This window comes from Chenopodium album, chromosome 10, assembly GCF_948465745.1.
Source record: "Chenopodium album chromosome 10, dcCheAlbu1.1, whole genome shotgun sequence".
Taxonomy (NCBI): Eukaryota; Viridiplantae; Streptophyta; class Magnoliopsida; order Caryophyllales; family Amaranthaceae; genus Chenopodium; species Chenopodium album.
The window spans coordinates 11779974-11842141 of record NC_137843.1 but is presented as its reverse complement, the minus strand read 5'-3'; the positions used below and the strand labels follow the sequence as shown (position 1 = coordinate 11842141).

The window sequence follows — 62168 nt, the reverse complement described above, 5'->3', positions numbered from 1 at the left end:
AAAATGAAACCATGGCAATGTCAAGTAAATCAAATTCCAAAATGAATGGAGTATGTATTATACAAAAAGTCAAATTAGAAAATATAAATGTAATGGATCTTCATATCATTTTGTTGTGATGCCTGTATTATTTTTGTGTTGTCTGTTTCAAGAGAAAATACGAGTTGATCTATTAGATCTACTCCTTCCATTCCATAATATAGTTTCTGTTTTTCTATTTTGGAGATCTAAAATGTTTTTTTTATTTCTATGTTTAGATAGTATATAAATTTTATTATACCCTCACTTTTTTTTTTAATTTTATTCATTGTATTTTCTAACTTACCCTTGAATTATGCACATGCTTTGTACTTTTTTTTTTTTCCACTTTTTCTCTCTAACTTTTGTCTATGATTATACTTTTCACTTTTATTAATAGGAAAATTGGCTTAAAATAATACCAACTACCAACGATGTGTACAAAATAATACAAACTCATCTATTTGTTATTAGTGATACCACCTTTTATACTATATGTGCAAAATAGTATGTCGATCACCGAAAAAGTATTTCAATGGATATTCCGTCTATCTTTGTACTCCCCCCGTCCCTAAATTACATTCCTACTTTCCTCTATTATGTGAGGATTAAATGCTAGAAATAGGAATGTAATTTAGGGACAGAGGGAGTAAATAATTATTATTTTTTATATTAATTAATTTTCTATTTTCTTTTCAAAACACATACATAGTATTATGTTAACAATTTTCTTTACAATCCAAATTAATAATGCTCAACCCTTTTGTTAGGCTTTTTATTCAAAAAAAAAAAAACAATATTATATTTTTTTTTCCAAAATACATATAGTAATTTCTATATCACACATAATAATTCACACAATATTTAATAGGGTATTTAAATGTATTATTATGTTGATATAATTAGTTTCAAAATTTTCGAAATTTCCCAACATTCACTAACCAAAATAATGTAGGGAATTTTTTGGACTTTTAAAACAATTTATGAAACTAATTAAATAAAAAATACTCTATTTACTATTGCATGGTAGACTGGTAGTAGAAATAATCACTATAGTACATGTATTTTGAAATAGATTATTTAAATACATATTGACAATTAAAAAAAAACTAACAAAGGGGTGGGGCATACATTATTAATTTGATTGTAAAAGAAATATTAACATAATATGTATTTTGAAAAAAAAAAATTAATAAAATAATAGTAATAAATATAGACTAAATATTCCTCAAAATATGTTTTCGGTGACTTGCGTACTATTTTGCACAATATAGTATAAAAGGTGGTACCGCTAATAGTTGGTATTATTTTAAGCTAATTTTCTTTATTAATATATTTCATCCACTTTCTCCTCCCATTTCTTAAATACCGTGAAAAAACACGAATAAGAACTATATTATGGGACGGAGAGAGTACAACACATGTCAATTATTTGTAATTAACCAAGTATGTCCCTTTTTTAGTTTTTTTTTTCAAAAATGGAGAATTTAGAACTTTCAACAGAGTAATTGAAGCTAGAAGGGAAAAACTAAAATGGAGAATTTAGAACTTTCAACAGAGAAATTGAAGCTAGAAGGGCAATGTTAATGAAGGTGGTGTCGGTGGAAGGGGGTTGGAGAGCGAAGAAAGTGGGGTGGTGTCCGTGGTCCGTGGAAGCCTCAATGGAGGAATAATGTCCAATGTTGATGACTAAGCGTAGACTTAGGGCCTGTTCTGATTTACTGAGCTGAAGTGAACTGAACTCAACTTAACTGAACTCAACTTAATTGAACTAAACTGAAAGGAAATTAGGAATTGAACTGAACTGAAATTAACCTGAAGAGAACAGGTTCTTAGTAATAGATTGACATGTTTTGTTGATCTAATACATCAAATGTGATCTCCTATATTAGTAACGTTACTTGTTTAGATAAGGGCAATCTTGGTATATACGTAGTACAAGTAGTCCTTTTTTTTGAAGAAGAAGAGTACAAGTAGTCCTTTAAAAGTTAAAGAAATGTTGTTATCATATTGAAACAAAATTCCGCAACTATCCACAGACAAATGAAACTATAAACTATAAGCTAATTATGAAGGACGACACCAAGTACTGGCGTATAGCAACAAATTAATATGCTATTGTCAAAAAAAAATTGACAACGATTCATGTTTTTACTGTCTTATTAAATATTGTACGTTTTCTTCTTCTTCTTCTTCAAAAAAAAAAATTGTACGTTTTGTAAAGTATTATTGGATAGCATGTCAGCAATTTAGGCCAAAGCTTATTTCCTTTATTTTTAGGGGAAAGTTTGGATGAGGGGTAATAATAAGTTAAGTTCAAGTAAGATAATAATAAGTTTTTATTTTTTTTATTTAAACCTAAGATAAATTTAAATTAGTGAACAATACGATGGAAAGTGGCCTTGTGGGTGATTAAAATGTACTATATCCATATTCTTACTTCTTAGTATTACAAGTACTTTTCTGAACATTGCAAAAAAAAAAAAAAAAAAAAAAAAGTACTTTTTTAAACTGACTTTGTTTATTCCTACTTTTTAAAAAGTTTGAGATAACTCATATAAATTAGACAGTTATACTCTTTAAAACAAAAGTTGTTACATAAAATCAAATTGAAAGAGATTTCAGAACATGGCTAGCTATTGACAATTATACCCTTTAAAACTAAAATTGTGACGACATAAAACCAAATCGAAAGAGATTCTAAAATATGACTAGCTACGTGCGCACATCGCGTGCATTAACCACCCTAGTTACATTAACGCTGTTAATCACCACACTTGGTCACTTAATTACCTTGAGTGTTGAGAGCCATAAAAAGAAAATGTAGTTGATAAAAGAAAATGTAGTTGATAAAAAAAAAAATTGGTTGACTTATACTTGGTACTTGATAGATCTTGAGGGACAAAATGCCTAAGATTAAGCTTAATTCCATGTAAATTGGCCAGAAGAGGACAAGACATGATACAATAGCTAAGGAAGCTTAATCTTAATCTGCCAAGTTCAAAACAACTATAGACAGCTAGCTAATGTGACCTTTACTCCCTCTTACAAATAATACGATGATTAAATTTTTCTCAACAAAAAATATATGTTTTTTTTTTTTTTTTTTTTTTTTTGGGAGATGGGGGGATTATGGTTGTATATATTCAGTTTCTCTGATTTTATTTGAATTTTTCTTAATCCGATTTCTATATATGACTAAACTTTGGCTATTTGTACAATTTGATTAGTTATTTCTAAAGTAGGAGTACAATCTTTTAAATATAGAGGAAATATAATCTTTGTTTAGTTTATAATTTTTGTACTCTACCCATTCTTAAATAAAAGCCCTGTTTATTTACAAGGTTAATGTAAAAATAAATAAATAAATAATGGTGGAGTATACTAAGTATAAGAAAACCAAAAAGATAAGTTGAGTTCAAATGATCAAAAATAAATAAATAAATAAATAAAATTAAGGTGAAATGAGAATTGTTTGTTTGGGGATAATGGAACAACTTGATTGATTTGTTTGTTATAAATATAGTACACTACATGTATCAAATTAGCATTGAAAATCATTAAATATCACAGAGAGAGAATAGAAGATTAAGAATAGTGTAGGTTTTCATATAGAGTTAGTTCTATTCTTATGTACAAGTAACAAATATAAGATGGTAAGACTCCTATATATCTTATTTATCCCCTAAAAAGTTTCACGTGTCACATATGTTTGTTATAGACTACTATATACGAAGTACATTTTACCTTTATAAAACTTAGATTTGAGAGTATTATGTAGATTCATTTGACATTAAACCCGTATTACTCATTATACATATCTTCCACTTTATTCCCCAACTTATTATGTTATTGTCCATTTATTATATTTCATTACGGAGTACATATAAATCATATGAAGAGAATAAAGTTAGAGGAAAAAAAAATTCACATGATAATATACATTGAAATAGTTCCAAAGACGTTGTACATGATAATATTTGTTTAATATATACTTCATATACGTACGCAATTAGATAATCAAAGTGAACTTTGTAAATAGTGTCAAAAGTTAAAGTGAAACAACTAACAAAAAACGAAGGTAGTTTTGTAGGACTTATGGATCAAAGGGATAGCACTTCCTAGAAGGCGAAATAGGATGATCATGGTACACCACAAAGTTGGTAACATTGTTTCAATCCAAGGGTTGAGCTTTGAGGTGTGCAAGTGATGCATTGAGAGATGGTGGAGTACGGCTGTAATACAAGTATACAACACAGCGAAGTTTAATGCAAATCTAAGATTCTAAACTTCATTCTAAGGAATATCATGCAATTTGCACACTATGAGTTGTCATTGCGGGTGTCAATTTCATGACACCATCAAATCTTCGTCTTCAATATGCAAACTTTGAAGACGTAACCAATTCATTTCGTAATATTAATAACAAAATTTGCAATGAAATTTGAGGTTGATATTGGTCCTCAATTCATTATGATTTGATGTATCTAAATTGCTTCTTTTGGAAGGTGTTAGGGCACCTAACATTCGAACATAAAGACAATTATTTTTATCCAAGTATACATTTTCCGCTACTGTAAAATTGCAACAATTTGACCATCACGTTTGCAAACACTTAACTTTGTCAAATGCAAAATTGAAAAATTACTATTAAAAAAAAAAAAAAAAAAAAAAAAAAAAAAAAAAAAAAAAAAAAAAAAAAAACCCAAAGAAGCTAGAATAATGTATTGCTTTATTTCCTTTCCAAGATCATCATTGCTGCAGTACTATATAGCCTTGTCATAATTTGAAAAACTACTCTATTACGTACTCGTATTTGGTTTTATTTTCCCTATATTGGCTATATAATAAGGTACGTTGTAAACCTCCATTGCCAACAAATGAAATGTTGGAGAAACGTTTACACCATACCTTGTAACATCATTCACAATCATAGAGCACATCTAACATTGCTTCAACCCTAAAGGAATTGCAATATTAATTGTAGCTATGTAGTACAAAGCCTAGCCCGCTTCAAAGTGAGGCGGACTGCCCTATTGTTTGAAATCATTTGGCTTGGCAATCTGTATGCGGTGATTGCCTTCTTCTGCCAACCCTTGAAACTCCTGCATTCAATTTGCAGCCAGGGTCAAATTTAGAATTGAAGTTGTTTCAGTAGGAACACTGGGACTGACGTCTTGTAAAAATAAACAAAAGCTAACACAACGTAATCTAACAATAGACAACCATTGCACAAGGCACAAGCACAACTAAAATCACTCTTAATCATTAGAACACAGCAAGGATTTATGAACTGTCATGGTTCTTAAAATGCCAAATAAACCCTGTTGTTCTGATGGAGAGGTACATATAATTATCTAAGTTAAAATTGCCAGACAAACAATTTTAATGATATTTTAAAATTTTATTTCTACAAGCCTGTGATCAACTCAAATTCCCCTATTATCGGGAAAGCACAAAATATCACCCAATGCCATATCTATCTTTCAACAGAGAGCTCAAGACTACTATACAAATCTTGTTAAAACATGAGGAGATATTTAAATGATATTTTTTTTAATTTCCTATAAATACAATACAATAAAAAGTTGTTAATTTTTATTTACAAAAATGCCATTGGATAAACGTTTTTTTTTTATCATGAAAAAAAAAATTGTATACTGCTGAAAGTATGAGAGGTTATACGTGCTGATCATACCCCAAATTTAACAAGCATAGAGACAGTCTCTAAAATAACCATAACAGTGTTTGGATGAGAGAGAGAGAAGAGGTAGAGTGATGGATCTAATTACCTTTAATAGGAGAAGATTAGCATAAGGGAATCAAAGGGAAAGGAGAAATCTAATGTCCTTTCCCTATTTACAACATAAATCCTTCTAAAAGAAAAGATTTGAAAGGAAATAACAAACCCACTTCATCCTCTCTCCATTATTGCTATCCAAAGTCCAAACATTTCCCGATTTGTAAGGGAATGTTTTTTTTACTAAAGATCAAGTGCCCAGGAATCTCAACAAGAAAAAGGTTAAAGGTTTTAATCACCCAATGGATTACCAAATATAGTAGTATGGACTCTTATCTATGACAAGTACAGAGTAATTATAAAATCTTGCTTAGATAAATGTTCTTGGTGAAAAGTAGTCTTAATATTCCATCAAAAAATAAAGAAAAGTAGTCAAATAATAACTCACTTACTGGACAAAAAGCAAAAAGGAACAAAGTCACTTCATTTTCTCTTATAAAAAAAGCAAAGAACAGAATCACTTCATGCAACCCCCGTGCACGTGAAAACATATTCACAGTTGATGGTGCAAGAAATTGGCAACTAGAAAATGTAAATTAAATAATAATATTATGCTTTAGCTAAAGCCTCATCTTAACAATCCCTACTACATACTCTCAAGAAGGCAGGGGAAAGGGAAATGAAGATCGTGAAAAGAATCTTAAGGGCAGTTCAATTATTTTGACTTTTTTATTTTTTATTTTTTTAAATTTGAATGTCGTACACACTCCAAATGGACATTCCACACGATTATGGTTCTAAAATATCGTAAAGATTACTTCCCTTCCCCACAAGAGTACAACACCACAAATATCAACTGGAAAGATGGTTGCAAAAATTGGGACAAGTAATTTCACAGTCCATTCTGCAGTATAGGCTTTGATATTTAGCCATCCATTGTGACACCCCCAATAAGCTGAAGGGGCACAATCTCTTCACCATCATCTAGCAAGCTTAGCTATTTTTACACATCCTCTTTACTATGACTTATTAACTAATCAGTCATATTATTCCTTGGTTACACAATAAGAATGTTTGGATCAAATAGCAAGGAGCTACTCATCTCAAACATAACTTTTCACTCCCTCCTTGCTCCTTTCTTTGTCAGGTTTGGGCATCAGGAAAGGAAAGAAAAAAAACGAGGAGCTGATCCTGATCCTTTTTCTTTCAGCCAATCAAACTGACTTTCAATGTTCTAGTTTGCACCAGTTGATAGTTAAAAAGCATTATATTGTTCACCTTTTGAATATAAGTTATGATGGACCATCTTAAATGTCCTTTGTTCCTGAGATGTGACACAACATGATGAACAAGTCCCAATCAAGGGTCCAACAGAAACACACATTAAATAGTTCCAGGTTGACATCACATCCTGTGAAATACTCTAGTAACCAGGCACCTCACGAAAGGTACTAGAACACCGGAGCAGTACCCTATAGTAATTATTAACTTCACACACAAGCCTTCATTTAAATTTTAATTTAATAATTCACAGATTCAATGATCTGAATCTGATAATCAGCTTCTCATAACACTTAACACCCATTGAAATCTTTGGACTCACATTATATCTATCATTACATAAGGAGTAACATTATCACTTCACTTACTGCAGGAAAATATTATAAATATGCCATAGTAAGAATTGAATGGGGGATTTAACTAACTTGTGATCAAGATGAGCCAGAATTTCCCCTCCTGGAAAAGCAGTTTCAGTAACCTCAAAAGAAGCTCTGATAGCTTCTTTCCAGGTGCCGCCAATACCTTTAGCATCTTCTACTTTTGACTGGCCGGGGTCATCCATAGGCAAGGAATATCCAGAGAGCAGATGGCCCACCCAAACATTTTCTTTCCTGTATAAAGTTTCTTACAGTTAAAGGGGAAGCACTAGCAGGCTGTAGAGCACAGCAATGGCACCTCGCCAAATGCTTCAACAAAGAAAATTTTCTACTTTTAGACTTTAAAAAAAAAAAACAAAAAAAACAAAAACTAAATTGTGACAAAAAAAATATAGTTATCATGACTAACATCATATGCAACTAAGACAAAAAACATTTCTAAAAAGAAAAGCATGGTTAATAATATTTTCTTTCCTCAAAACACACAGAACCAAAAGAAACTCATTTCATTACCATCTGTACACTGCAAAATACCATCTGCTTAGAAAGCAGAGAAGAAAGCCCCCACAGTCATTTATCATTATTTATCATAGATCACACACGCTGGTGTAATTCTTTTCAAATTTTCATTACACTTGGGAACTAAGCAACTATTTCATAAAGACATATTTTACATCACCTTGGCAAAAAGCCAAATTATGTAGTCTACAGCTTTACTTGTACAAAGTTGTGGTATTTCATAAATACATTTCCAAAAGATAGATCTCCACTCATGAAGAGTAAACTAACGATTCCAATGCAATGCAAGGCATTTAGAAATCAACAGAACACAGACTATGCATAATCCTAAAAACATGTAAGGTTTTACAGAGCAAATGAGTTTAACAAAACGGCTTACATAATTATGTCCATGTGACGAGGTACATAATGACCACCTCCAATCCCTATAATAACTTTCCTTCTGTCAGAATCCCTGATTGAACATGGTCACACATTAGATGAATCATGGTATTGCATTCCATAACAGGACAAGAATTTGGACATTTGCGCACACAAAAACACACAATAAAAAAGAAAAGAAAAATAAAGAAGCAGAAAAGGTAAACTCCTTTAATACTTTACTTTATTTAGGAAAACTAAGTTAAGTCCCGTGCCATGCACGGTAATAATAATTAAATTTTACAACAAAAATTATAAAGAATGGTGTTAATTCAACAATAATTTATCAAAAAAAAAAATTTGAAATAAAATAACTTGAATTTTAATTTATATCAATACCAAATGCATAAAGGTTATTGAATTAAATTTTATATAAAAAAAAATGTAGTAATAGAAATTTAGAAGCTATAAGGTTTTATATAAGAAAATGAAAATATTAGCTAAAGTTAGTACTCATATATGAACCCATGCATATACATTTGTCCTTATGTTTTGTTGACACACTTTGACCGGCATAATATGAAAATTTAGTTGATTTTATATTATTTTAGGATAATTATTATTCAGTAATCAACTTTTTCAAAATATATTTTTAGTGAGGGGTTTTAATTTTAATAATCACATTGCATAAATGTATATATAGAGTAATTAGATTGAATTTTTCAATATATGTTATATACTCTATTTTTTTTTAGGAAAATTTGTCAAAAAAAATCTTTTAAATGCACCATTTTGCAAGAAAAAACCTTTTAAAAGCTTTATCGTTAAAAAAAACCCGAAGTTTAAAATTTTTGTTTAAAGAAACCTAGCGCCACTAATTTTCTTAATTAACATCTAATTTCTTCTAATCACCTTCTAATCCTCACTTAACCATTTGATAATTAGATTAATTTATAAATAAATAAAAAAATAAAAACCCCCACTACCCCACCATGGCAGCAGCTCCCCCCCCCCCCCCCCTTGCTAAGTCACCAGAATCGCTACCCCCATCCCACGAAAACCACCGCAGCCACACCTTACCGCTAGCTAGCCTACTCTCGTTGTCAACACCCACAGTAAAATCGCCCTACTCCGATTACTCGCTCACTGGAGAAACCTCACGGCGCCACGTAGCCCTGCTCTATTGGAAATTCTCTGGCTTCGCGACTGTAACGTATCACATCAATGGAGGACATGGCGGTGGAAGAAGGAGAGAGAAATTCGAAGTTAGGATTGATAAATTAGGGGTTTTGTGAGATAATGTAGGGAAATTGAGAGGTAGAAGCCATTGATAACCTAGATTGAGGAGAGAGAAAGATGAAATTAGGATTTTTTTGGAGGAAATTGATGAAGAAGATGAAGAAGAAAAGAGAGGGTAAAGGGATAAGGCAGGGGGTCGCCAGTGGTGAGGGACCTAGGCGGCGGCTCAGTCGGTGGTGGGGCTGCTGCCATGGGAGGGGGAAATGGAGTGTGGTGGCTGTTGGTGGTTGGGGTGGTGGTTTTTATTTTTTTTAATTTATTTATCAATTAATTTAATTATCAAATGATTAAGTGAGGATTAGAGAGTTATTAGAAGAAATTAGATGTTAACTAAGTGAATTAGAGGTAATTGTTTGTCTTTAACAAAAAAATTTTACAATCGGGATTTCTTTTGCCAAAAAGCTAAAACTCGGGTTTTTTTTAACAAAAAAGCTTTTAAAAGATTTTTTTCTCGCAAAATGGTGATTTTAAAAGATTTTTTTATGACAAATTTACCTTTTTTTTATAAGCAAGAATTGGAATTTTATACTATTCATATATATGTCATCATTGACTTAATATTTTTACCAGTATACAATATATAAATATGATCATATAATATGTTGTTGGATTATTGTCATAATGTTTGCTTTTATAATATTTTTTTCATAATTTTTAATAATCTTTAATTAGAAATATTGATGGTCAAAGTTGTGTCACAACAAATATGCAAATCCAACTCTAACTTATAATAAAACAGAGTGAGTATAATATAATAAAAATATTTTTGTTCAGTTTCTCTGATAAACGTTATGAAATATATATAGTTTTATGATTTATACAAAGTATGCTATCGAAATGATTTTTCTATTTTTAATTAAAATAAATATTAAAAGTTGGAGGAAAAAAATTGATGATATTATAATAATCTTGGATAATGATATGATGGATTTCAATACCTTATTTTTAATTTATGTTAGTATATTTTATAACTAAAAGATTCCTAGTATATAAAATATATGTTAAAAATAATAATAAAAAAAAATTAATTGAGTATGATCGAATTAAATGTGTTGTCAAAATGGAAATAAGTATTATTCTAGGTTATAAAAGGGAAGTCATTGAAATTCGGCAGAAAATATATATATATAAAAAAAAAGGAAAGAAAAAAAGGCGGGAAATTTTTTAATGTAATCATGACAAGTGTCACTTTAGGTTTGCTTTTAGTATAGGTTAATTGATGATTGATTGCTAAAATACATGAACTTCAACAGTTCAACCTGTCCACAGGTACTACAAGTAACCAGCCAAACTTGACACCATACAACAAAATAACAGAAACTTTTAAATTTACTAGTAATCATTATAATCATCAAATATCCACTAAATAGTAAGAAATATTTTCAAAGTATATAAGAATAAAAAATTTACAATATTTAGGGGTGAGAAAAATATATATTAAAATATTATATTATTTTGAACTATTAATCTATTAAAAATATATAGTACTCTCAGCAAAATCTTAGGTCCCAGACTCCCAGCTAAGACATCAAGCTATTGGGCTGTTGGCAGTAATAATTTCAGATATCATGCTCATTGCAGGACAAAAATGGCTGGAGATGCGCCATAGCCCATAGCTCATGTTTTGATCAATGAGCCCTTTTCATTCAACATTTCCTTCTTTATATTATAGTGGTTGTTCCATCAATAAACATAAAAAAAAAAAAAAAAAAAAAAAAAAAACCATGGTAACACCAAATATTTTGTGCAGGAGTCCAAATTTTTATGAAAGCCCTTCAAGTAACTAGACATGCATAGAGAAATTATATTAAGCTTAATACAGAGGCATATCAAGAGCACCTTACACATAACAGTTATCTGGACTCCGAAGAGATGTTACCATATACCAATTATACTCGCACAACAATGGGACAATCCGGGGGCCAAAAGGGTTAAGAAATCATGCTTGTGAATAAGTCAATAAATCAATGCAGCAAAAGCAGCCAGCACGTGAGCTAGTGATTAAGACCTACAAATGAAACAAAAGTAGCTAGTCCACGACACCAACTGATGAAAAAAAAATATATATACCTGTCCCATACACCCACGGGAGAACCTCCTCCAAGCCCAAGCCCTTCCCAGACCAACTACAAACAATTAAGATGTTAGAGGATGCGGAGGGCACCTACAGTGATCAATTTAAGGCAACACTTACAGAGACACTACGTAATAAAATAATACATCAGAGTATCTTCAGTATAATGCAATGAAGATAGGTGAAACTTTTCCTGACGTTTAATACCTCCTTGATAAAGGGCTGTAATAAGCCCTTAGAAACAAAGCAACAAATTCCATCTCAGACATAAATATAGAAAAGAAAAAAAAAAAAAAGAAATGGAGAAGTAACTCAACTAGAGCCATGACTTCAGCAGCATCCTCTCTCTGCCAGTACTCAAGAGTGCTACCTATACTACCAAAAGCAAGCAAATAAGAAGCCAGCAACAAGATAAGATTTAGATAATTAATACCTTTAGCAATGGGATTATATTAGTCACTCTACCCAAAATATGGCAACACATAAATTCCATAAAACAATCCAAAATGAAATAAAGAAGTTTGACTTTTGGCCATTAGCATGATGTGAATTTTTACAGAGATTCCCTGAATTTCAAAGTAATAAAAGGAAAACACAGAACAGCTAATCCAGATTGCCTTCAACCATGTGAGCAAAAATATGAATATTTACCACTGTATCTGTTGGTCAGTTCAATGAATGTAAAGAGTATATCACAACGAAGTTGAAGACTATTATTCTACAACTTTTGGATGATAATGGACTAATATAAGATGGGTTAAAGTGCCAGAGCTTCTTAATATTTACTTGTATGAAATGAAGTATGGACGTTGCATATCAAATCAAGGGTCAATTACAAACTATCTCTGCTATGCATGGTAAGAGTATGTACATCAACAGTGTGCTTGGGTAGGTGTCACAGCCAAATTTTTGCTTGGCATGAAGGCGTATATCTCCTAGCAAGCCTAACACACGTAAATACAATAGCATGATGATAAACTATAATGCATACAAAAAGATAGCGTAACAGCGTACATTTTATTACTAGATGGCTTGGACTTGGATAATCCCCCAAGACAATTAGTTTATAGGCATCTGGGCGTTATAGCCCAACTCCCTTGGCCAAACAAACATGCCAATTGGCTTAAAATGCATCGTGAGGGCTACAAACTAAAGAAATTATAATAATCATTACCAACTCCTCCAGCCAACTATTCATGCAAATCACAACTACCCAACATATTACTATATTGCCATTTTCCACGTGTGACCTATCAAATTCTTATCATGTGCCTTATATTAAAAAAAAAAAATATAATACATATGCAACATACACAATGTTTTCTTACCCAACTAGCATCATCAACTCAAATATTGTCACACCTATGCATGCAACTACATTTCCAGCGCATGCACCAAGCCCCCATTATTATGTCACGCATCCGAGTCCACCAAGTTCAAGCAAGCCCGATGTGCTAAGGCCTAGATTTCCCATTATATACTAGAGCCATGCCTATGGCCGTCCACCACCCTAAAGAGCTTCTTACAGGATTCAACATATACTCTTAATGGACAATGAAATCACATAAACATAATAATGGGTCATTGGGTCCATCCTTGAAATCTAATGCTCGCCCGATGATAATTAGCTTATTTCCATATGATGAGACCACCAATTGACAACAACCAAGCAACCACACCATACCATAGAGCAACTTTAATATTTACAAGTACTTACCTAACCTTTCTTTACGTCATGGTAATATGCTAATAAATGTGATGTTGCCAAACTCACGTCATGCCCCCACATAGCTAATAGGAGCCCTTCTTTACATCAAGGTGATATGCTTATAAATGTTCTTGCCAAACGCACGCCATGCCTCCACATAGCTAAAAAGATGCTTACAAACTAGTCTAACTTGAAGAGTCGGATGCCCTAAGTAGTCTTCAATTGGACCCTCAAATTACCACAACATAGTATCAAATTCTTGCATATTCTTCTACCAAGTACTTAATGCGGCAATTCTTCTTGCTTTGCTTAAACACCCATATCAAACATTGTTTCTGTGTCGGTGTATCCGTTTATGAAAAAGGGTGCAGGAACCCTTAACAGCACCCTTAACATAGTCATTATAGGGTTTTAAATACCTAGAACGAAATGTCGAATGCACCTTGAGCCTTTATGAAAATTGAACTATTTAAAATGGACCATCGTATCAAAGTCAATGATTGTTGGCTAGTTGCTCCATCTTAGAGATGATCACTTTCGAGATTAAGAAGTAAGTTTCAATAACACTTTAACCTGATACTGAACTCTAATTTCTTCGTGCAAAGAGTTGCTTTCTCTAAACAGTCTCGCCCTTCATCCCTCAATTCCTAATGGGTAGCAGACTAAGGCCTTGAAGGCTCTCACAATTGCATCTAGAGTCTAGACCAAGTGCAAACTCATAGGGGAGAGTGCGCTTCACCCCTCAATTCCTAATGGGTAACTGCCATCTTCGCCTTGTGCCTGGCGGCGAAGGAACCTTTGCACCTTAGTGGGCCTCGTGCATTTTAAAATTAAGGTTAATTCTTCATTAACTCCTATGTAACAACTAACACAAACACACATTTTGTCTCATGGGAATGACATTTGCAACTGCTTAGTATAACGAAGGTGGGGGCCACGTGGATAAAACTAATCATCATATAAATACAGGGCATAGAGTCGAGAAAGTTTGGCTGAAAATAAGATAAATTGCCTTCTGCATGATATTCACTACTTTTCCTATTTTATACAATTATATGATGTCACTTTCTCTAGTAACATCCCTTATTATGACAAGGTCCTTTGGTGTTTAAGGTGGAGAAGTTAGTTAACTACTAAAAATAAAATAAAGAGTAAGTGCAATCAATAAGAGAAAATAACAATATAAAATGGAAATAATATTTGACAAACTTAAGCATATTTGACAGGGTACCAAATTTCATAAACTAAATGTCACTACGAATGTAGCAAATCCCCATTGTTTTCTTTAGAGACTTGGAATTCAGACGATTGTGAGTTGTGACCTTTCTTGATCAGTAAAAATCTTCTCATGAAGTTAAGAAATAAAAAATGCAAGAAACAAGCCATTTCTAATAAAATTAACTCAATACGAATGTCTTCAATACATAATGCTTCACTAAAGTCATATCCTCGATAAAAATCAAGTAAGCATGTTCTTTATCATGACAAATTAAACCACAACTTAGATCTCTATAAAAACCCTATATCAATTAAGGGCACCTTCATCTTTTATATTTAGAGACATGTACAATTAGAGTTCATTTAAATTGACATCAATTTCTCACAATGATCTAACAATGTATCGATTATAAGATTTTAAACTATTCACATGTCTCAAAAGTTAGACTCTATTCTCCTCACCTTATTTATTTTTGGTCTAAATGTCTAATGAATTCACATTAGTTCAAACAAGGTAGAATAAAGGATAATAAGTTCATAAAGATAATATGAGGAGTAATAAGTTCAAATAAGATAAGGGTTAATACATTCCAATGTGTCAAAGAAGTCCCTGTAATAAAGTCTAATAAATAAAAAAAAAAAAAAAGATAAGGGCTTAAGAGTTCAAAAAATATAAGTTAGAAGTAGATAAGATAATTGGAATTCAAGTGACTATAACACTACCTTCTTTTATACTAATCCTGTTACTTTAGTAAGAAATAAAATGTCCAGCATACAAAAGAAATGAAACTCACCAATTTCAAGAAACATAGTCGGCTTACTTGTCACAGGTCCATGATGAGTAGCCTCCATGGTAATCTACATTAAAAGAAATATAGAATTCCTTAGGTTTCAAAAAATAAGATGAAACATTGGATATTTGGATGTCCCATCTCCAAATTCTTGTACAAGTCAAAATGTGTTGTGATAACATGTTACAATCAAACAACTAAACCTCAAATGTACAATACTCACTTCAAATTCAGGAATCAAATTCCGGGATTCAGCAATACTCCTTAAACGTCGAATCCAAGGTCCCATTCTAGGATCAGGAGGTGCAGCCCATCCCGGCTTTCCACCTTGTGGTGGTACATCCCCTTCTTTCAAATGTGGTACCCCTATTACACCAATTCCCCAAAAACACCCACATCACCAACAATCAAATTACAATCAAACATCATCCACAATCAAACCCCAAATCACAAAATCAAATACTACTACAAATTACATGTTATACCCAAAAACCTAAACAATAATCAAATCAAATTCATTGAAAAAAAAGATGAAATAGAGAGAGATACCAATTGGGTGAAGAATGGTAAGAGCAGGGCGTTTAGTGGCAGCAGTATGTTTACTAAGAAAAATGACATTATCGACGCTTTCATGAGTTAATTCTTCCCAACGAGCGTCGAGATTGTCTTCTTTGACTATACTATTGTCATGCTGCAACATTCTAACTTCTCCATTTTCATAACTTCTTACTCCCTACCAATAATCATCAACAATTTCCCATAAAAAAACCCACATCAAATTAAATCATTCCCAGAAAATAAATACTGTAATTGAGATGAAAGAGAGAGAAAAACCTCGAAAGAAGGGCCGGGAGACCACCCGGGCATGGCTAAAAGAGCAGAAGCAGGGCCAATTGAAGCAGGATCAATTGTGGTGGATACAACAAGTGTCACCATTGTTCAAAATTGAGAAAGGAAATTGAGTTGTGGGTTTGATTTTAATGGAGGAACCCAGAAAGAAATGCCTTCTCTTTGTTGTTTTTAGAGAGAGGGAGATGAAGAGGGACTAGAGTGGCGGGCTTCTTTTTCACTTTGTTTTGGGGAAGAGTTGCTTGTTTTTGACGAGGTAGGCTGCGATTATTCTCACCAATGTATGCAATTATGCGCCACTGTCGATGTGGCGTAGAGGCCGTTGGACATTTGATTGGCGTACAGCGTACAGCGTACAGCGTAGCCATGTACTAAATGTAGACATACGAATAATATACTTAACAAGTTATACTGTGTCACCACAAATGAATGTTGGGTAAGGGATTAGGACTCTTTGACCTTTGCTAGACAAGTTAATGATCCAACCACTAAGCTACCGGTAATTTGAGCAATATAAGTCACTTTGCATTTTATTTAAATAAATTTTAACTAATTTTTTTTTAAAAGAAAAAAATCTAGTGTGCCTTACCAAGACACACAGTGGCTCATGGGATTCATGCGAGAGATTTTCTTTATTTCTCCCCTCAAGTATGTCCCCTTCTTCTTCATATCAATTTTTTTTTTAAAAAAAAATCTTTATTTTCATGGACACTATCAATAGAACTAGGATAGTAGTAAGGCATTAAGATATATCTTTCATTCAAATTTGTGTGTAATTGACGTTTGGATAAAAGTAGTTTTAATTGTAATTTTCTTTTAGTAAATTCTCGTGTAATATTACTATTCATTAGGAGATACTCACACTTTTTAGAATAATAAAAAAAAAAAGATAGTAATATGGTATGGAAAACACAAGGGGCCATAGGGGAAGGGGAGAAAGACCTCTTAGAGTAGTGGCCCAGAGGTCGCCTCGCATCCTTAAGGTGTGAGGTCCAATTCTCATCATGCACAAATCCATCAAATTACGTTTGTAATTTGTATAAGTTTGTGATTTATATTTTGAAGCAACGAGTATGGCTGGAAATTCCAAGTCTAGTCCTTGGTCTTGGAAAATTTGAGTATAGATTAATGCACAATACTAATTACATTATGTTGTGCGATTTTTACTTTTTTAGTCCAAATTTTACAAAATTTTCAGCAGTTTTTTATCGACCATAACGAGAATTGCACGATACCAACACAATACAACAATCACCTTATAAACAATCCAATAATCATGCAATCACCTCTATTCTAACAGACTAATACATTTTTCTCTCTTCATAACACTAAACCATCTCAATTCTCAAATTTGTTTTTACCACAAATCAAATGACCAAATTTGTTCATTAGTAGAATAATTAGCACAAGTTGATTTAAGCAAGAATATGGATGAAAGTCATGAAACAAGTTTTGGTAGTTAGAAAGGCATGTGAAAGAACAAGTACCCATTAACACATTAACAATTTAACAGACACATGTATGCTGCTACTACAATTCAGAAGCTCGCTCTAATGGCTTCTAAACCCAAGTCTTCTCGCCTCCATAACTGTAAGTTTCTCTCTCCTCTATTTCTGTCTCTTCAATTTCATCGGATTTTCCCCAGTTTTATTTATTAAACCCTAGTTTTCTTCCATAATTTGCGTGGAATTATCACTCTAAAAACCGAAACCTTAAACCCTTTTCAATATTTACTGTTTTTCTATTCTGGGTTTTTGTAATTGTCTCTGAAAATTGCTGTAATAGTAGCAGGAGCCAGGTGGGAAAGTGTAGCAAAGAAGCCTAGGATGATGACAACTAACGCTTCTATAAGTGACGCTTTCAGCAAGTATGCTGAATATCTCAATAACCTTGTAAGTTTGCTGGGATTTTTCTCTAAGTTTTTGTTGAAATTGGAGATTATTTTTGGGTGTTGAATGTTTGATGATAGATGTTATCAAGTTATTAAAAGGAACCTCATTTAATTGAATTTAAATCCTGTTGTTGGTAGTGGCTTTTATTGGATGTGTGAATAGAATGCTATTGGATTAGAATAACCTGTTATCCGTAGCGCTTTGTTATTGAATGTGTGTATGGAACTTTGTAGTTTTCAGGCTTAGCTTGGTGGGTTTTTTAAACCCTCGTTTTTATGTGTCAAAGCACTCAAGGGAGCCCTTAAAAGATTGAATTTGAATGCCCTGTTATGTGTCATGCTTTGGAGATGGAATCTTTTGAGCTTTAATGGAATAGAAAAAGTTGCCTCACTTCAACGCAGGTTGGAAAAGGTTAAGGAGGTTGTGTGATTCATTGGTTGGGTCCTTATTGCTGGACAGGAAGACCGTGTTTGGGTGGTTATGTGTAAGAGATGGTTTTTGAGTGGAATGTTTGTTGTTCCCCTCTTCTTCTAACTGGAGGTTTATTGATAGTTACAAAGGTCCATGCTGGAGTTTCATAGTAATATTGCATGTATCCTGGTGAGAGTGTAGAGTGTGTTGCTATGGTTGACAAGATGTGGCATGGCGTTGTTGCATTTGACAGTGATGTATTATTGATGTGTGTGGAGCAAGTTGTATTTGGTGAAGGAAATGGTCATTGCTTTATTTGATACAATTCTTCGCTGTGGTGGATTTTAGGCTCTATTTTTTTTTCAGGGGCATTTTACATGTTAACAGGCAGTTATAAATGCTTGGAAATTATCTTAAGATGTTTAGGATGATAGGATTGCATGTCGTTGAAATTCTTTTGAGGTTGATGATCCTGCTATCCTCTTATTATTTATCAAGGCATTTAGTGTAGACCTAAACAGATTGAATGAGAGTACCCTGTTATTTGTCACCTTTGGAAATGGAAATTTTCAATATTTAATGGGATTGAGTAAATTTTCTGACTTCAAAGTGGGTTTGAAGAAACTGTAATTGGGAATATTGAATAAGCGACTGGTTTAATTTTTATTACTTGACTGGATTAGCAGCTACTAGGAAGCTATGCACTTTGTAAGTAGTATCTGGATGCATTGTTATTAAAATCCCGCTTTAAATCTTAAAATCTTACGATTTTAATCTTAAAATCTTACGATTTTAATCTTAAAATCTTACGATTTTAATCTTAAAATCTTACGATTTTACGATTTACGTATGTCATACGATTCGATTTACGATTCTACTCGATTTTACATATTTCTCTTAACTAGCGAAAACCTTACAAGTTTAAAACATGTCTATAACGTTATTTATAAGTATATATTGTCAATTATTGGTTGCTTAGTGAATAAACATCTATTTTCTATTAATAATTAGGTTTTAAACTTAAAATTTAAATTTTTTCAATCAAATTTGGATATGACGTCTTGATTATGCATGTCCGCAGAATCTTATGATTTTACAATTCGATTCTGAGAGGCCCTTCCGATTCAAAGTGGAATCCCGATTTTAATAACCTTGTCTGGATGGTATTTTGTAGTGATGCTTTACAAGTAGGACTGTAGGATGAGAAAAGTGCGGTACTCTTTTTTGGATAGGGGTTTGTTGATATGGAAATATGTCCAAGATGAAGTATTAGGAAGTCTGCCCATCTACTGAGATTTAGAAGTTTGTTGGTATGATTGATGGGATGGCAAGGGCTGTTTTAGGAGCTTTTTAGGACATAACTTGCAGTTGTGGATTTGTGGAAATTCCAATAATGACATGGGGATAAAATTAGGTCAAACCAAGAATGTCTTCTGTAGAGGGTTAAATACTTAAATTTAGTTTACAATATCTCATCTGCTAGCACTTTGTGGAGTTAAATTTACTTGGAGATGAAATTTTTGTTCTAGAGCTGTACATTTTGTTAACTAAAACAGAAGAACATAGTTATGGTGCCTTACAAATTGTGGCAATAAGGATAAAATATTTTTTATAATCAAGAGAGAGAATTGGAAGATTAGACTATCATTACCTTCTGAGATTAGACTATCATTACCTTCTGCTGCAGTTGACATGTCAGCATAAGGGGTGCTTTTTGCTGTTACGTGATAACCTATGTTCTTTTAGCACGAAAACACACATCTCTTTGCGTTGTTCAGCTTCATTGGGTCATTATTGGAGCTGTAATTTGATTTTTGGAGTTGTATAGTTTAATCAAGTATACTTACAAAAAGAAGTTAGCCTGGCACCATTTCGATGAGTATGACAGGAGATATAGCATGAAAAGTGCAAGGGAATTGTATATTTGTATTAGATTTTGACCGGTTTCGTCAAATAATTGTAATCCTTTGTTTCTAAATGTTACTGAACTTATACAGTAATTTGTTATAGGAAGGTTTGTTGGATTGGCTATTGGTCCTTGTAGAGTGCATGAATTAAACCATGGTACTTTATGAAAATTATGAATTCAGAATATGTAACGGATTGCTGATAACACTTTTCTAGACTTGTGAGCTTTAATGTTACCCATGTCCTAGCCACGCCACTGAATATTAAATTACATTGTAGAATCTTTGGTAATTAGGTGAAGAATGGGTAAGTATTGACTTAAAACAATGTAAACAGGGACCTACCTACACCCTTATGTCATATGTGTACTTCTTTTGAAAGTTTTTAAAAATTTGGCTCGTAGTACTCTTGGCTACTTATCATTTGTTTGGCCGTTGTTATCGTTGATAGTCATTTGTGGATGGAATAATCCCAACAAAAGATATAAAAATCAGAAGGCTGATTGGTTGAATGTTTTGGGCACAAACTTTGTACGGTCTTGGTGTCATCCTCCTAAACCCAATAAAAGAAGAAAATATTGACCGTGGAGATGGTTTTGTATGTCATTTACTCCCTGTGGCTATACTTGGAGGCAGGTTCAGGCCAAAGATAAGTTTTGGTACAATAATATTATTGAGCAGCTTTGATGATAACTTGTTGGAGGCAATAATAGTTAGGATTGTTTGCCAAGAAGAAACTTACCTGATGATCTTGTCTTTCCAATGTGTTTTTACATTTTTGTTCAATTGGGAAAATAATGGGAACTTAGATTAACAAAGCAAGAGTTAACCACTGATTGGGCCATTGACTGATTAAAAGTTGGAATAATACCAAACCAGTTCAGGGGCTAATGATATCCAAATTTAGCTTTCCCCTAGCATCCTTTGCTAGCTTATCACTAATCCCGCCGATGTTCACCTTCTTTAGGCTCTTGAGTTTTGTTCGTTAGTGAGAATCATGTTGCTGTGATTCAATTGATTACTCTCTTGTAGTCTGAGAGAGTAGTTGCCTGTTAATCCTTATTTTATTAGAGTGTTCTTGGTTGATTGCATCAAGATACACTAAATATGGCTGGTCCACAGCTCCACACTCAGATCCAGTTGCCTTTGGGAGTCTGGGGTCCCAGCACATGGCTGCTCAAACAGAAGGAATAGTTAGCCTGAGAGAAAGATGCTTACAAGACTGCAAGATGGGGGGTGGGGTAATCTAACGGGTGATAGGGTTGTAAGAGCAAAAACCAAAGCTAGAGAATCATTAATTAGCCAAAAAATTGAAAGATTATGTTATGATTTTGGAAGACCCGTATAAATCTTCTTAACCAATCATCTAGATGGAAGAGGAAATGGAAACATGCCACTGGAGGGAGGCTTTATAGGGGGATTGACTTTTGGCCACTCATCTGTAGACATGCAGGAAAGGAAGGAGTTGGGGGTGGGCAAGTCTTCTCAGTTTTTTGGGGATCTGGCAATTCTTCTTGAGATTGGCAAAAAGGGCAAGTCACAAGAGATTATTTTTGCAAAATTTCTAGCTAGGAGCCTAGGAATGATTGGTTCTTATCAGACGGTCAGACCAACAAATAAAGGAGATTTTATGCAGGTTGGTAAGGCAGATCATCCCAATAGCTCTGCATGATGCAATAAGATATAGAGATTTAAGCTTCTTAGGATCTTTATCAAATCTATGTTCTCAGTGCTCAACTACAACCCCATTTAGCTTTGCATGAGAAGAGATTCCATCCCTTCGTGCAATGTTGCCAGAAGTTGGAGCCTTTATAGGCAGGTCAGGTTTTCTCTTCAATCTTCACTATAAAATCTGATGGTCAGATACCGACAGTCGTACATTACCTTAATTCTTCTTAAATGCAGCAGAGCTTTCCAATGCCTCTACTAACCATTCCTCTCAAATGTTAGTAAAGGATTCTCTCTTAGTTTGTGCTGGATCTTTTATGTATGGCAATCTTTATGCTGTATGCATATGTTATAAGTTGGTGTTCTATGATCAAAATTTGAACAATAGACATGTCTTTCTTTACTTGATATTTGGGATTTATTTTAGATTTTGTTTCACGATTTAACATCAAAACGTTTAGGCATTGTTGTGAATTGTGAGTGTTGTTTAGGATGATATTTATTCTCAGGTCAATATTGCTATCATTTCTATGTAGAATGAGAAGAGAGAAAGAGTGGTGAAAGCAAGCCGTGATATCACCATGAACAGCAAAAAAGTTATTTTTCAGGTGCACAGGTAAATTGTTTCATACTGTACCACAATCTTTAAGGTAGTGATGTTTCGCGTGGAGGTTATTACCCTTTAGGCATTTTATGTAATCCCTCTAAGCTGTGAACTTTCTACTCTTGATGGTATATTTAAAAATTGGCTGTATTTATGAAGACCTGTTGGAATTTGCCACAGTTTATTCTGAGGGGCTTCATTTTACTTTTGCCTTTTCCCACCTGGTCTATCTCATTCTGCTGTGGTTCTTTATTCGCACTAGATTTTGCTATGGGTGGTTAATGGTGTGGAGCTTTTTTTTTTTACAACAGAATTGGCAAACATAACAAAGATGAAGTACTAGAGAAGGCAGAGAAGGATCTACAAACTGTGAGGGATCAGCATGTCTCCCGACTTGTGAAAGAATTGAATGGGACTGACTTTTGGAAGCTGAGACGTGCATACTCGCCTGGGGTTTGGACCTATTCCATCCCTCTCTTACGGTATATATTTACTGTACATTTATGTAATTGATGCTATATAATTTTTTATTTTTTTCAGGTACAAGAATATGTTGAAGCTGCAACATTCTGCAAATTCTGCCAAACTGGAACTCTTCTGAATCTTGATGAGATTAATGCTACTTTCTTACATTTATGTGATTCTTCCATTGAGCCTCTGCAGATTAATATACTTGACTACCTTTTGGGGGTAATTAACATGAAACACAGTTCTAGTGTTTTGTAGTTTATGGCGCATGTTAACTACTGATTTATCTTTCAAAGTTCTCTGCGTATCATCCACTGTACCATATCAAATATTTATAGTGTCTGATGTTCATATGAAGTAATTATTTTTTAAAATTAATAAATTGTGTGGTGTGAGGGTGTTTGAGCTAAGAAACTTGTTTCAATTTCAATGAGTGCTGAATCTATCTGTATGTAGCTTGCAGACTTGACCGGAGAGCTAATGAGGCTGGCTATCAGCCGAATATCAGATGGTGAACTTGACTTTGCTGACAAGATATGCAGATTTGTACGTGATTTACATAGGGAGCTGACCATTATTGTCCCAAATATGGATGAAAGCCATGATATGAAATTCAAAATGGAGACAATGCTTCAAAGTGTGATGAAAATAGAAAATGGTATGCTGGCTAATACTAGCTTGACTTAAATGTGGGTGATTGCAGTCATTTCAGCGGTGATTGCAGTCATTTCAGCATCTGAATTGTTATCAGTTTAAAATGAATCATTTCAGGTCAAGTTTGCTTTTATTTCCTCTTTGTTCTTGACATTGAGCTTTTATTTTTTGTAGCTTGCTTCAGTGTACATGTGAGAGGATCAGAGTATATACCAATGCTTGGAGTAAATGACCCTAGCTACACGCTGATGGGAGTCCCGGATATGGAGCTGTAAACTACCGTCAAACTCTCCAGTTTCCCATTCTGCATACTGTATGTGTCTTGTTCACTCTGGAGTCTTTCTATAATACTCTGGAGATCACTTGATGTTGACTATGCTTGGTAATGGGAAGTGAATTTGTGGTCAGTTTTGTCAATAGATAAAGAATGATCTTTCGCTCTACATGCAAAATCATTTTAGAAATTACCTCTTGTCTGGAGAACAATGGCCCTAACAATTTCATTCACTATCCTGCTTTGTTGAGGTAATTTAACGGGTATGAGGTTAACATATGCCTGATTTGGTCTGTCTGTTTACATTTTAGTTTGGTGAAATGTGAAACTAGATGAAATGAATTGAAAGGCTGACTAATCATTTTAGAAGTACTCGGGTAGTTGCTAAGGTAATTTTTGAGCAAATTTTAAAATGTAAGCTTTGCTGAAAGATAATAAAAGTTTAAGCTGGATTAGTATGTTCAATTCTTACCTGGATCGGCACAAATTCGTCCATTTAAAGACTCCCTCCATTATATTGTCTGTAATAATAATAATAATAATAGTAATAATAATAATAATAATAATAATAATAATAATAATAATAATAATAATAATAATAATAATAATAATAATAATAATAATAATAATAATAATAATAATAATAATAATAATAATAATAATAATAATAATAATAATAATAATAATAATAATAATAATAATAATAATAATAATAATAATAATAATAATAATAATAATAATAATAATAATAATAATAATAATAATAATAATAATAATAATAATAATAATAATAATAATAATAATAATAATAATAATAATAATAATAATAATAATAATAATAATAATAATAATAATAATAATAATAATAATAATAATAATAATAATAATAATAATAATAATAATAATAATAATAATAATAATAATAATAATAATAATAATAATAATAATAATAATAATAATAATAATAATAATAATAATAATAATAATAATAATAATAATAATAATAATAATAATAATAATAATAATAATAATAATAATAATAATAATAATAATAATAATAATAATAATAATAATAATAATAATAATAATAATAATAATAATAATAATAATAATAATAATAATAATAATAATAATAATAATAATAATAATAATAATAATAATAATAATAATAATAATAATAATAATAATAATAATAATAATAATAATAATAATAATAATAATAATAATAATAATAATAATAATAATAATAATAATAATAATAATAATAATAATAATAATAATAATAATAATAATAATAATAATAATAATAATAATAATAATAATAATAATAATAATAATAATAATAATAATAATAATAATAATAATAATAATAATAATAATAATAATAATAATAATAATAATAATAATAATAATAATAATAATAATAATAATAATAATAATAATAATAATAATAATAATAATAATAATAATAATAATAATAATAATAATAATAATAATAATAATAATAATAATAATAATAATAATAATAATAATAATAATAATAATAATAATAATAATAATAATAATAATAATAATAATAATAATAATAATAATAATAATAATAATAATAATAATAATAATAATAATAATAATAATAATAATAATAATAATAATAATAATAATAATAATAATAATAATAATAATAATAATAATAATAATAATAATAATAATAATAATAATAATAATAATAATAATAATAATAATAATAATAATAATAATAATAATAATAATAATAATAATAATAATAATAATAATAATAATAATAATAATAATAATAATAATAATAATAATAATAATAATAATAATAATAATAATAATAATAATAATAATAATAATAATAATAATAATAATAATAATAATAATAATTCATCATCTACATAAGAATTTAAAAGAGATGTACCCACGTTAATACATTATCTTCTACATGGTCAATGACGTATAATAATTTCTTACTAATAAAAAGTAAGTATATACGAATTATGTTTTTTAGAATATTATTTTATGAAGTTGAAATATTAGACATTACTCTTAAAAAACTCCCTTTCTCAAACAGATATCTTTTTCACAATTGATCGAGCACTTCTAGTTGACTAGAAGAAAAAAGAAAAAAAAAACTCAAACCTGTATATGTATATATAAACCATATGTTAGGTATTAAATTATTCAAAACCAACACCATTATTATCCATGGAAACCAATCTTTTATCAACCCATCCTCACGATTCTCGTGATCCAAAAGAAGCAACCCCATCTTCCAAATTGGCCAAATATTTGCAAGAAGATGACTTAACCCAAGAATGCCAAGCCTTAATCTCCACCTTACCCAAAGAACAAGATTGGGTTCTGTCCCATCTTTACCAATACCAAGGGTTTTGGCATCCTATTAGGGAGCTTCAAGGTGTGTTTTCATGCCAACGCCATTTCCAAGCTCGCGACACCGATATCATTCTCGCCACTAACCCTAAATGCGGCTCAACATGGCTCAAAGCCTTAACATATGTTGTCGTAAACCGGAAAATCATTCCCCTAGATGATAACCACCCACTTCTCTCAAAAACCCTCATGAGTTGGTACCTTGCTTAGAGCTTAGGGTTTATGTTGATCACCAAGTCCCTGACCTCACAGAACTGCCCTCTCCTAGGCTGTTTTCGACACACTTACCCGTTGAGTCACTACCATTATCCATCAAGGACACGGGCTGCAAAGTTGTGTGCCTAGTTAGGGACCCAAAAGATACCTTCATTTCATTATGGCACTTTGCAAACAAGTTAAGGCCTGAAAATGATGGCAAGCTCCTACTAGAAGAGGCATTTGACAAATTTTGCGAAGGTGTTAGTTTTTTAGGGCCTTTTTGGGATCATGTTCTGAGCTCTTGGAAGTATAGCTTAGATAATCCTAACAAGGTATTTTTCTTGAAATATGAAGACTTAAAAGAGCAACCTAAGTTGTATTTGAAAAAATTGGCTGAGTTTTGGGGATGCCCTTTTTCTTCAGAGGAGGAAAATAATGGGGTTGTTGATGAGATACTTAGTTTGTGTAGCTTTGATAATCTGAGTAATTTGGAGGTGAATAAGGTTGGGAAATTGTCTACGGGAGAACATAACGAAGCCTTTTTTCGAAAGGGCAAGGTTGGTGATTGGGCTAACTACTTTACCCAAGAGATGACTGAGAAACTCGATGAGATTTGTTTGAACAAATTTCAGCTTTGTGGTTTGAAGTTTTAAATTGGTTGTATTTTTGTGAGGAAAATTTGTATATGTATCTATGGTGTATTATGTCATCCAAGTATATAAGTACTCTTTTATGTGAATGAAAGGAAAAACTGGCTTATCATTTTAGAAGTATGGAGTAGTTGCTAAGGTAATTTTTAATGTTACTCGGACTCGTCTCTAAGGTAATTTTTAATGCTATTTTGTGGAATGGAAGGAGTAGAATATTCAATTATTCACATGGGACAATTTAGTTCATCCAAAGATTAGGCCCTTTTTGGTTGGGAGGAACTGGAAGGAAAAGAAAAGAAAATAATATAAAATTACAACAATAATACAAAGTAAAATATAGATGAATAGAGCACATTAAATATTTTTTTTACGATAACAATAATAATGTAGAGTAATGAAATCAATTTAAAGGATCCTTTGTTTTCATACAATTTATGTACTGTATTAGTTTAAGTAATGTCAAAATGCGCAAACGATATGATTGTCATTTATTTATAAACAAATCATCACGTTAACCACTACTTGTAGAATACAATTATATGAATTACAAGGATTTATCTCTTTTTTTTCTTTCTAATTTGTTAATAATAATAATTTCTTTGTTCTTTAGTGAAGAGGTTATGGATACTTTTTAATAAGAAATTATAAGAGATGTAATCATCTATGACTTCTATGTGTTCAGTAATTTATAATATCTTACAAAATGGTATATAGTTGAAATTTACTTCAAAACTAAACGTCACTCACTCCCTATATTATGAGGTTGTTAAAAAGTCCCTTTCCCAAATATTCTTTTTGTAGCTAGACACGAGTTGTTGTGCAATCAATTTTCCTTAAATAAATATAATATGGTACAATGATTTCACAAATAATTGAGCACAAGTAGTCGATTTAAACCAAAAATTAAGTAAAATTTACCAAAAAAAAAAAAACACACACACACACACACTACGTAGTATACATTTTCGATTATCCAAGGCCAACAATACTTCTCATGGAAACCACTCCAATGTCAAACCTACCTCATGATTCTCATGATCCAAAAGATATAACTTCACCTTCCAAATTGGCCAAATATTTGCAAGAAGATGACATAACCCAAGAATGTCAAGATTTAATCTCCACCTTACCCAAAGAACAAGGATGGATTCTATCCCATCTTTACCAGTACCGAGGATTTTGGTATCCTTATATTCTGTTTGAAGGTTTGCTTTCATGCCAACGCCACTTCCAAGCTCGTGAGAGCGATATAATCCTCATCACTAACCCAAAATGTGGCACAACATAGCTCAAAGCGTTAGCATACGCTGTTGTGAACAGGAAAATCAATCCTCCAAAAGAAGATAACCACCCACTTCTCACAAACAACCCCCATGAGTTAGTACCTTTCTTAGAGCGTAAGGTCTATGCTGATCACCAAGTGCTTGACCTAACAGAATTGCACTCTCCCAGGGTGCTTTCGACACACTTGCCTGTCGAATTGTTACCGTTATCCATCAAGGAAACGGACTGCAAAGTTGTGTACCTAGCTAGGGATCCAAAGGATGCCTTCGTCTCATTATGGCACTTTTCAAACAACTTAAGGCCTCAAAATTGTGGTAAACTCCCACTAGAAGAGGCATTTGACAAGTTTTGCAAAGGTGTTAACTTTTGTGGGCCTTTTTGGGATCATGTTTTGAGCTCTTGGAAGTATAGCTTAGACAAGCCTAACAAGGTCTTTTTCTTGAAATATGAAGAGCTAAAAGAACAACCTAAGTTGTATTTGAAAAAATTGGCTGAATTTTGGGGGTGTCCTTTTTCTTTAGAGGAGGAAAATAATGGGGCTGTTGAAGAAATACTTGGTTTGTGTAGCTTTGATAATTTGAGCAATTTAGAGGTGAACAAGGTTGGGCAAATGACTTCAGGGGAGCATAATGAGTCCTTTTTTCGAAAGGGTGAGATTGGTGATTGGGCTAATTACTTCACTCGGGAGATGATTGAGAAATTTGATGAAATATCTTTTAACAAATTTCACCATTGTGGTTTAAAATTTTAAATCTTTTTCCGTTTTTATGAAGGAAATTTATGTATGCATATGCTACGAGATTATTATATCTTGTTGTGGTTTGAGATTCATGATGTACATTGGTTTTTATTTGGTTTGTTTTATGCTTCCTCAAGTTGAATGACACATTTCATTTAAGCACGTACGTTTACTAATGCATACTTTCTAATGCAAATATCTTTGATTACATATTAGCAAAAATTATAAAAATTTAATGCTTAAAAAATAGATTTAGAGACGAAGCTAACAAAACCCCACATGACTATACTTGTTCTCAACAAAAAATCACAAAATGAAATCAAAACAAGTTATGTGAATTGTGCACAAAGTCAAAATGTGTTATCTACGGAGTAATTTGAAATGGAGGAAGTATATTCAATTATTCACTTGGATTCAGACATATTCGTCCATTCAAAAAGTCACTCCACTGAGTTTTGTTTGTGGTATTATCAATAGTAATAACAACAATAATTTTTACGAATTAGAAGGTTCCCTTATCACCATACGGGGTGATTAGTTGAAATCAAATCCAAATCAGCAAACATATGATTGTCACGTAATCATAAAACTTGTGTGGAAGGTCGACGTGGTATTGAATTGAATATGATCTTAATTTTATTATTTTAACATAATGACCTGAATTTTAACATAGCGACCTTTATTAAAATTATGTGTACATGCATAATAATATTATTGTAGACTTTGAGATCCACACTTGCAAGCCAACTTTACATTGAATGTAGTGATCATAATTTTAACATAATAATCTATTAACCTTTATTATTCATATCGACTAATATATTGAAACTCTCATTTACTATGAAGTGTTCACAATTAACGATTTAGTTGAAATATATATATGAAACAAATATCAACTAGGGGTGGCAATTTGGGTCAACAGGTCGGGTTAAATTTTGGGTCGATTTTGGATTGTGTTTAGAAACTATCAAAAATAGTGTAAAAGTTAATATTATTATGAAATATGAAATTTGGTCAAATCAGGTTGAATTCTGATTGTTCGGATTGGGTCGGGTTCGGATTTCTCTCAGTAACTTCAGGTCGGGTTCAAATTGGGTTAACGGGTCGAGCTAGGGATTGCCAACCCTAATATCAACACCTTCTCCTCCACATCAAATGAATTACTTCTATGATTCTATCCAACATTAATTCTTATCTTTCCCCAATAGACCAACACAGTGATTTTAAAGAAGAGTGCCATATTGTGTAAAAAAAAAAAAAAAGTATCGTATTCAAGTTGCCGACCTAACTAATCAATTCATAATTTCGCAAAATTGTATATTCTTCATTTCTTCTGCTATCACGCAATATACCTATACTACGATTACACTATTATGATCCCCGATTGCCGACATAACTTACTGAAACAATTGCCAACTATATAATGCAAGGACAATTCACTAGTAATAAGGAGTAGTATAATAATACACTACTATACTAGTATATTTAATTCAGTAAAAATTATGAAGTTCTGACTAATCGTACAGCGCTGATTAAAGTGTATCGGAAGAACTTTCACTGGTTGCGAAATAAGTTCAGACAACCCTAACTGCGTTACTTGGACGACGTCTATTGATGGGGCATGCATTCGTTGCTGGTAATATAATGCTCTCATATACATGCATGGTATTTAGGACATGTTCTCATTTAGTGAGCTGAACTGAACTGATTGGAGCGGAGCTGAGCTGAGCTGAGCTGAGCTGAACTGAAGTGAACTGAACTGAGCTGAGCTGAAATGAATATTATGAGAGAAGGAAATTAGGAGCTAAACTGTGTTGAACTGAACTGATTGGAGACTTGGAGCTGAACTGAACTGAAATTAAACTGAAGTGAACAGACCTTTACTCTAAATGTAAATAATAATAATAATAATAATAATAATAATAATAATAATAATAATAATAATAATAATAATAATAATAATAATAATAACAATAATAATAATAATTGATTTTAAAACACCTATTGTGAAAGCACAATTTTAATAGCTATTTACCTCTTCTTCAATGAAGATGTGTCAAAATCAATTTTTAGATAATTTTATACTGAGTATTCCTTGTATATAAACAAGCAAATTTTATCTAGTGATTGTTTTGTTATGTTTGTAAACAGTGATGCAAACCGGTAATATGCCAGTTGGAGTAATAGGTCCGATCATATGTGCAACGCATATAAACAGTAGTTCATTGTTTGCAAATCGTTTATTTGACGTCGTTTAATCTGTCAAGGTTATGGCTGATTTAGATGGTTACCTCTTTTATATTTTCACCAATTTTTTTCCACTTTCCAAATTTAGGTGAGTACGGTTGATTCATTCATAAATTGCTATACATCATTGATCATGGTTAATTTATTTTCAAATCACTAAAATCCATTTCCCAACTAATCTAAATCTTCTACGTAGTAGTATAGCAAGATTAGCAACGCACTATTTAGATCCCAATCAATTGTCATAACTCATAAGATATACTGTAGTACATTACAATAATTGCACAAATGACTTAGCACGACAAGTCAACTAATACCAAAAGAAATAACATAAAATAAAATACTATTATACTAAACAAAATGCTCAATCTTCTCTATATATTAACCATATGTTATTTAAGAGTTCAATTATCCAAGGCTAACAATATTTCTCATGGCAACCAATCTAATATCAACCCTTTCTCATGCACCAAAAGATAAGATTCCATCTCCCAAATTGGCCAAATATTTGCAAGAAGATGACATAACCCAAGAATGTCAAGCCTTAATCTCAACCTTACCCAAAGAACAAGGATGGGTTCTATCCCATCTTTACCAATACCAAGGGTTTTGGTATCCCGTTAAGATGCTTCAAGGTGTGCTTTCATTCCAACGCCACTTCCAAGCCCGCGACATTGATATCATCCTTGCCACTAACCCTAAATGTGGCACAACATGTCTCAAAGCCTTAGCGTACGCTGTCATAAACCGGAAAATCAATCCCCCGGGAGGAGATAACCACCCACTTCAATCAAACAACCCCCATGAGTTAGTACCTTACTTGGAGCTTAAGCTTTATGCTGATCACCAAGTCCCTGACCTCACAAAACTACCCTCTCCTAGGCTGTTTTCAACACACTTACCCATTGACTCGCTACCGTTACCCATCAAGGAAACGGGCTGCAAAGTTGTATACTTAGCTAGAGACCCAAAGGATGCCTTCATCTCATTATGGCACTTTATGAACAAGTCAAGGCCTCAAAATAGTAAAATCACACTAGAAGAAGCATTTGACAAGTTTTGCAAAGGTATTAATATTTGTGGGCCTTTTTGGGATCATGTTTTGAACGCTTGGAAGTATTGCTTAGACAACCCTAATAAGGTCTTTTTCTTGAAATATGAAGAGTTAATAGAACAACCTAAGTTGTATTTGAAAAAATTGGCTGAATTTTGGGGGTGTCCTTTTTCTTTAGAGGAGGAAAATAATGGGATTGTTGAAGAAATACTTGATTTGTGTAGCTTTGATAATTTGAGCAATTTGGAGGTAAACAAGAATGGAAATTGTCTTCAGGGGAGCATAATAAGATCTTTTTTCGAAAGGGCGAAGTTGGTGATTGGGCTAATTACTTCACCGATGATATGATTGAGAAATTTGATGAAATTTTTGCAAGTGGTTTAAAAATTTAAGTTATTTTTAAATTGTATTTCTTTGAGGAATTTATGTGTTGGGTATTGTGTATCATGGCATCCACATAATTACTTCGTTACATAATTTCATATAAGTAGATTATTCATGAGTGTAAGGATCTCCTTGTCTTTTCTACTCATTTTCAAACTGTTTTAACCATTAATCCAGGTCGGGTTGATATGTAATAGATTTCGAACAAACAATTTACCTACTGAAAAAAAAATAAAGTTATGTTTATAATATATTTCATTCATTCATACATATGATTTACTCAAAATAAATAAATAAAAATCATACATATGAGTACCTTCTAGAGATAAGGCCTTTTATAGCAAAAATGAGGTTAGTGATTGCGCTAATTACCTCACTAAAGAGACGATTGAGTAAATTGACAAGATTTGCATAATCAATAACATAATACTAAAACAGACACCAGGGGGTGTCACTTCCTGGTGCTGTATTTTCCCTCCAAATTTTTTTTTTTTTTTTTTTTTTTTGGTCAATGCCATCAACTACCTATTATAAATAATATACAATATTCACCAAATCTTATTCACATATTTCCCAAATCTAAAAATATTCTCCATATCTATTAATTCCTAACTATAAATTTTACTCCATATATCATATACAATACTGATGAGTCAAATATATGGTTATTATCGTGTCTATAGATTTGGTGAGTGAGACGGGTAAAACATGTATTAGATTGTAGTTGGTAAAGCGAATGATATGACAAGAAAATTCTAATTTTTTTCCTTACGGAGTTAGAAATAAATTAGGGTCTGTTCACATTTACTGAACTGAGTTGAACAGAACTGAACTGAACTGATTGGAGCTGAACTGAACTGAACTGATTGGAGCTGAACTGAACTGAGCTGAAATGAATATTTTATGAGAGAGGAAAATTAGAAGCTGAACTAAACTGAACTGATTGGAGCTGAACTGAACTAAATTGAGCTAAAATGAGTATTTTATGAGAGAGGGAAATTAGAAGCTGAACTGAACTGATTGGAGCTGAAGTGAACTGAATTGAATTGGTTGGAACTGAACTGAACTGAACTAAAAAATTAAGTAAATGTGAACAGGCCCTAAGTCTACTTCTCTTCTATAGTTATGTGGAGCATTATTCATTTATTTTTCAATTAATAAAATAACATTATAAAAAAAATTTAAAAAATGCAAATAACATAAAATACTATTTAAATTACAATCCATTACTTTTGTATCGACCATTAGTAAATTAGCCCTTTATTACTAATTGAATTATCTTTATTTCTTTCCTACGAAATTAATAATTTGATTTATAGATTTATAAACCGTGCATCGCACGGGCACTATGCTATTATTTTTTAAAATTGCTACCAACCTATTGCATAATATTTTTCCCAATGTAGTTTTAATTTTAGTTTGAATTGTTTGCTAAACTGGAAATTGATACATTGCCTATTTCACTATTTGGTACTCTATCATGCAAACTACTCCGTAGTTAGCTCAAAATATTTTTATTTTTTATTTATTTATTTTCCTGAAGTACTAAAATAAATTATTACAGTAAGAACATGATTTTTTCACCTTGAGAAAATAATTTCAATTCAGTAAAAATTAATAGGGAAATTTCTAAAATTATTATGGAAATCATAAATCGAATTTTAAACATAAGGAAAATGAATGCAATCCCAGTTTTGCGCAATATGCTTAAAATTAGCCAATTTTGGCATAATCTGGAAACGAGCCTACCTTTCATCCCTATTTTATTAAACAAGCCTTTAATCAAATTTTTTTTTTTAATTGACAACCGATTTAAAAGGTGACTTACCACGTGTCCCCTTCCCATCAGCCCTGCCCCTACCTAAACGGCTACCCCTTCCCAGCCGTAGTACCACCCCCTCTTAAATGGCCACCCACACCCCTTCCCAGGCAGCTTGTCCTCAACATACCCCCGTCTTCCTCCCTTGGTGGTGAGACTATGCAGGATGCTTCGAGGGTACTGATTGTTGGGTTAGGGAGGGGGTTTTCGAGGTGGGGTAGGGTTTTTAAGGTAGCTGGATGGAGTTTTTAGGGTGGAGGTGGAACTTGGGCTGGTTGGGGTTTTCGGGGTAGCTAGGTGGGTTCCACGATGACAGGGTTTTGTTTTGAGAAAATTAGGGACAATGGTTGGATCGTTACCAAATTATGCATGCAAAGGTTGGCTTGCTTTGAGCCTGTTGTGCAAAGATGGAATTATTCATTTGAATTTTTCCTTTATCGAAAAAGTTGATGTGAATACTTAATCGGCCAATCATAATCCTCCATTTTTAAGGATGATCCTATCAAAAAAAAAGGGCACCATAACATGCCACGTGTTTTTCTACCGTGTCATAATTTTTCCCTTGTTTTTAAAAGGTCAAAATGTACTATAATGTATGTATAACAGTAAATACATTTATTTTTTCAAAAAAAGAAAATACATAATTACAGTATTTGAAAACCTATTTTTATTTTATAATAATTATTTTCAAAAATTAAAATTTAGAAAATAAAAAATTCATCATGATTTAGCACCTTATGCATTAAAAGCAAAGTTACTGAAAGATTTTTTTTCTAAATTTCATAAGTCAAATTCAAATTCCTCCAAAGCACAGATTCTAAGGACCTGTTCTCTTCAGCTTAATTTCATTTTAGTTCAGTTTAGTTCAACTCAGCTCAGCTCCAATCAGTTCAGTTCCTAATTTTCTTCTCTCATAAACAATTCATTTCAGCTCAACTCAATTTAGTTCAGTTCAGTTTAATTCAGTTCAGTAAATCTGAACATGCCCTAAATTAACAGCAAGTATATTGTATACCCATTCAAACAAACCCCAAAGTCCCAAACCGCAGCCAATTTTTCTAAATTACACCTTCGCAATTTCTGGCCACCACAAACCCCACACAGCAGCCAATTTTGCAGCCAAATATTGCAGCCAACAAGAACAACCTTGGTGGAGTAATATATTTAATTATTCACCTTGATCTTTAAAGATTTACTCCATTATGTTTTGTCTGAGGTAGATTAATAATAATAATAATAATAATAATAATAATAATAATAATAATAATAATAATAATAATAATAATAATAATAATAAACAATAACAATAACTAATAACAATAACAATAATAATAATAATAATAATCAAATAAAAGATGTAGTGATTGGTTGAAATCATGTCCAAATATGCAAACAATATGATTGTCGTTTTATATATAATAAATTACGTATCACGTTAATCATGACATGCAGAATTTGGTTAATTCTATCAATATCACAAAAGAATGAAAAGATTATGATGACTTTTTAATGCTTTTAGCCAAACAAATCACTTCGAGGATGCATATGATTAATAAACTACTCGTATTCTTTTGCCTCCAAATTTTTTGCCCTATGCGTTTTAAAATGTATGTATTGTAAATTATCAAAAATTTTGAAAATTTTAAATAGACATTATAATTTATAACGAATTTACATGATCCCACTTGACCATAATATTTCTTAGTACCTTAATTATATTAATGAACGAAATTCTAGAACTATTATGTCTATTAATAATGTTACAAAAGAGAATTAAATGTTTAATGACATAGTCACTAAACTATTCATAAACTTAAGATAAACTTTCACAATTATAAATTAACAATACTTAATACTCTATATCATATTCACTAATAATAATACTTATGGCTCCCAATATGAGATATATAATATCTCTTGATCTTTGTAATATAAGTGAAGGGGTGGGAGGGGGGAGGGGGGTAAAAATAAAATGGTGTTTAAAATATGAACTACTAGCAATACCTCTTTCACTTTATTTTTATTTTAAAAAAATATTTAAAATGGTGTATATATTAAAAAATATTCAACGATTGATAATTTTGATGTAATTAGGGGATTGAACTCAATTGAATTGATCGACTTATGAAAAAAATTAGGCATTAAAAAGACTACAATATTTTATATTGTCAAAACTAAATTCGATGTTGGAACACCCAGTCACAAAAGGCAAGTAAATCACATGTAATAGGCTAGAAAATAAAGGTTTAGTGGCCTACTATGTTAAGTTTTTCATTGAATTTTTAATTATAACATAACATTAATAAATAGTTAAGTAATTAATTTATAAAGGATCTTGGTAACGAACGCTCCCGGGGCATTGGATAAACATTTAAAATATTACCTAAAGTGGTATTAATTTGGGAAAGCATGACAAAATCACGCGTCGATGAGTGTAATTAATGTTAATTTTTAATTTAATTCTTCTACTTTTAGCTAGCTTATCCAACGCCTCCGGAGCGTTCGTTAGCTTTTACCATTTATGAAACTACTTTATGCATCACGCATATAGGCTAGTATCTCAGTTATGAACTAGCTAGCTAGGTTGGTTAACAATGGAAATAGAATTTAGAGTATGCTGTCACGTACGGACCGTTTCTTTAGTGTCCCGGCACAATCATTCTCATATGAGGCAATATCCCTATGAGTCTAGGTGATTCAGGTGCCTCACAGGCAATATGCACTCGTCTTGTGACAATGCTTTATATTGGATTGAAACACGACCAGACTCCCATGTGGTGCGTGCAATTGGACAATGGTTGATCCAGCACTATTGCGTGAGTGAAAAAGGGCAATGTGGCTTGTAAAGCTCTTTCGTTGAGTGTGCGATTAAGACAAGACTCAAAAAATTGAAGATGCCCAAGCAAACTCTCTACCAATTTTTCTTCATTCGGACATGTTAGTTTAGTTGTACTATAGAAGTTTAGCCTTCATTTTGTTTTAAGTGGTGACATATTAATTAGTTTGTCTCTTTATAAATTTGTTTAATTAAAACTTCTATTGCAGATATTATGTCCAATCAATATTCATGTTTGAGTTTTATATCAATTAATACCGTACTTTGGACAATTGGACTCCGTATCTCTTCACAAATACGAGTAAAATATTTTGAGTGGGACAATACATACATTTTGGAATTACTTGTATTAAAGGGGTATTCAGTACTTAATCAAATTTTTGTTTGACAGGAAAGGGAATATAGTACTGAAAATTATTCTGGGACTATAATATTGAATTTTTATTTTATTTTATTTTGTTTTGTTTTGTTTGCTTATTTGATGTGAAAAAAATATATACCCTAGTGCAACCGACGATACATATAACAAATTAAAGGGATTGGTCAACTTTTGAGACCAAAAAATTAAATTCGATTTTATGATTTTGAATACCATAGGTCCATAATTAAAAATCGTGGTGCGGAAATGTTATATGATTATATCTCATGGGGCCTTTTTTTTTTTTTTTTTTTTTTTAACACGAGGCCTACGTAACGTGTGAAATAGCCCTGATTATAGGGCATTATCAGGTTGAAAGTAAATGTCCTTAAAACTTGGCGCAATCCTTTCGAACCAATTCACTTGTGCTGGATGAGACAAAAAAGACCTAAAATAAGTAGAAATAAGGAGAACAAAACCATGAGAATAGACTTGTTAGACATCAAACCAAATGCGACGAAGTACTTCGATGTTGTCAAGCATCTTATATACAAGTAAATTTCCAGATAGAAAAAACAAGACTACTGAACACTAGGGAAATGCAATATGACAATTACTTACTATTTTCATTCTCTATATGATTTTTTGGAATTATATACTATAGTGATTAATTGCCTTTCAGTCGAAGTGTAGTACATACATTGTCCTTTAATTTATTGTTGTGTAAATGATCGTATGGACCACCATGAAGCAGAAGCCTCCCGAGTTATTGTTGCCAAGGACAATTGTACTACAAATAAGCTATCTTTTGAAAGAAGAAAGATTGCTAGATAGCTAAATATCAAGTATTGTCCCTTTAATGAAGAAGTAAGACCACATTATCTTCTACGCATGCAGTTCTTAATCAAATATTCATAATAATTCTTTGACTTTAGGCAGGAAGTAACATTTTTATATCAAAATTAATACTTTCTCTATTCATTCGTTTTAGTAATATTACATTGCAACAATTGATTGAACTTTTAATTCGCACTGTTCACCACTCTTGTTTGACCACATATTATGATCATTATACATTAAGTAAAATTATAGTCACGTGGAGTCTCGTTAGTTGAGTCTCGTGAAATACTTTCACAATATCAGCTATTTGTTGTAATTTTTACTCTTATATAATGTAATTGTTCTAAATGTGTTTTGAAATGCGTAATTTCATCCTTGTTGCAATACTACTAGAACGGAGTAAGTATTACACTATTACGTATACACTCACTATATTAGGTGGTGATCTTCTTCGTACCATAATCTACGATCCTGTTTGATAAATGGTTATTATTACATTCTAATCCGTGAATTTCCTATCCTAATTATAGATTTGTCTTTGTAGCAAAACACAATTTGGAGTCCAATCACTTTTTGTTTTTGGTTTATTTATTTATTTTTTTTAGGAACCAACAATCAAGTTGTGTTTAGTAGATACAATATATGGTATAATTCTTCAAAAAAAAAAAAAAAAAAAAAAAAGAAAAGAAAAAAGATACAATAATTATTACAGTAGCACCCAACCTCTATATATAGTAACAACATAGCAAGTGTTATGTTCAATCATCCAAGGCCAACATTATTTCAGATGGCAACCACTCTAATATCAACCCTTACTCATAATTATCATGATCTAAAAAAGCCAATAATAACTCCATCTCCCCCAAAATTGGCCAAATACTTACAAGAAGATGACATAACAGAAGAATGTCAAGCCTTAATCTCCACATTACCAAAAGATCAAGGATGGGTTATGTCCTATCTTTACCAATACCAAGGGTTTTGGCATCCTATTAGGCAACTCCAAGGTGTGCTTTCATGCCAACGCCACTTCCAAGCCCGCGACACCGATATCATCCTCATCACTAGCCCTAAATGTGGCACTACATGGCTCAAAGCCTTAGCATATGCTGTCGTAAACCGTAAAACCAATCTCCCTAGAGGAGATAACCATCCACTTCTCTCAATCAACCCTCATGAATTAGTACCTTTCTTAGAGCTTAAGGTTTATGTTGATCACCAAGTCCCTGACCTCACAGAACTGCCCTCTCCTAGGCTGTTTTCCACACTTACCGGTCGAGTCGCTACCGTTATCCATCAAGGAAACGGGGTGCAAAGTTGTGTACCTAGCTAGGGACCCAAAGGATGCCTTCATATCATTGTGGCACTTTGCAAACAAGTTGAGACCTCAAAATAGTTGTAAGCTCCAACTAGAAGAGGCATTTGACAAGTATTGCAAAGGTGTTAGCCTTTATGGGCCCTTTTGGGACCATGTTTTGAGCTATTGGAAGTGTAGCTTAGATAAATCTAACAATAATGTGTTTTTCTTGAAATATGAAGAGTTGAAAGAACAACCTAAGTTGTATTTGAAAAAATTGGCTGAATTTTGGGAGTGCCCTTTTTCTTTAGAGGAGGAAAATAATGGGGTTGTTGATGACATACTTGGTTTATGTAGCTTTGATAATTTGAGCAATTTAGAGGTGAATAAGGTTGGGAAATTGTCTTCAGGAGAGCAAAATAAGGCCTTTTTTCGAAAGGGCGAGGTTGGTGATTGGGCTAATTATTTCACTCAAGAGATGACTGAGAAATTTGAAGAAATTTGTTTGGACAAATTTCAACATTGTGGTTTGAAGCTATAAATTAGTTTGAATTTCTATATTATTAGATTATTATGTGATTCATGGTCATTTATGTTGTTAGTAGTAGCTCTAATAAATGTTGTGAAATGTAACACACATATAATTATATATATTGTATGTAATATCTAGAGAATAAGACATTTTCTTTTTACTCCAGTGAGGCTATGTTATTTAGATGAAATACTACAAGAGGGGGGGTGAATTGTAGTATAGAGCTTGCTAGTCACTTTTCGCGGAATTAAAAGAAACTTAACGCAATAGAGAAATAGTGCAAGAGAGATTTTACGAGGAAAACTTCCTAGGCCAAATAGGAAGTGAAAAACCTCGACCCCAAGGGATTTTGACTCAAAACATTCCACTAAAATAGGCCAACGACTCTGTTACAACCTATGAGGAACTAGAGCCTCTACCGAGTTCCTCAACGAACTCATATCCCTAACAACTATTCCCTCTAATAGTTGCTGCTCGAAATCTTCCCTCAAAGACCTCTCTTCTCACTCAAGACTTCACTCAAAGCCTTACTCTTTCTCTTTCTCTCAAGCTTCACTCAAAGCTTTCTCTACATACAACGAACTCACTCAAGTTCTCACCCCAATACAAGAGTTCACTCAAACCCTTATAAATTCCCCATTACAAGAGTTCACTCAAACCCTTAAACAACTCTCAAATACATATAAAAAGCTAATATGTTGGACACTTTGAGATATGTAAGGAACTTGGAACCTGAAGGAACTGACTCAAAAACGTGGAGAGAAAATATAATTCTTTTCTACTGCTCTTCCACTTGAGACATACGCTATTTTGGAATGACTCACTGAAGTCAGACAGTTTGGAATGAATGAAAACTTCTCTTTTTATAGTGCTTCAAAGACAAACCCATTCACCCCATGATCTTCAACCATAATAGTAGTGCTTCCTAAATTCTAGGCATTATCTCCATTAACTCCATGAACATAAGAAGTAATGGAAGACATGGATTGGAGTTAAAAACATGTTCTCCATGATCTCCTTATTTTTCTCCAGTAAAAAGCTGTTTCAAATTAAACGTGAAAAGTAATTTTTATTTTTTCAAAAACTTAATAAATAAAAATAGAAAATATAAAACACTTAAATCCTAACCGAATCAGATTTTTATCAATTAAAAACTGATTCGGATTTTATTCATTAAAAATTTATAAAAAACTATTTTATCCTAAAACAACTAACCCATTTAATTTGAAATATTAAACCAATTAGAGATTAGATAGGAAGCAACCTAAGTAAATCCCTAAAATATAGGAGAAGATAAGGAGAATAAAATATATTTTTGACTAACAAGAAAATCAGATTTTATTTTAAAAACTTATCTTTTATAAAATAAAATCTATTTAAAATAAATAATACTTAGTCAAAACTAACTACCTAAAAAGTAGGCAAAGATAATGCAATGACTATTAACGTTGAAAACTGACTTTTAGAGCTGTGCAAACTCGTGTTTCTCCTATACATGAATTTTAGACTAACCCGTGAGGAACTGGCTGGTCAGCAACACCCAGTTCCTTCCAGAGTGTCAGTTCCTTCGAGATTAAAGTTCCAATTTAGTTCCATAGGCATGTTCCAAACAATTTATCTTGTCCAACATACTTACATGATTCCTAGAAAAATATACTCCTATTTTTCTGTCTTCATGTTTCTTCCGATGCTTCTGTCCCTGTCAAGGAACTTCTCTTTTCTTGTTCCCCCTCAGGAACTGCTGCTTATTCCTTGCAAAGAACATCTTCTCATTCTTCTTAAGAACTGCATGTAAAGTCTAACAATACGTTTGTACGTTTAGACTTCTTCTCTTTGTGTTCCCCTAAGGAACTCAAGCACGATCCATACATTGTATGTAGGGAACCTTCTTTGATAATGATCTAATCTGTACTCAACAACCTTCATGCTTCCTGACTTGTTCATGCACATCTCAATACACATATTAGTTAGATAATCATCATTTGTTCATCATCATCATCAAAACCTTACAACAGGCTAATTATTGGGGTAATTTGATGAGAGTTGCATCAAATATTTCCATCTTTTTGGTCTAAATGATGTTTTAGTTTGTGCCCTTGTGGCTTGTGCCAACGGTATAATGTCAAGATTGTTAGCTACGTAGTTAACTAAATATTTCAATTTATACAATACATAAATTATTACTTTTTTTTTAAATTTTTGCCCCATTTAACTTTTCACGGTCTCCAAAACACGTCTTAGAACGTACATATCTTCATTTCTGTACATATAAAAATTCTAAAAACACAATATTAATAAAATATACAGTGGGCCGAATCTAATAAGATCACTCATGACTATATTATCTCTTATAGATTAACGATAATTTACGGTCAAAATTTACAAAGTTTGACCTAAAAAAGGACCATGGGGCTAATATAAAGGTATAGAAGATATATAACTTTTTTAGTTCGTTTAAGGTCAATGACGATTTTTTAACAGTAGCCCAGGCATGCCGATCATGTTTGCCAATGAAGAACTTTAAGTATCAATAAATTAAATTCTCCATAAGTAAAAATTATAAAAGTTATATATTATGATAGTATTAGTTGAGATGGTTCTTACAAAATCCACATGAATATATTTTTCCTTACACATATTTCATAAAAGATGGTCAAAAAAGAGATGGTGAATAATAATAAAAATTAAAGTGGATCAAATAAAAAGAACGGGGAAATACAAAATACAAAGTATTTTTCTCTAACATTAATATTGTTATCTTGGGGGCATCATGCCTACGCAACCACAACTACACAGCTACACTACAAGATTTTACATGCTACAAATAGAACATATTGGGGCCAAGTAGATCTAGTCTGTTTTGAGTAAATTTTGTACTGTTCTTTTAAATCAACTAAAAATTAATTATATGTACTGATTAAAAATTATTTTTTTATTATTTTCTATTACGTATTATATTGTTATTCAAAGTTATCAATTTTAACTGGTTTAATTTATTTTTTTCCCCTAAATTTAAACTTATTTTCCTAAATTAGAATTATCATTTTTGTTAAACTTAAATTTCTACGGAGTACATAACTAAATATTTCGTTTAGGGTGAAGATAATATGGCCTTACGTCCTTACTAACTAAGTATTTCATTTAAGGTGAAGATAATATGGCCTGATGCCCTTACTAATATACTTCGTAATAGGTTTGTGTTGGATTTAATTATTTTGATGATGACACAACCTTACTTACTTACATACTAATAAAGGCTTGATTGTTTGAGTGTGTGATCAGTGCAAAGACTAGGAGAATTAAGTGTCGAGCAAAGATACCATGAGGAACAGGAAAGCCAGAAACAAAGCTATCCAAAAAGAAGAGTTCCTTCACAGGAACTGGCGCTTCAGAAATGAAGACTTGAGAAGAGAAGGTTCCCTCAGGGAACAAAAGCTTCAGAGAAGAAGCATCACCAGAGAAGAGATGTTCCTTGCAAGGAACAGAAGCCTCGGAGTAGAAGCTTCATCAGAGAAACATGAAGACTAAATATTTTTATATTTTAGGATTTATGTAAGTATAAGAAAGTTAGTTACATTCGAATTTACTGTGTGGAATTGGTCTAAGAAGATAAAATTGTGCATGCTAGTTTTTAGGAAAACGGTTGCTTTCTAAAACGTTTATCTTTTGAAAGGGATTTTATTTCTTTCTGAATTTCGAAAATATCTTGTGCAAAAAGATTTTATTTTATTTTCTTATTTTCGAAAATATCTTCTGAAAAAATAAAATCGCCATGTTTTCCAAAACTTGCGGCCTACTCTCCCACGTTCTTCATCAAGTCGTGGTTCTGCAAAATTGAGGAGTTCATGGTTCCTTAAATTAAGGGACATGATCTTCTTAGTGGGCATGAGTAGTGGCGTAATGGGTTTGCAGCACAATGAAGTTTTTCCAAGGCGTTTTGTGATCTATAAATAGCTCTTGATTTCTTTTGGAAAAACTCGTCCTTGCTCACATAAGTTTTCAAGCTTTTAATTGAGTCAAGCGTCCAATTCCACATAAGTTGATTAGAGTGTTCTTAATGTTCTTATACTAGAGTTTGTTTTTCTTTCGAGTTGTAATTGGGAATGGGGAAGTTCGAGTGAACATTTGTGTATGAGAAAGAGAAGAGAGAGAGAGAAGAGAGAGAGAGAAGAGAAAGAGAACAGAGAACATAGAAGTGAGAAGAGAGAAAGAGAAGAGAAGAGTAACAAGTTGGGTGACTTGTTCCTCAGGGTCTCAAGTTCGTAGAGGAACTTGAGTTTGAGTCTTTAGCTTGTAATAGGATCATTTGCCCTATTATAGTGAAGATTCTTTTCCCAAAATCCCAAGTGGTCGTGGTTTTTCTCCTTGTTAGGGCCAAGGAGTTTTCCACGTAAAATCTCTCTTGCATTCTTTAGTTCCTTCAGTTAATCTCTCACTTCCTTTAGCTAACTTAATTTTAATTTCGCAAAAAGTTTGGCTAAACTCTCATACTACAATTCAACCCCCCTTCTTGTAGTATTCATTGAAACAACAATTGGTATCAGAGCCTAACTTCTAAGAGAATCAGGAAACCCTGAAGAAGAAAGGTCTTGGAGAAAATGAATACTCACGAAAAGCTCGAGGAAGGATACTCAACTCAGAGACCTCCTATGTTCAACGGGAAGTTCTATACCTACTGGAAGAACCGTATGGAGATCTTTATCAAGGCGGAGAACTACCAAGTATGGAGGGTCATTGAAGTTGGTGATTTCGAAGTCACCAAGACAAACTCTCAAAATGAGGTAATCCCTAAGCCCATGTCTGAATATGAGAAAGAGGATTTTGACAAGATGGAAATCAATGCTATGGCTGTGAAATTGCTCCATTGCGGGCTTGGACCTCATGAGCACAATCGTGTTATGGGGTGCAAGAACGCTAAGGAAATCTGGGATTTGCTGCAGATTACTCATGAAGGAACTAATGAGGTTAAACGCTCAAAAATCGATCTACTTATGTCTAAGTATGAAAGATTTGAGATGCAACCTAAGGAAACCATTCAGGAGATGCTAACTCGCTTTACTAACATCATAAATGAGCTGGTTTCCCTTGGTAGACAGATTCCTACAGATGAGCAGGTTAGGAAGGTTCTCAGAAGTCTTCCACAGGACGAGAGATGGAGAGCTAAGGTGACAGCCCTACAGGAAACTAAGGACTTCACCAAGTTCAACATAGAGCAACTTGCTGGCTCTCTCATGACCCATGAGCTACACCTTGGAGTCAACACTGAAACCATGAGGAACAAGGGGTTGGCTCTGAAAGCAGAGGAGGAGGAAGACTCAGAAGTGGACGAGGATGAAGCTGCCATGATCGTTCGAAGGTTCAAAAGGATATTCAAGAAAGGCCGCGCCTCAAGGAACTTCGGGAAAAAGAACACCAATGCCAAACCTGACTACAGCTGCCACAAGTGTGGATCCCCAGATCACTTTATCAGGGATTGTCCCCTCTGGGAAAATGATAAAGGAAAAGGAAAGGGCAAGGAGCAAGGAAAGGAAAAATTCAGCAAAGCAAACTTTCAAAAGTCGGACATGAGAAAAGCCATGATAGCAGCTTGGGGTGATTCTGACAGTGAAGAAGATGAGGATGACCAACCAGAAGAGGAGACAGCCAATTTGTGTCTGATGGCCAAATCAGATGATGAAAAGGCCTACCTTGAGGAACTCCACAAAGAGGTATTTCTTGATCCTAAACAGCTTAAAACTCTCTCTAAAGATGTCTTAATAGATTTGTGTCTAGAAGAAGAAGAATTCTTTAGAGAAACTTGTGTGAAACTGAATAAGTGTGAGAAGGCTCTTAAGGTTTGCAAGGAACATGGCACTTGGTTGGAAACAACTTATGCCAAGTCCCAAAGCAAATTGCAAGAGCTGAATATTAAGTATAAACACATAAAAGAGATAGCTGCTAGAATCAAGAATGAAAGTATTCTTCTGAATGTTGAATTAACTCAGTATAAGCTCATGAATTCTGATATCAGTTCTAGCAGTTCCTCGAGTGATCAGTTGCTTAAATTCAATGTTGATTTTGAAAATCTGAAAAATGAACTTTCGACTTTAAGGAGTAAAAAAGATCAACTTGAAAATGAACTGAATGCTAGAAAGGATAGGAGTATTGACCCAAAATTTACACCCAAATGGATTGCTGAAGGTCAAGGAAAAAGAACAGAAGGACTTGGTTATATGACCAAGAGAAAAGGTAAACAAAAGAAATATGTTGAGCTTCCTAGCATGAAGATGTGTACCTTTTGTGGTAAGACTGGACATCTCTATGGTCAATGTTGGAATAGAGAAGAAGCTAATAAAAGGAATATGAAACAAGTGTGGGTCAAGAAAACTGATATTGCATCCACGTCAAAGGAACCCAAGGAAACCTGGGTTCCTGATTCTAATGCTTAGTTTTCTTGCAGGTTCTAGTGAGGGGGAACAACTCGTGGTATCTCGACAGCGGGTGTTCAAAGCATATGACAGGTGATAAATCAAAATTCCTCTCACTAGAAGACTACCCTGGAGGAACAGTAACCTTTCGGGACAATAAGAAGGGCGAGATCATTGGAAAAGGAAAAATTGGAAGATCAAAATCTCATTCCATTGATAATGTGTTCCTGGTCGAGGGCTTAATGCACAATCTGCTCAGTATATCACAATTTTGTGATAAGGGAAACTCTGTAAGTTTTACTTCTGATTCTTGCAACATCATCAACAACAAATCAGGAAAGGTTGTTCTAGAAGGAACAAGAAGAGGGAATACATATACTGTAGACCTCAACTTAATCCCAAGGAACAACCTTACATATCTGAGTGTTGTTGAAGATGATCCCCTGCTATGGCATAAACGTTTTGGACATGCTAGCTTTTCATTACTGGACAAACTGAGGTCAAGGAACTTGGTTGTGGGACTTCCTATTATTAAGTTCCTACAGAATAAAGTTTGTGATGCATGTGTGAAAGGCAAGCATGTTCGTTCATCTTTTAAATTGAAGAAAATGGTGAGCACTACAAAGCCTTTGGAACTAATCCATATGGACTTGTGTGGTCCCATGAGAATTCAAAGCAGAAGTGGCAAGAAATATGTTTTGGTTATTGTTGTTGATTATTCCAGATTCACTTGGGTTATTTTTCTTGCAAGAAAAGATGAAACTTTTGACGAGTTTGTTGGCTTTGCCAAGAAAATACAGAAAATCAGTGGTCACTCACTAGTCCATCTCAGATCAGATCACGGAACTGAATTTGAGAACTCAAGATTCGATGAGTTTTGCAGGGAAAATGGCATGAACCATAACTTCTCAGCTCCAAGAACTCCCCAACAGAATGGGGTTGTGGAAAGGAAGAATCGAACCCTTGAGGAAATGGCTAGAACCATGCTGATTGCAAGTGGATTGCCAAGGAACTTCTGGGCTGAAGCCGTGAATACAGCATGTTACATTCTTAACAGAGTAACAATCAGAAGCATCATCAACAAGACTCCCTGTGAACTTTTCAGGGGAAGGAAACCAAACATATCTCATCTTAGGGCCTTTGGTTGTAAGTGCTTCGTACATAATAATGGTAAGAAAAATCTAGGCAAATTTGATGAGAGAAGTGAAGAGGCTATATTTCTTGGATATGCCTCTGACAGCAAAGCTTATAGAGTTTACAATAAGAACTCAATGTGTGTTGAGGAAAGCATTCACATAATATTTGATGAAGTTAACCAGTTTGTGAGTGTACAGGAACAGGATGAAGATAATGATTTTGAAATAGGTTTGATCAGAGACAAAGATGAAGAAGAAGATCAAAGGCAAGCCAAAGAAAAGCATCCTGTAGCAGAGGAAGAACCTCAAGAGAATGAAGATGTTCCTCACCAAGATGAACAGGTGAATGAGGAACAAGCTGAAGAGGAAGAAGCAGAAGGAACAGGACAAGAAGCTCCTCAAATTGGAGTTCCAGCAAGGGAATTTCATCCCAAGCCATTCAGGTATCAAGGTTCCCATCCTACTGATCTCATAATCAGTGACATTGGGAAAGGAACTCAAATCAGATCGCAAATGAGGAACTTCTGTGCATTCCAAGCATTTCTATCCATCCTAGAGCCTCGAAATCATCAAGAAGCCTTGGGAGATGCTGATTGGATAGTAGCCATGCAAGAGGAACTTAATGAGTTCGAAAGGAACAAAGTCTGGCACCTTGAGCCAAAGCCTAAGGAAAAGAAGATCATTGGGCTCAAGTGGGTGTTCAGGAACAAGTTGGATGAGCATGGTACCATTGTAAGGAACAAGGCAAGGTTGGTTGTGAAAGGCTATAACCAACAGGAAGGTATTGATTTCGATGAAACCTTTGCTCCAGTAGCTAGATTAGAAGCTATTAGAATCCTAGTAGCTTTTGCTTCTTTTATGGGTTTCAAACTCTATCAAATGGATGTGAAATGTGCTTTTCTAAATGGTTTCTTAAATGAGGAGGTGTTTGTAGAACAACCTCCAGGTTTCGAAAATCCTAAATTTCCAAATCATGTCTTCAAGCTTGATAAAGCTCTTTATGGGCTTAAGCAAGCACCAAGAGCCTGGTATGAAAGGCTCTCAAAGTTCCTCCTGAAAAATGATTTTAAAAGGGGAAAGGTTGATAAAACTCTTTTTCTTAAATCTAGAGGAACTGATTTGTTGGTAGTACAGATTTATGTTGATGATATTATATTTGGTGCTACTAACAATGGTTTGTGCAAGTACTTTGCTGAGCTAATGGGTGGTGAATTTGAAATGAGCATGATGGGTGAATTAAATTTCTTCCTTGAACTCCAAATAAAGCAAACAGCAGAAGGAATAATGATTCACCAGCAGAAGTACATCAAGGAACTTCTGAAGAAGTACAACATGGAGAATGCCAAGACAAATCACACACCTATGGGAACAGCAACGAGACTTGATGATGATCCACAAGGAACAAGTGTGGATCAAACGACTTATAGAGGTATGATTGGTTCATTGCTATATCTAACAGCCAGTAGGCCTGACATCTCTTTTAGTGTTGGATTGTGTGCTAGATTTCAGTCTAACCCTAAGGAATCTCATCTAACGGCTGTTAAGAGAATTTTGAGATACCTCAAAGGAACAGATAACCTGTGTCTGTTTTATCCTAGAAGTGATGACTTTATGCTTAGAGGATTTACTGATGCTGACTATGCTGGTGACTTAGTCAACAGGAAAAGCACCTCAGGTATGGTTCAGTTCCTTGGCTCTTGTCTAGTTTCTTGGGGTTCCAAGAAACAAAATACTGTTGCATTGTCTAATGCAGAGGCTGAGTATGTAGCAGCAGCTGCTTGTTGCTCTCAAGTCCTTTGGATTAAACAACAGTTGCGTGACTTTGGTATTAAATTTAATTGCATTACTATCTAATGTGATAACACTAGTGCAATTTGCATATCTAAAGATCCAGTCCATCATTCAAGAGTCAAGCATATTCATATAAGGCATCATTTCCTTAAGGATAATGTTGAAAAGGGTTTAATTAAGTTAGATTTCTGCCAAACTGACAATCAAATTGCAGATATATTAACTAAGCCCTTGAATAGAGAAAGGCATGAGAAGATGAGAATGGAACTTGGGATGATTAAGTTATACTAAGAAAAATGCATCAAGTTCCCTCAGGTATGAAACTCAAACTGACGTGCTTAAACTATTGTATACTGTGCACAAGTGTTATATGTTTAATTACATAGTTAAGGCAAGTTGTGAGCAGGAGTAACATTTACTAATGGGCATGTAAATTTGAAAGCCATAGATATTAGAAGTCCAAAATTGATTGCATGAGCCTCGTTGAATTGTTCGTGTATCAAGTTGTATTTGCAAGTGATTTCATTATTTGAATTCAAAAGATAAAATTGTTGTGTTTATCTGATCTTCAAAATTCCAAATTTTTTTTATCTAAACACTAAATTCGGATGAATATATCAAAATTCATCATCATCTTTTGTTCAAAAGTTGCCCACATCCATTACTCTCTTGAAACACGGTTTACGTTTCCCTAAGCATTAAATAGGAGTGTCAAATCAACTAAATTCACCTCACCTCCCAAACGACACCTCACTTATTCACTCCCTCAAGTTACCTCCACCATAAAAACATGTCAGCCTCACCAAAATTTACACCACTCAAAAATTACCTTCTCTCTCATCACTCCTATCAAAATTTCTCACCAATGTCTGTCTCACCAAAAACCCAAACTGAAGCCGAAGAAATCACAAACCCTATTCCAGAAATCACCATGGAAATCATCCCCGAAACTCGAAATCCTGAGCCTCAAAAGAAGGAATCTCCTACTGAGTCCAATTCTTCCCGAAAACGAAAAATCGAGGACATGCAAGAAGAGGAAGAAAGCGTTTCGGAGATGGGTGTCAACTATCGAGACAAGCCTGCTTCTATGAAGAAACAGGAGAAAATCAGCGATCACTTTGTGACAGGTTTGGCACTTAATTTACCTTGGTGTAAATCTGTTAAGCTTTATGAATTGTTGGATTTGCTTGAAGCTCAAAATTGGGTGAATCTGTTGGGTGAGTGTTTTAATCGAAGTTTGTATGTTGATGCTATGAAAGATTTTTGCAAAAGCTTTAAGTACTCTAAGGATACTATTCACTGATGTGTGTATGGGAAGGCTATTGAGTTTGATGCTATGTATCTGGCTGAATTGTTTGATGTGCCTAATACTGGGTATGATATTTATTTCAAAAATAATGTGATAAGGAACCCGATTCCTGATGCTAATATTGATGAAATAGTGGAGTATTTAGGAGGTGACCCGGAGGAAACCTACATAAACCACAATGTCCTAACCCCTCTTGACAAAATCCTGCTAAAATTTGTGTTCAATGACATAATCCCTCGCTCTCAAAAGAGAGACAGTGCCAACAAGCTTGATTTTGTCCTAATCTACTGCCTAGCCAAAAAGATCCAAATTAACTTTCCCTCTATCATGATCCAACACCTATCTCATTATGTTCCTAAAGGCTGGAAAGTTGGATATGGTAACCTACTTACTTATGTGTTTGAAAGCTTTGGCATTTCCTTTGCTGACAAAGAACCCCTGCCCTTCAAAAACACCGAATATATACAACCCATTTTCCTTGAAAACCATAAGATGAAAGTTGTAGATGGGTGTTTTGAAGTTGTGCAGGAAGAAAAGAGGCCAAAAGAAGTAGGTGGTCCAGTTGAGGGGGAAGTAGGAGAAGATCAGGCAAGAGAGGCCATAGGGAATGTTGTTCAGGAGTTGCAGGAACAAGAGGAGGAAGAGGAAAGGCAGGTGGAAGAGGTTATTGAGACAGGGGGAAAGAAGAAGAGGAAGAGTTTGAGGTTGATGAAGAAAAAGGAGGCCCCAGCACCTATCTGCATTGATATAACTGGGGTACAGGAGGAACTACAGAAAGTTACCACCTCTCCTACTTCGGGCAAGTATGCATCTACTTCAGGTTTTGCAGCATTTAGTTCCCCACCTAAGGTTCCCAGCGAGGATGTGAAGGAGTTGAAGGAGATGCTCCAGAGGGTGCTGAAGGAACAAGAGCAGTCAACGGTGAAGATGGAGGAACTGAAGAAGAGTGTGCTCACTCTTGATGCTGATCTGAAGAAACTGGTCAAAAGCTCAGAACAGGGGAGACAGTCCACAGTGAAGGACATCGTGTCTCAAATCAGCAAGAAGCTTGAGGATCTTGCTGTTGATGATGACCAGAGCACTGCTTCCTAACCTCTCAGCCTTTTATGTTGATGAAACTTTTGTTTATTTGTTTTTGGGAAACAATTTTTAAATTTGGTCTGTAATATTTTGGGCACTCTGTTTTTTTGTGAACTTGCAAATTTGGTACATTGGCCGATGTTTTTAAATCGGTTTTGGATGATGAATGTCTATACTGCTTTTGACTATATGCTTTGTGAATGTTTTCTCTATATATGCATGCTTCTTGTCTTAACACCAGACCACTTGATGGTGCTGTGTTATGGTATACTATGCTTGTATGTTGGTTTTTGATAATGCCAAAAGGGGGAAAAGATGCAAACTATCCAAGGAAACTTAATCATTCTATGGTCTCTGTTCGAAGTCTTCTCGGCAAGCCTACATCTCTACAGGCAGGTATATGTAAATACAAGTTTTTCCATTTTTGCAATTTTTCTTCTTTTTGCTTTCTGTCTTTATTTTTACTAAGTAGTTCCCTTTTTGCATTGCATTATATTTTTGCATTTTCCTTCTTTAGTTTAGGATGGATTATCTTTGTTTCCTTGTAAGTAAGTTTGGATTGTTTGTCATCATCAAAAAGGGGGAATATTGTTGGATTTAATGATTTTGATGATGACACAACCTTACTTACTTACATACTAATAAAGGCTTGATTGTTTGAGTGTGTGATCGGTGCAAAGACTAGGAGAATTAAGTGTCGAGCAAAGATACCATGAGGAACAGGAAAGCCAGAAACAAAGCTATCCAAAAAGAAGAGTTCCTTCACAGGAACTGGCGCTTCAGAAATGAAGACTTGAGAAGAGAAGGTTCCCTCAGGGAACATAAGCTTCAGAGAAGAAGCATCACCAGAGAAGAGATGTTCCTTGCAAGGAACAGAAGCCTCGGAGTAGAAGCTTCATCAGAGAAACATGAAGACTAAATATTTTTATATTTTAGGATTTATGTAAGTATAAGAAAGTTAGTTACATTCGAATTTACTGTGTGGAATTGGTCTAAGAAGATAAAATTGTGCATGCTAGTTTTTAGGAAAACGGTTGCTTTCTAAAACGTTTATCTTTTGAAAGGGATTTTATTTCTTTCTGAATTTCGAAAATATCTTGTGCAAAAAGATTTTATTTTATTTTCTTATTTTCGAAAATATCTTCTGAAAAAATAAAATCGCCATGTTTTCCAAAACTTGCGGCCTACTCTCCCACGTTCTTCATCAAGTCGTGGTTCTGCAAAATTGAGGAGTTCATGGTTCCTTAAATTAAGGGACATGATCTTCTTAGTGGGCATGAGTAGTGGCGTAATGGGTTTGCAGCACAATGAAGTTTTTCCAAGGCGTTTTGTGATCTATAAATAGCTCTTGATTTCTGTTGGAAAAACTCGTCCTTGCTCACATAAGTTTTCAAGCTTTTAATTGAGTCAAGCGTCCAATTCCACATAAGTTGATTAGAGTGTTCTTAATGTTCTTATACTAGAGTTTGTTTTTCTTTCGAGTTGTAATTGGGAATGGGGAAGTTCGAGTGAACATTTGTGTATGAGAAAGAGAAGAGAGAGAGAGAAGAGAAAGAGAAGAGAAAGAGAAGAGAGAACAGAGAAGTGAGAAGAGAGAAAGAGAAGAGAAGAGTAACAAGTTGGGTGACTTGTTCCTCAGGGTCTCAAGTTCGTAGAGGAACTTGAGTTTGAGTCTTTATCTTGTAATAGGATCATTTGCCCTATTATAGTGAAGATTCTTTTCCCAAAATCCCAAGTGGTCGTGGTTTTTCTCCTTGTTAGGGCCAAGGAGTTTTCCACGTAAAATCTCTCTTGCATTCTTTTGTTCCTTCAGTTAATCTCTCAGTTCCTTTAGCTAACTTAATTTTAATTCCGCAAAAAGTTTGGCTAAACTCTCATACTACAATTCAACCCCCCCTTCTTGTAGTATTCATTGAAACAACAGTTTGTGTAGAATCAATTGATAAGATGTCCCAGTTTAGCACTTTAGGGTGTGGAGAAACTCAAAAAACGATGGCATAGAACATGAATTAGCAAAATTTCCTTGTATTGGAAAGCGAATCTTGAACTTTTTGAAAGAACTTGTTTCCCTTTGCTAAAGCTTCACGAGAAAGTGAGTATGCACTATGCAGGCTCTTGAAGTGGTCAGTAAATATTACTCCCTACTTTAATTTTAGGATTTTTTCACTTTTATCAACAAAAAATCAAAAAATTGTTTTTTACTATTAAAAATTTTAAAAGTTTTATTTTACCAAAAAAAAAATTAAAAATTGTTTTTTACCACTTGCCGTCAAAACCCTAACGGAATATTTTAAATTATTTGATTTTCGTGCCAAACACCTCATCTTTAGGGGTTTTGGGGGGTAAATTGGACCTTTGGGTTCAATTTGAGGTCAGATTGGACAAAAAATGATCGAAAATGTTTCCTTTTACGTGTTTAAAAATACCTCGGTTTGCTTAAAACACGCAAAATGAGGCATTTTCGATCCTTTTTTGTCAATTCTGACTTCAAATTGGATCCATAGGAATAAAATGCCCCCCTAAACCTATGAACAACATGTTTTACGCACGAAAATCGAAGAATTTATTTTTAACCGTTAAATTTAACAGTTTTGTTGACGGTAGGTGGTAAAAAACAATTTTTAGAAATTTTTTTGGTGGTAAAATAAAACTTTTAAAATTTTTGGTAGTAAAAAACAATTTTTTGATTTTTTTGGTGGTAAAAGTCAAAAAAATCCATATTAATAACTTTTCCAAATACAGAGCAATTATATACAATCAATGGAATACTCTCCCTACACAGTTTAACATATTTTACTGAATCATCATAAACTTGTCATCTTATTAGCGTGCACAATTTATACGAAGTATATTTTATAGCCCACTTTTGAGATATACGTAGGGTCTGTTTTCTTCAGATTATTTTCAGTTCAGCTCTAATAAGTTCAGTTCAGTTCAGTTCTTAATTTCCTTCTCTCATAAAATATTCAGTTCACTTCAGTTCAGTTCAATTTAGTTCAGTTTAGTTCAGCTCCAATAACTTCAGTTTAGTTCAGCTCCAATAACTTCAGGTTAGTTCAGCTCAGTCAATCAGAACAAGCCCGTAGTATGAAATAGAAAAGTATGCTAATTAAGAATGTGGTCAATCTAATTTGAGATATATATAGTATGAAATAGAAAAGTATTCAAACTATTTTAAGACTATAAAATATACAAATAACCCATGTGCTACTTTTTTTTTTTTTTTAATTAATAGTTACGATCATTTAAAATTGGAATTGAAAAGGCCAGAATCTCGTTGAGGCGTGTTTATAAATTCTAAAAGATTAAATATTTTCTCTCATTTTAAAGTTTTCATTAGTGTGTGGTCCGGACAATGCCAGGTTACTAGTTTAATTTGTACTTCTTTAATTTGATAATTATGTTCGACTGTTTGTATAGCTAGTGTGTGGTTTGGGCGTTGTCTCGAGTGTACTATTTTTTTTACCTCTTATGTATTTATTTTCTAATTCTGTAAATAATAAATTATATATAACCTCTAATTTAAACATTAATAAAGTTTGTTGAGATGATAACTGTATAACCTTTATATGTTAGAATTTACAGGTTCAAATCTAGCTCAAAGCATTATTTATTTTTTTACAAATTAATAAATTAAACATATAAAGTACAATAAAAATAGCCTTTTCATCACCTAAATTTAAAATGTAACTTAAACCAATATATCATTTCATGTATCAAAATATTCATGTATATATATATCTAACTAAATTCCTTCATCTTTTTCAATAATTTTACCTTCAATCTCTCTTTATTTTAAGTTTTAGCAATGAACATCATTTACCTCAATGGTCATGAAACAATTATTTTGTACTTTTTATTAAAAGTTTCAACTATTGAAAAACATACCTAGCTATATATAAAAATAACCTAAATAACAACATGTGCATCGAACGGGCCAAAAGACTAATTCTCTTTAAATCCCTCTCCCATCAATAGGCTACTTAATGCAAAATAGCAAGGAAGTTACTTGTAGCCTAATCAATGGAAACAATCGAACCGAAAATTACATTCTACCACCCCTGCAAATTGACTTTTAAGAGAAGGTCTTGAATTTTAAAGTACACTTGATGATTATTGGTCGTAAGCTTATCATCATAATTAATTTTATAGATTGAGGTGATTGTAACAAACATCTTCATTATAAACTTATCTTAGCTTGTATTCATTTTATATAGATTATTAACTTATTTTTTCTCATCTGAACTTAACTTTAATTTATGATGTTTTGTATATACAAGTAATTATCTTTTATTTATTTATTTTAGTATGGAACAACTTAAATTTCAAATCTTTACATGAATTACAACAAATTAATAAGACCATAACAAATACGATTATTTTCAGTTCAGTTCAATTCAGCTCTAATAAGTTCAGTTCAGTTCAATTCAGCTCCTAAATTCCTTCCCTTATAAAATATTCAGTTCAATTCAGCTCTAATAAGTTCAGTTCAGTTCAATTCAGCTCCTAAATTCCTTCCCTTATAAAATATTCAGTTCAATTCAGCTCTAATAAGTTCAGTTCAGTTCAGCTCTAATAAGTTCAGTTCAGTTCAGTTCAGCTCTAATAAGTTCAGTTCAGTTCAATCAATAAAAACAGGCCCAAAGGCACTTTAAAATTTCTGTAAAGGGAAAAGGAATGTACATTATTATAACTTTTTATAAAAGAGATCAAATCTATCAAATTAAAATATGAAGAAGGGAGAAGATCATGCCTTCAATTTTTGGCACACACAATGCTCCATTGGCTCGATTAAAGTGAAAGATAAAAGGAAAAGAGAAAGAGAAAGCATATCAACAGTTTGCAATTTTGCATCATAGAATGAAATGAAAGCACCTTCTTTTATCCAAACAAGAAAAGTACTTAAAATAAGCTAAATTATTTGGATGTTGAATTAGTGATGTTTACCCAGCCTTGAATTTATCGAGTCAAACCCGTTAGCTTCATAATCGGGTTAATGCTTTAAACGGGCCGTAATATTTTGAAGCCAATTTAAATAGAACGTACTCGAATTATAATGGACTAATTGTGTTGAGGTGTAGCCTTTTCAAAAAACACATATAAGTGTTCTATATTAATAAAAGAAAAGAGAGTTAGAATAATTTATAAGGCTAAGATATTTATTCTTTTACTGTTATATGATTTTGGGATGAAACTTCTAATAATCTTGTAAAGTGAACTCCTCTTGATTATGAGTGCGGCTTAGACCCGTATTTAACAAATTGTAATGGAATGTTTAGGAAAAATTGATCTAAAAACTATGAGCATTATAGCATTATACCTTTACCTCAACTCATGGCTTTGTTGAGTGGCAAAATCTTTTTATCGCAAATTATGATAAATGCAAATCAAACGCGTTTGTTTACATTTTTTTTTTTCATAAGTAGACACTGCTACAATACAGGCGATTTTTGACGGAATTTTTCCGTCGAAAACACCTTTTTTTGTCAAAAACCTTCGTCATAAAAGCATTTGTCGAAAAATAAACGACCTTTTTCAACGGAAATTCCGTCACAAACATTGGTATCAATCAATAATATAATACTCCATCCGTCCCTATTTTTTTGCCCCATTTGACTTTTCCCAATCTATAAGAAGTGTCTTAGGCCCTGTTCTTTTGAGCTTCTGGGCAGAGCAGAGTAGATTGAAGCAGAGAAGAGCCGAGCCGAACAGAGCAGAGCAGAGCATATTTCATTATTATTATTACTATTATTAATACTATTATTATTATTATTATTACTATTATTATTATTATTATTATTACTACTACTACTACTACTACTACTACTACTACAAATACTATAATAATAATAAAAATAACAATAACAAGAACAATAATAATAGTAATAGTAATATTAATATTATTACTATTATTATTATTATTATTATTACTACTACTACTGCTACTATTATTACTATTATTAATATTATCACATTATTATTATAATCATTAGATATTATTATTAAATATTAATTATTATTATTATAATTATAATTATTATTAATTATTATTTAATTATTATTATTAAAAATTAATAATTAGTATTATATTTTAATATTAGTTATTATCTTTAAATATTAATTTTTATTATAAAAAATCAATTATTATTATTGTTATTAGTATAATTAATATTATTAATAATAAGTATTTATTATTACTACTATTATTATTATTAAATATTAATTATTATTATTATTATTATTATTATTATATCTCAAAAACAAAAGTCATACAACCTACAATAAATTAGTGGGAAACCAAGATGCAATCTGGGCTCCCACTCCTCTAGCTATAGCAAAGCCTACCCTATTGAAGATATAAGCTGCCGCACGAGCCCCAATATCTTGCGTCGTTGAGAACCTCTGAACCCGCTTCAGCAACGCAACAACCTCCTTCTCTAATTCCCCAAGAGAAGAAAAGGAGAAGGGAATGAAACCATATCCATTTGCCTGAAAATGAGCTTCGTATTTAACCCGCTTCCGATGAGCCGCATCAGCCACAACCCGTCCACGAACAAAGTCAGCTAGCCCTGTCTGTGTCAAAGGAGAAGACCCTGTGAAGTCGACACATACATCACGACCACGATCCCATGAATAAAGTAACACATCGGCAGGTCTGAGAGCTCTGTCATTCCCTCCATACAATCCTATGTCAACCTCCTTTCTTGCTGAAATCCCATATCTGTAGCAAATATCAACAAGGGTATCCCGAACAACATTATGTCGATGTTTAATACCCACAATACCAGCACACGACAACGCGTGGTCGCCAAAAATATCCCCAGTAAAAACCCGAGAACAAGCAAAGCATGGCGTCGAGACAGAGAACAATGGAACACCCAACCGGTAGCACAGCACACATCGGTATGTCTTCGCGTTCATCGTCTGACCCAACCCAGAAATAGGGACAGCCCGTAGCCAAGCGGAGGTGTGAACTCCTTGCTGCGATTTCCACAATGCTGATTGACGAGGAGGTAAAAAGAAGGTGGATTCTGCAGATGCGGTAACCTTTGTGAAATATATATCTGCCAATTTCTTCATGAGTTTAGGGGCAGCAACCTCAATAGGATTACTCAAAATGTTAGACTGAACCACTCCATTATACAGAAGCAACGCATCCGCGAAGGCTCGACCTAGGCCAACAACACCAGCATGCCACAAAAGTTGTGTCTGTAACCCAGCAGATTGTAACCGAGAGGCAAGACAGGCATAATGACGAACATCACCTGCGGAATAAACACCAAGTCCGCCAAACGCAAATGGTAAGGTGGCAAGCCGCCACTGCCAATCGCCAAACCCAGGCCCTGAAGCAGTAACGATACGCTCTAAGGAAGATCTAAGAGCCTCGTCGAAAGTGCGCTAAGCCACCTCAAAAGTACTAGGAGGACAAGTACGCAGAGCAAAATAGAGTTTAGAAACTCCGGTACATGCCCTAAGCAACAACAACTCACACTGGGGATCATCGAGCTTAGCAACCCTATCCATTAGAGCAATGGTCTTGGTTACCCTCTACATCACAAGGTCACCTCCAAAACCGGGATCAGAACTAGCTGGACCACCAAACAACTTAACACCATGTGAAGGTCGAGCAATATTAGGCGGAAAAACACCCATTATTATTATTATTATTATTATTATTATTATTATTATTATTTTAAATATTAATTATTATTATTATTATAATTGTTAAATATTAATTATTAATTATTATTATTATTATTAAATATTTATTATTATTATAATTATTATTATTACATATTAAATTTTTATTAATATTATTATTATTAAATATTAATTATTAATATTATTATTATTATTAAATATTAATTTTTGATATTATTATTATTAAATATTAATTATTTGTTATTATTATTAAATATTAATTATTATTATTATAATAATAATAATAATTCAATATTAAGTATTATTTTTAAGCAGGGCAGAGCAGAGAAGAGCAGAGCAGATTGAAGCAAAGCAGAGCAAATTTCAGCAGAACAGAGCAGCTCTAAAGAACGGGGCCTTAGAACGCGCATATCTTCAATTACATACACGTAAAAATTATAAAACTGCGACATTAAGCAGTGAGCCAAATCTAACAACATCACTCATGAGTCATGATTATATTAGCTCTTATAGATTGGTGGTAATGTACGATCAAAATTTACAATATTTGACCCAAAAAATGACAATGGAGCAAAAATAAAGGGACAGTGAGAGTACTAAAACTAAAAGCGAATCTAACATGACACTTGTAATGTTCTTATTAAAAAAATTTCCGCCACTTTTACTTTCCTTTTTTTATACAAATCTTCACGAGTATTAATTAATATATATCCTATAATATTTAACTTATAATTTGGCAACAATATACGAAATATATTCTATATGCATTCAATGAAAATATTTTAACATATCTTTCATATATTTTATAATAGGTATTTTTCTATAATAAACAAACATGTAATTTTATTTAACTTATAATAATAGCACTACAATTCAATAACTATAAATAAAAAATAAAAATAAAATCCTAGATTATTAATTATCACGAAAAATAAGTCGATTGAATTTGAATAAAACATTGTGTCGGTCAAAGTATGTCATAAAATACTGTGCCGGTCAAAACATACATGTCAATAAAACAGGGACATTATAAGGTATAAAAGTACATTGCACGGGTTCCTCTTTTTTTTTAAAAAAAAAAAAAAAAAAAGAGTACAATGAACAAGTTATAATTAACATAAAATTAAATTCTTATATAAAACCCTATAATTATTAAAGTTTTGATATCAATATAAGATTAAACTTTTTTGATAAGAAATCCAAGTATTTGTTTCAATTAAAAATATTGATTTTTTTTTTTTTAAATGGTTAAATTAACATTGTAATTCATAATTGACAAACATTTAAAAAAATCGGATGTACAATAAAATATTGTACATTCGCTTCAAAGTTACTTTAAAATAATCAAAGTTACCCTATAATGAATGAAAGTTACCCACTATATATAAGTTATCATGATATAAATATAAATTATTTAAGCTTTATAGATAAAAGTTACGCTAAATTAAACAAAAGTTACGCTAAATTCAACAAAAGTTTTTTTTCTTTTTTTTTTTTAGGTGAAGGAAATTCAACAAAAGTTACCTCGATGTATAGTAATATTATTGTACATTGGATATATACAAAAGTTTTTGTTCATAATTAGATTAAGTAAAAACCGTGCGTTGCACGGAACTTAAACTAGTATATACTCCGTAATAATGTTGCAATATATGTAAAATTTTCTATAATGGAGAAAAAGAAAAAATATAACATACGACTTGAATAAATAAAAATAAAAACCAACAAACAGAAAATTGCATTGATCTCGAATGGGATGAGTAATCATCGATTGAGTGACATTATTTACCCAAACAATTTTCAAAGCTGATCTTAAAGGGTACATACAATCGATTTATCGATTGATGGATATGTTTCAAAAAGAGAGAGAACCTTTTCAGATAAATAGAAAAAGCATGATTGGAAATTTGGATGGCTTCTGCTTACGTTATTTATTTGATCAACTGCTTCATAATCTACTTTAAACACCGGTAGTCGACTTTAGCTTTGTTGTGGGTTTTTTTTTTTTTTTTTTTTTTTTT

At 32.8% G+C, this 62168-nt stretch overlaps 2 protein-coding genes and 4 pseudogenes across 3 annotated transcripts; 5 read left to right on the top strand and 1 right to left on the bottom strand.

The window, feature by feature from the left end:
- Positions 1–4698: 4698 nt before the first annotated feature.
- On the bottom strand, positions 4699–16415 carry LOC145563573 (D-aminoacyl-tRNA deacylase-like). Its single transcript, XM_081624018.1, has 9 exons — positions 16220–16415; positions 15935–16118; positions 15609–15751; positions 15389–15452; positions 11986–12038; positions 11665–11720; positions 8315–8389; positions 7465–7650; positions 4699–5123 (listed from the first exon to the last, which is right to left on the bottom strand). Exons 1-9 carry the CDS (start codon positions 16319–16321, stop codon positions 5006–5008), a joined length of 981 nt encoding a protein of 326 aa, XP_081480144.1. The 5' UTR covers positions 16322–16415; the 3' UTR covers positions 4699–5005.
- Positions 16416–17677: 1262 nt separating this feature from the next.
- On the top strand, positions 17678–24460 carry LOC145563571 (uncharacterized). Of its 2 annotated transcripts, none has more exons than XM_081624016.1 (7): positions 17678–17824; positions 18020–18126; positions 22649–22728; positions 23028–23169; positions 23257–23406; positions 23641–23842; positions 24013–24460. In XM_081624016.1, the coding sequence occupies exons 1-7, from the start codon at positions 17752–17754 to the stop codon at positions 24111–24113; spliced, it is 855 nt and encodes a 284-aa protein (XP_081480142.1). In that variant the 5' UTR covers positions 17678–17751; the 3' UTR covers positions 24114–24460. The 2 variants fall into 2 exon arrangements, with proteins under 2 accessions (XP_081480142.1, XP_081480143.1); XM_081624017.1 differs by having other exon boundaries at positions 17729–17809.
- A 1693-nt stretch (positions 24461–26153) lies between these two features.
- On the top strand, positions 26154–27385 carry LOC145563570 (cytosolic sulfotransferase 12 pseudogene; annotated as a pseudogene).
- Positions 27386–28381: 996 nt separating this feature from the next.
- On the top strand, positions 28382–29407 carry LOC145564810 (cytosolic sulfotransferase 12 pseudogene; annotated as a pseudogene).
- A 2667-nt stretch (positions 29408–32074) lies between these two features.
- LOC145564808 (cytosolic sulfotransferase 5 pseudogene) lies at positions 32075–33088 on the top strand (annotated as a pseudogene).
- Positions 33089–39715: 6627 nt separating this feature from the next.
- Positions 39716–40806, top strand: LOC145563569 (cytosolic sulfotransferase 5 pseudogene; annotated as a pseudogene).
- Positions 40807–62168: the final 21362 nt, after the last annotated feature.

Bases quoted from the DNA above. Each gene is read 5' to 3' on its own strand.
- LOC145563573 (XM_081624018.1), bottom strand. From the start codon at position 16,321: ATGGTGACACTTGTTGTATCCACCACAATTGATCCTGCTTCAATTGGC. The intron at 8,390-11,664 runs GTATATATATTT...ATGTTCAATCAG, and splicing joins CCCGTGGGTGTATGGGACAG to GGATTCTGACAGAAGGAAAG. The intron at 5,124-7,464 runs GTTAGTTAAATC...AATTGAATGCAG, and splicing joins CTGGCTCATCTTGATCACAA to GAGTTTCAAGGGTTGGCAGA.
- LOC145563571 (XM_081624016.1), top strand. From the start codon at position 17,752: ATGTATGCTGCTACTACAATTCAGAAGCTCGCTCTAATGGCTTCTAAA. The intron at 17,825-18,019 runs GTAAGTTTCTCT...TTGCTGTAATAG, and splicing joins GTCTTCTCGCCTCCATAACT to TAGCAGGAGCCAGGTGGGAA. The intron at 22,729-23,027 runs GTAAATTGTTTC...TTTTTACAACAG, and splicing joins GTTATTTTTCAGGTGCACAG to AATTGGCAAACATAACAAAG.